This window comes from Harpia harpyja, chromosome 7, assembly GCF_026419915.1.
Source record: "Harpia harpyja isolate bHarHar1 chromosome 7, bHarHar1 primary haplotype, whole genome shotgun sequence".
NCBI lineage: Eukaryota > Metazoa > Chordata > Aves > Accipitriformes > Accipitridae > Harpia > Harpia harpyja.
The window spans coordinates 1,065,774-1,134,066 of NC_068946.1; the positions used below are offsets into that span (position 1 = coordinate 1,065,774).

The 68,293-nt window shown below is 53.3% G+C and overlaps 3 long non-coding RNA genes across 3 annotated transcripts; 1 reads left to right on the plus strand and 2 right to left on the minus strand.

Moving 5' to 3' along the window:
• Window positions 1-2,387: 2,387 nt before the first annotated feature.
• Window positions 2,388-6,495, minus strand: LOC128144443 (uncharacterized). Its single transcript, XR_008236082.1, has 3 exons — window positions 6,029-6,495; window positions 5,395-5,530; window positions 2,388-2,614 (listed from the first exon to the last, which is right to left on the minus strand). It is a non-coding gene; the product is annotated as an uncharacterized LOC128144443 (long non-coding RNA).
• A 22,651-nt stretch (window positions 6,496-29,146) lies between these two features.
• On the plus strand, window positions 29,147-32,967 carry LOC128144585 (uncharacterized). The gene is made up of 2 exons (XR_008236124.1): window positions 29,147-30,740; window positions 31,997-32,967. It is a non-coding gene; the product is annotated as an uncharacterized LOC128144585 (long non-coding RNA).
• Window positions 32,968-48,265: 15,298 nt separating this feature from the next.
• Window positions 48,266-52,219, minus strand: LOC128144154 (uncharacterized). The gene is made up of 2 exons (XR_008235988.1): window positions 48,561-52,219; window positions 48,266-48,524 (listed from the first exon to the last, which is right to left on the minus strand). It is a non-coding gene; the product is annotated as an uncharacterized LOC128144154 (long non-coding RNA).
• Between the last annotated feature and the right edge of the window lie 16,074 nt (window positions 52,220-68,293).

Here is a 68,293-nt window from a genome sequence, read left to right on the forward strand (position 1 = left end):
AAGGCGTTTTTTAATTGCCAGTACGCATTACAAGGCTGGCCGTGCCTAGGTACCTACAGCTATGGAGTGGGCTTAGCTTTCGCAGTCTGCTGCGTCTGAGGGAGGAGCTGGGTCCATCCTGCTAAATAATTATCTTTGACATCCCTCCGCTGGCGAGAGTTCACCGCTGGCACAGGAGAGCAAGTCTCAGTGCTGCCCCGTTCCCCTCCGGAGGCCAACCGGCCCTCCCTGTGCAGTGGTACAAGGTGATGTTTGGGTTATGGCACCTGGGGGGGGAACCGCGGAAAAGCTCAGACCAGGCAGTTCTTGTAAAACAAATATTCAACATAAAGGTGAGCATCTAACCTTGGTCTTGGCGCAGTCCTCCCTGGCCCGGGGCTGCTCACGTGGCTGCAGCGGGATGGAGCGCACAGGCGATACAAACCTAGAAAAGAGAAAAAAAAAAAAAAAAAAAGACAAAATCTCACCATTGTATTTAACAAGCAGCAGACAATACGCTCGTGCCTGCTTTGCTCAGAGAAAAGTGAAAACCCCTGCAAACCCGGAGCGCAGGCAGGGGCTGCCCCGGGAGCGGGTCTGCAAACTCGGGCAGCGAGAGGTGCCCTGGGAAGCGATGGCAGAAGAGGCAAAGCGCAGCCAGCTGCCCAAGGCACCGGGGGTTCTGGAGAGGCTCCTAAGGTGCGAGCCGTGCCTGTGTTAATTATATTGTCCTTTTGTGTCACGCCTAAATGCAAACAGTCCAATATCTCCAGTGGTCGTGGCTAAGTGGCTGGAGCTGCGGTACTGCTGCTGCTACGGGTCCAGCTGTATCCTTTGCTTCTACATTTCATTTCTGAACTGTTAATAAAGACATATAAAAGTTGCTTTTCTTTCCTCTGTAGGTAACTCCTGGACCTCTCTTTCTTTTTCCCCAGCAGTGCTTGCTGCCGGGTGCCGACGTGATGCCCACAGAACCGCGGCGCAGGTGAGGTTGGTGGGATGGGCAGCCACCGGCAGCTGTGGTCACCACCTCCACTGCAGCCTCGGTGAGCCCACGCTTTGCTCTGCTCTGCTTGCAAGGGACCGGCGGCGACACAGTGGATCTGGAGCAAAATGGTGTGTTACTGAGGTGAGAAAACACATAGGGTGGAAAGTGAACCACGACATCCTTCCCCTCCCGCCCACCACTTGGGTCCGGCCACAAAAGGGAGATACCAGCTCTGTACGTGAGCGCACGAGAACGATCTCTCACTGTCTTAGGCAAAAAACCAGACCGATGTAAAAAAAAGAAACCTCAGAGTGAGAATATAATCATGAACTCTTGCTGATGGAGGCAAAGCATAAACCAATAAATAGCAGAAATACATCTGATAAACTCTGGAAGGTAAAGATGCGAAACAAGTTAGCTGTATGTAAGAGTATGTAGGATGATGAAAGGCTTTAGAAGTACCTATAGCAGGAGAAAGACTGTGGGGAGTAATACACCAGGTGCTTAGCATGGTTTAGGGGAGCTTTAGGCTTCGGTTGCGGTGATGCTCTCACCCTTCCCCACGGCAGAGCAGAGCTGGGAGAGACAGACTTTGCTTGCAGGGAAAACACAGCAAGGGCCACGTAAGGGACAGTTTCAGTAAGGAGCCCAAGATATTTGCAGAGGAACCTTCACCGACACTGGCTGCGGGCACTGCCTTCTGGCGACGGATGGTTTGTACTTACTACAAGTCGCGCTGAATCTCTGGAGCCCCGTTGCTGCCCCGTTGCAGGATCTGCCCGGCACCACCTCCAGCCCCCGGCTCAGGGATGGGAAGCTGCTGCTGCGGCTCTGCAGACGGCGGCTGCACGCCAGCAGCCCTGATGGTTGCACTCTGGCAGCCCCAGCGGAGGCCTGACAGGGACTGGAGGGCAAGACCTTATAATAACCAGCCCTGCTCTAAAAGTAATATCAAGTACTTTTGGTTATCTGCAGCTGGGAACACACCCAGCTTCAGATATTCCAGTCTATGTAATTGAATTATTTAGGGGCTGGCATGGCGTGATGAAATAGGCTTTCTTCCTATTTTTAGGTTTCCATCTACAGCGCTGGAAATTACAGCCATTAAAATGTTCTATTAGTAATGATATATAAAGGGGAAAAAACTGATCAGACTTTTCTCGTGCACATAGAGCATTAGGATATCATTAATTTTAATGATAGAGCCCCAAATTACAAAGCTATTACAATCATACTCGAAGTTGCCGAAAAAAAGAGAATCATTCTAAATTATTGCTAATGAGTAAAAAAATATTTAAATCATATTTAACGGACCTTAAAATTCTAGCCGATATTACCACAAGCTAACGACGGCTTTGGCTGCGTTTATTGCCCGGTGCTGACAAACACACTGTCCTGCACGAGGAGGCAGTGAGGAGGATTTGCAAGAAGCATTTCTGCAGGGGAAAGGGGGAAGAGGCCATGGTCCTCCAAGGGCTGCTTTGGGGCTTTAATTTCACCACGCTCAGCCCTTGCTGTGGGATTTCCTGCTGTCAGGGACACCACAGGCATTTTCCCAGTGCTTGAAGACGTGTACCTGGTTTACCTGGGAGATGGCATGCCTCTCCCTTCCTTTTCAAGGTTAAAAGCGGCTTCCAAGTCCATCCGCTACTGGGCAAAAAATACAATTACCAGCCCCTTATGCTCTGAAGTGGCAGCAATTAATGTCCCTTGGAGGCCGGCAGATTTTTATCTTGGTTTTCTTTTACAAAATAAATGACTAAGGAACAAAGTCCTGTGACAAAGCAGACGGGAAAAGAAGAAACTTGAAAAGAGAAAGCCCTGAGACGGGAGGCTGCGGCAGCTGCTTTTTGTGCTTCCCTGCCTGCTGGGGGCAAGGGGGGAGCCAGCAGCATGGGAGGACGGGCTGCGGCACCTGGGAAGGCGGCTGGGCCTCCCCCCGAGCGTGTGGCCCATGCGAGGGGACTGCACGCTGCCCGTGGTGTGCCTCTGGGAAGCTGGGATCCTGTATTTATTGAGACACGCTTGCAATAACTCAGTGAGCATCCCCCGACCCCGGCGCATCGATGCACTTTGGACGCAGCCCGAGTGCCTCTGGAGCAGGGCTGTGAATGAGGGACGATTTACTGCCTTGCCCTTGAAAGCTTCGGTCCTCTCTAAGTCACCAAACTCTTGACTTCCTCGTGTAAAATTCTGTAGTATCCAAACCAGCTACAAAGTTTGCCATCTGAGTTCAGATCCCTCACCTGTGTGCTGCGCTTCATTTTATCGAGACCATGTAGACCCAGGAGGAAAAAAACCCAACAAACACGGACTTATATTGGCAGGTGCGTTTCTAGCTGCACTGACCCGAGGGTGCAATTTCTCTCCGTTACTAAACCCATGTATCATTACGGAGCTGGAGCCAAAGCACAGAAGCCTCTCCCAACCTGGGGGGGTTCCAGCTCCATCCCCTCCTTCGGTGGCCCTGCTGCAGCAGCGGTACCTCCCACGGCCTCCCCGCCATCTCCTCCCTCCTGCTTCGGGAAAACCCGCGTGGTTTTAACCCACCTGCAAAGGTTGGCTCAAACATCCCTCGAAAGCCCGGGTCTGGGAGGGAGAGGTGCCTGTGGGGCACTCCCGGCCCGATCTGGGACACAGAGGGGTGATGGGGATGCAGCGGGACACAGGCATCACGCGGTCCAGCCCTTGCCCAGCACACCGGGAGGCACATAGGCCAAGTAGGCAGATACAGGAGGATCTGCTCTGTTTTTGGCAAGAGCGTTTTCCCAGGGCTTTGCGCCTCAAACCCTGCAGAAACGCCCTTGCTCAGAGGAGGGCTTCCCAACGACGAGGTCGTTTTGTGGGAACACGGTCTTCAGAGCAAGACAGCTGCAGCAAAGGGTTTGAAGGGGCTCAGAAGTAGACCCAGGTATAGCCAGACCCCGCGTGGAGACGCTGCCCGGGGAGATGCTGCCGGCGAGTCCAGCTCGCCATCGGAGCTGCTGCTGCTGGCGAGCCGCCTCTCCTGCTGCCGGCGCTGCCGCATCGCCCGCGTCCGCAGCTGGCAGCTATTAAGCAGCTTAGCAGCCCGCCGTGCCCTCTGATGGGAAAGGCATATTTATGGAAACACTGATATTCTGGAAAAAAGAGGCTTTGTTTCTCGGTGCCCCGTGGCCAGCATGACCTGCCCTCCCAGGGGCTGGAGGTGCCGCTGTGAATTGTGCCTGGACAAGACCTGCAGACCGCTTGCTGCTGCCTTACCCTGGTCTTAGCCCACGCTCAACATCACAGCCTGTTTTCTAAGGGGGAAGGCACCCGTGGGTGACACCTGCTTGCCGTTTGGGGCCCCCTGCCAGCACGACTTGATTTCTTTATGCTTTCGAGCAAGCCCCTTGGCAAGGACCAGGTGGGCAGGCAGCTCCTCAGTGCCAGCCATGCCGCAGGACGGCCAGCCTCGGCGGGACAGCAAAGCTGATGCCAGCTCTGCCTGCGGTGTCCGCGAGTCTGCTTTAACCTCCAGCCTCACAACACAGCGATGTGCTTGCTAGGCACGGGAGAGAAGGTATATGGGAAAGGAGCATTAAATGGAGACATCTCTCTAAGGAAAACCCCTACCTGCTGAATCTCACACTACTCCGGTTTGCTGGCTGCTGTCCCAAAGCTCTGTGAAACATCTCAGAGCAGAACATCTAGAATAAATACATTGGCTCATAATGGTCTATGCAACATTAAAACTATTTTCCAGATACCTGATATTTGAGACGTTGCAATAAAAGGGTCAAAAACTTTTCAAATTCATTAAGCCATCGCCTCAAAATAGCTGCTTCATTAAGTGCTGTGGAGATGGCCGATAACAGGAGGTGAAGCAGAGAGCCCCGGAGATTGGATGCACACACGGTGCTGATAAATGGCTTCTCTGTGGCTATTCCAGAGCCGGCAAGGGGAAAAATGCCATCCCACGGTTGAACGAGTCTGGAGTTTAGTGCAAAAACTCAGGAACTGCCTCGGCCAGAATATAACATCGCTGCTTCTGCCTTGCAGGCAGCAATGTGACCTTTGGGAGAGGGGCTGCAAGAAAACACGCCGGTAGTCGGCAGCGCGGAGGGAGCTGCCTGGGACCCAAAGCCCCTTTTGTCCTTCCTTGGTGCAGCTGCCGGCCCCGCTGCCCGGGGGTCCCCAGTGCCCCGGGGTGCCCGCACGCCCACCCCTTGCTGGGGGGATTCAGTCCTTCGGCTGCCCCCGCCATGCACAAGGGCAAGGAGCAATCGCTACCTGCAGCCACAGCTCCCTCTTTTTTGGGGTGCCATTAAAACAGCAGCCTGCCCCGCCGCCTCCGGCTTTGATGGCTGCGACCTCCATGCGGAAATGTGGGCGAGGGCTGCGGGGGGTCCACGCTGCCCGTCCTCCCTCCCGTGGATTTAAATAATCCTGCAGGTCGATCCCACCTCTTCAACACGTGGAGAGGAGCCACGGCCTCGGGTTCTGCATCCCCAAAGAGTTTCCACTTAATTCAGCTTGATCGGTTCCGGCTGCAGATCTGGGATGTGCAGTATGTAACGGTGCTGAACCACCGGCCCCTTCCTGATGGATAAGAGGGAGGATGAAGACAGACAGTTTTCTTTGACCAGGGTAATAGAGTCAGCAATTCTACTTGGCTAAGCACATGGTTTTTGTGATGTCCCTGCGCGGTGTTGAGCAAAACACGCCGGTGGCAGAAGATGTATAATGCTATCTGTGGAACAGTCTATTTTCTAAATGGAAGCTTGCTATTTAAAAAGAAAGCACTTTAACACTTCAGAAAACAGGAAGGTCCCCAAAGCTGAATTTTTGAGTGCTCATTTTGCAGCTTACAAAAAAGCCAAGTTCATTACTGAGCAGCAGCGAGCGCTGGGTGGCACCAGTCCAAGCAACACTTAGCGTGCGCATAACTTTAAGCAGACCCACAGTCCCAGCATAGTCGGAGGCATTACTCACGTCCTAAAAGTTAAGCATCTGCTTAACTGAGTATTTAACATGGGATTTTTTTTTTTTTTTCGTTTTTAACACCAAGACTGGCACCAGATTTGTTCCCAGACTCACCCTGTCCCTGCGAGGCAGCTGTGGCCAGGGGTCCTGCTGTCCCTCGCTGTCCTGGGGGCTCTCCCTTGGAGTCCCAGCTCTGCTATCAGTGTTGTCCAGACTCGTCCTCGTTTCATGACACCAAGGTCTGTAGGCCATTGCATTGTAGCTGGGCTTTGCTTCACTCTCCCGCCTGCAACAGCGCTGCCTGGTAGTATTTCTATTTTCCCAGCCTGCGGCACAGTAGATACAACTGGCCTCACCCCCAGCTCCTCTCTGAGCTGCCCTTGTCCTACTGACCAAGACTTTCATATATTTCCACAGCAACAAATATCTTTTGCAATCATTTCGAGCTGGGTCTCCACAGCGGGAGTTCACCCAGCCCTCCCACAGCCTGCGTCTGGTCAAACTGGGAGGAGCGCAGCCCTGGGGGCTCCGGGAAGCCGACGTGCAGCTCTGCCCGCCTCTACCCGAGCGGCACCGTTTGCAGCGCAGCAGGAGGAGGAGGAGGAGGAGGAGGAGGAGGAACCGGAGCGATGCACTGCTGCAGCAACCTTCCCTGGAGCCATAAGCCCTCGTGCACGGCTCCGGCACGATGCTGGAGCACCGCGGTCCCGTGCACTGGCTGCCGCCTCCTGCGGGGCAAGGGCTGGGCGGCTGCTGCTACGGAGCGTGTCCAGGCAGAAGCGGCGAGACAGGGGAGGTGACAAATTGCTTTGTTTTGGGAAAGCAGCCGCTGAGATAAATGCCCCTCGCTCAAGCACGTCCTTCACGAGACACTTCTCTTGCTGCTCCCGTCGTTCGGTGGTTTGGGCAACACTTCTGTATTGGTAAAATAAATTGCTTTTAATTAAGAGATAGGGGGCAAAGACGACGTTCCGGAGGATGCGCGTGGGAGAGCAGCCCGCCTCTCAGAAAGAGAGGGCTCCCCAGCAGCCGGTGGGAACGATCAGAAGGCAAAACCTTCCCTCCTGCAGCTCAGCATCCACGGACACAGGAGCCCAGCAGCCCGCGGGTGGGAGAGCGGGCACGGCGGACAGGCAGGGAGGGATGCGCGGGAAACCAGGGGGACTTCTCACGACCGTGCGCCCACCCTGACCCCGGTCTCGCCGAAGGCTGGCAAAGGACATCTGCAAGTGCCGGCTTCGAAGCCACCCAACGGCAAGGCTTTTTATCCAGTTTTTCACTCATTTTGCACGGCCGATGCTCCCGCTGTCTGCGGTCGTCCCTCCGAGTCAAAACACCTCTCCCCAGCACCCTTCCCCGCGGTGCCGCGTGACCTCCCGTCAGCGCCGGCGTCCTTGTCAAGGAAGGAAAACGTTAGTCTCCTCTTCTTGCCCTTGCCTCTGCTGAAATTCAGGGGAAAGCAGATTGCCCACGTGAAGCGGGTGCTGTAGAGCACACTGCCAGCTCAGCCATCGTGTCCTTCCCTGCCTCTCCTCGAAGCCGTGGGACCGAGCAGCCCAAGCAGCAGCAGTGGAGCACACCATTCAAACATTTGGTCCCAATCCACTCTGGTTTGCTGCGTGGGAGCCAGCGAGCTCCATGATATCTGTAAATTCGGGCTGAACTTCACCAAATCTATTTGCTCGATCAGATTTATGTAGCAATTCCAGGACGAGGTGAATAATGAAAATGACTCATGAATATTTCATTTTTATAAATCACATAATTCATATCTATTCACAAATATTTGCCTTGCCTTATAAACCAGATGAATAATTTACGGAAATATGCAGCAAATATTTTAAAGAAAACATGAAATTCATCGACTACATTAATCAACAAATATTATTCAACTTATATTGGTTTAGCTTGCCGACAGATAAATTCTCTGTTTACGAGAGGAGCTGGAGGAGCAGGTGACATTTCCCGCATTAAAACACGAGGAGATGAAGCTCGTTTCTTCCCACGACAGAGGTATTTTCACACTTGCCTGCTCAGTCTTGGCCGCAGTGGTCCGAGCTGGAGACCCATCCGTGGCTCTGGAAGCCCCTTCCCGCTCCATGGCTATGTTTTGGGGAGACCAAAGGGCTTCTGGAGTCAGTGCTGGACCCGGACCCTCGGCTTCAGCATCTTCTCACCGGGGCCAACAAAGTCCACAGCCTGGGCAGGCATCCATCATGAAATGTCTTTCCGTACCTCTGTCTTCTTGCCGCCCGAGCGGGGAGTACCGGGGTTTCACCACCTACAGCAGGCGGTTCTCCAGCTTTTTGTCCCATTCCCTGCTAATACAAACAGCATAAACCCTGATGTTTGGCAGCGGCTGCGGTTCCTTTGTGCGGAGGAAACGGGGCTTTTATCTGTGACAGCACCGAGCGCTCTCCTGCCGTCGCTCCCGGTCGTGTTTTGCAGCCAGTGCCACATCTCCAGCACACCAGGCGAGAGGAGAGACTCTTCGGCAGGCAAAGCCGGCCGCAAACAGCCAGCCGCCTTTCGTCTGCAGATGCGCACAACAAGAACGGAGGTACAAGTGCTCGGAATATGAAAACAGAAAAAAGAAAAGGGAAGAAGGCATCACGCCTCGCTTCCCCGCAGCCTCCGCGCCGGATCGGCTGCGGCTCGGCTGCCATCTGCCTGCGCCGAGCTGGCGTGGCAAAACTCAGTAAGGACACATCTCCTGCTACCGCATGGCACGGAGGAGCTGCCTCTTCTCACTGAAAAAAGAGAGAGACCTGTTAAAAAGAGGCCTTTGCCCACAGCTGATAAATGAATGCCTACGCTGGGGGCTGAAAACCCAAATGCTTTCCAGTCAGCTCAGCTGCCCTGGGCATGGTCAAGATGAATGAAGCACAGCATTGCCAGATCTGTATTAACAGATGGGCTGTCTGAAGAGAGATGGGCTGGCAGGGATGAAATGAGAGCTTATTGATACCACTTTTACCAAAGAAGTATTTCTATCTCGAGAAAATAATGGTGCCTCAGCTTCTTTTTTTAATTATTTCCTCACTTTTTTGGTTTCGTTTCGATACCACCACTCAGCTACCCCAGCAGAAGCAATCACTGTAAAGACTTTGTTGGTGGCTAAAAGGGAGAGAGAGGAATGCCACTTTTTGCATTTCTGTTTTCTGCAGCTGGGGCTACACGGCACCGCCATCCCCAGGTCCCTGCCGCACCGCCGAGCCGGGGCAGCGGTGTGCATCTACTGGCTTTTCTTGGCTGGCAGCTCTGACAATAAGCAGTAAAAAAACTGTTAAGTTTTCTCATTTTATGGTAATTCCCTCAATTATTTAGCTTTTTTTAAAAAATCAGCTGCTTAAACAGAGTATTAAGCGACTGCACTTATCCACCTGTATTTGGATGATAAAGCGATTAATCCGATCTATTTAAACACTGTGATGATTTGGTGACGAGTGCCCCGACGGAGGTGGGGGCTTTGCCGAGCAGCGTCCTGCAAAGGGCTCGATCACCCAGGCAGGCTCAAGGGATGCACGGGGACGGGCACGGCATCCATCTCCTCCTGAAAACGTCACCTCGGCCGCTCCAAATTCATTCATCAACCAGCTTCATCGCGGGGGCTTGTGCGCTTTTCCTTTTCCGTGCTCGTGCAAGTTTCTGGAAGCAGCGAAGCGGGAGGGAGGGAGGCTGACGTTTTCCCTGGTTCTAAAACGTTTAGCAGTGGTTTGGGATTGCTGCTTGCAGCCCCAGATTCCCGGGCTGGAGCAAACGTTTCGCACCTCTGCTTCACCTCGGATGTTTGCTCCCAGGAACCTCTCCTGGGGATGGAAGAGGAGCGGGTGGACAGGGCTGGGGGCATTTCACATCAACACATCACATCCACGCTGGAGATGCTGCCGAGCGAGGCAGCCCGTCGGGCACGAGGCGGGGAGCGTAGGTTAAAAGGACAGCGTCAGCTCGCGTTTTTGCAACCCGGTTATCGAAGTGCAGAACCAGCACCTGTGAACTCGTGAGCGAAATTGTGGAGAAACCCGGCTGACTGAGCTGCGGAGGGCAAAGCCGCAGCGCTGATGGAGGGGCAGGCATCGAGAGCTCCCTCCACCGCTTTGAAGGTGGCAATTGTCACTCTCATGGGGAGCTTAAATGGCTGAGGCACTTGGTGGCCATCCCAGTGTGGGAAAGCCAGGCTTCGGTACCTTTCCACATGGGAAACTGGGACCAGCGGAGCAAGAGTCAGGTCTGCCGCTGCCTCTCTTCCTTTGCAACGCAGGCACGAGGCGAGGAGGGGATGGGGCATCTGTGTGATGCCTAAACCGAACACAGCTTCTTAGAGACCTTCCCAGCCCCGTTTAAGCAGGAATTAGGCGCAAACGTCGGGGTTCGAGACGGGTCCCTGAGGAGCGGGGCCGAAGCCGATGCAGACCCTGGCATTCCTGTGTGCCTGTTTCTGCAACCCAAAGCAAGACCTAACGTCCCTTTTTAGTATTCCTGCCGTTCGCAGCGTGTCTCCCAAACGATTCATCTGTAACATTTGTAGGCCTATTAAGAGGGAAATACAATTTCATAGTCACAGATAAGAGATTAGACAGATCAATTCCTCCCCGCGAAACAGGCTGAGAAAAAAACCATTTCCAAATCGTGACGGAGAAGGTTTTTGTTCTCTTGGTTTATTGAGCTGTGGGTCCTGCCACAAACTTTTCTGGTCGTGTTCTCATTAAGAGAGCAAGACGTTCATGGGATAAACGTCAAGATAGCCAGTGGGGCAGCCGAGGGACCTGATGTTTGGGGTTCTTTTGGGGGCCAGACAGGCTGAGCCCCCCCTTGGCAGCCAGCCGTCCCCTGCTTTGAGACAGCCGGCTGCAGAGCAGCTTTCTCCCTCATCCCCTTTCCCATCTCCAGGGTTTGAGCCAGGAGCGTTTCCCCCGGGAGGGACACGGCCACCCGGCGCAGCCCGTGTCGGCAGCGGGGAGCACATGGTGTGCCGGCGTGGAGCACGTGGTATGCCGGTGTGCCACGGCGGGGAGCCGAGGGGACTGTTACGGTACAGCATGACACGCTGTGCTAGGCTGTAAGAAGAGAGGCTGTCAAAACATTTAGCGGCGGAGTTAAACTGAAACTACTACATCCACAGATGGGGAATTCTGCACAATGGCTCTCAGAAAAACTCAAATGCTTGTGAAAAATGCGGGCGCCGAGACGGGCAGAGCCATTTCCCCACGCATGCCCGGCCCTGACCCACGGCTAGCAGGAGGCACTTGCCCTCCCGAGATGCTCGGCTCAAGATGTAGAAACACATCCATTTCTTCAGGTCAGGCAGACGTCAAAGCAGCTTACGCACAAATCTCCGTCAAAGGCGATGGGCTTGGCGAGCCGGTTGCATGGTCCCAGCACGCACGGAAAACCTTTGGCTGCTCCCGGCACCATCGACAAAGGACATCACCGACAACCACCGCAGCGGCCAGGGGAGTGGGTGCTGCAAGAGCAAAGGGGGGAAAGCCAAGCTGGTCTGGAAAGGCTGGGAAAATGGCAAGGATGCTGCCGAGAGGGCTGCCGGGACAGTAAGAGGGCACTGTTCCCCCGTGCCTCTTTCGGGAGGACCGGTGTCAACCCGTTGCCTGTTCGCTCCTCAAACCTGCACACGGCAGCTCTGTGCCAGAGAACCCTGAATTATTTATAGCCTGTTATCATCCCCTAGGTATTATTTGTGTAATCATTAGTTTCTGTAAAGTGTATGAAAGAAGCTGTAAAATATCAAGCATCTCCTCACTTCAACTGGGAGCTGATTATTTTCCTGCCTGATTTACCAAGTTCCATCTCAGCAACTTAACCCTTTGTGACCGTCGGCGGTGGAGGACCGCGAGTGCTTCGGTGTGCTGTCAGCCCTCACTCGCTCCCCCAGGTGAAGCCTCGGCTCCTCGTCCCCACGGGAAAGGTGGCATGGGAGCTGAGCACCAGCTGCGGGCATCGCAGGAGAGGAGAGGAGACCACTGGATTGTTCGCTCCCAAGCTGGAAGCTTTTGTCCTAACAGGAGGAGCTCTTGACTGGAAAGCGGTGGCTCTTCTCCGGATAAATACAGTTTCAAACCCATGAGTTATTCAACAGTTTAATGAATTCAGTGCCTTTTAAATGTGACAGTGGGTAAAATGCATCGGCCTTCTGCAGGCTTAAATGTCACCTGTAAAGATCAGGCTTTCTCTTCCCTCCCCAGCACTCGTGGGCCATCCTTTAATTTACTGCGGGATTTTAGATGGGCTTGGGGCAGCAGGGCTGGCACGGCTGTGGGGACACAGCAGCCCCACATCCCCACGTCCCTGCAGCCCCAGGCACTGCCCAAGCCTGACAAAAGGGAAGAAAAATGAGGGGAAAAGGGCTTGGGGTGAGGAAAGCAGAACCCACGAAGCTCAGCAGGCTGCCCAAGAGACGAATGCGTTGTAGGGGGTTCCAGATGATGGTAACGTGTTTCTTTTCATGCTCAAGTCAGCAAAACAAAACAGAATTACGCTTCAATGTAAATTTAGAGCCAACCAAAATATAAAATAGAAATTACAAAGCTGACTAGAAAATAGCCCTCAAATTCACTTAGGGCAGACATGACAAGAGGCTTGGACAAGGCTTGAGAAATTTTTCTAGAAAACAAGCACTTCAGAAACCAAATAAACTGTTCCGAGGACACAAAAAAAATTACCCTGAGCAAGCTCGTATTGATTGCAGGCACTGAACCAAACTAATAACGCGCACGCCCTCACGCCGGCGGTGCCTGCTCTGCACCCACCATCCTCGGCAACTTCCCCCCCACGAGGTCCTGCCTCCTCCTTGCCACGCTGCCCCGGTCCCAACCCTCATGCTGGCATGAAAAGGGGAGAGCAAACCAGCATTTCACCGTGTTTCTCCAATCCTTTCCGCCCACACGCTCCGGGACAGAAAGAAAAGGCCTTCGCCTGCAGCAAATTCATCACGGAAAGTCTCCCCCCCTACCTGAGCGGGTGCATCGCGGGGACCCCTCGCTATTTCTGGAGGTTAAGTGTGCTGGGACAAGCAAAAGGCAGCACGAAGGTTGGTACGGCCGGGCAGCCTCGGAAAACGCACCGAAAACCCAGGCAGCACAAGCCTGAGCAAACTCCTTAAGAAATTAATTACCGGGAAGGATAACCGGGAGCTGCAGGTAGAGCAGATTTGGCGAGTTTACGAGAGCGCCCAAGGAGCGAGGATGCACCGGGAGCAGGAGATAAGGTTGCTGCTGCGGGGAATCCAGATGTGCCTGTCTTCTTTGGGAGGGAGCAACCTAAAATCAAAGGAAAAAACAGATAACAGCAGAAGGAGAAAGGCAGAAGGGCAAGTGAGGGAGAAAGCAAACAGAAACAGAAAATAGAGAGGAAACTGTAGAAACGGCAGTATAAACACAATCAGTCGTTACCCAGAGCGTGCGTGTGAAGCTAATAAAGCAGAGAAGAGTCATTACCTCTGGCATCGCCCAACACTGCAGTCTGGGGCAGTATTTCCCGCGCAGGTACCATTCCCACAGAGGCTTTTATGTTTTCATCCTTCAAACACCATCTTTCTCCTTCTCTCCCTGCCAGGCTTGACGCTGGCATTTTTGCGAGGATGATTTTTCTTCTGCCGCCTGTTTGGCTCGGCTCGCATCGCCACCATTTCTCATGCCAATCCCCCCCGACTTTTTGCAAGGGGCACTGCGCTCAACTGCACAAGGCTGGAAATAGATAAAAAGATTGGTCTTCCTTTAAAATTGTTTAACTGATGCAATTACTGCCCGGAATAATCAGAAACTTCTTTTAGGAGACCCCCAAGTGCCATTGTGGCAGTGGACCACAAGTCCAGTGCCGCAAGTCCCGCAGCAGAAGATGCTCGGACCGTATTTTTGGCTGTTTGCTCCCCTTTCCCTTCTGCTGCTGCTGCCTCAGTTGGCTCCGAGGGGAAGCAGCCATCCCATGGCTGATTGCCCAAACCGGCTGCCAGTCACGACCCCCGCACTATTTTCGGTGCTGGTGGGAAGCGAACAGCAGCCATCGGCCACGGCAGGACCACAAGCTGCCCCAGGCACTGAAAGAGAAAACACAGTATTTCACAGAAAATCACTGTTCCTAAAAATTTCCAATTACAATCCTACTCTGGGCTTGACAAGCAAAAGGACTGGGAAAGCAGAGCAGCAGCAATTGGCTGTATGTTAATTAGCCAGCCTTATCTCAGGAATATATTAGCCCTGACTGCGCTCGCAGCATTGGAATGAACCCTGCAGCAGAGAGCCTGCCCAGCTGGGAGCAGGGTCGGGGCTGCAGAGCCGTGCCGGACACGCTGGTTCCCCCATATGCTAACCTAAGCAAAATAGTTTAAATCAATCCCCCATCTAACCAAAGACTTTCTCCAGGCCAGCAGATAAAAGCAGGCGATGATGGATAAAAGCAGGCGACAAAAGCGCAACTGGAAATTTGAGTGGCTGCCGAGTACCGACAGGGCTGCACGAAGGTCAACATTTCCCAAACGGGGAAATATTCCTGCGTGGCCGATGAGCTCCAGACACCTTCCTGGGGCGGCCATCGGTTATCCCAGGGCTACGGGCAGGAGCCTGGCCATCCCCGCGCATCGCCCCGCTGGCTGGGAAGCTGCTTCCTCGCTCACGGCTCCCGAAACGAGCCTGCACCTCCCATGGAGAAACGAGGAGCCTTTGGAAACTCAAAAGATGAGGTACCCAGGAGGAAAACTCTCAAGCCTCTGCGCGGACAGGTTTCGGTAAGGGTAGCAAGCGGGGGGAACGACACACCGTGTAAAAGCCTCTGCTGCCGGCATTGCAGACCTGGCTGAACGGAAAAATCGTGCAAAACCAAAACCAGTCGCCTCATCTCCCCGAAGGCGATACGTCCATATGTACCTTGTTACGTCGACCCGCACAGCAGAGGTTTGTTTCCCACAGCGGGCAGGGAGGGGATGCCCTTTGCCTGCTGGGCATCGCTTCCCCCGGGAAGCGCATCAGCATCGCCGGGCCAGCCGGCTGAGAAACTGCCCTGCCAAAAGCAGCAGCTGGTACACAGTAAAAAATGAGGGGGGGTGGAAAAAAAGTTTTCCTTTCAGATTATTGAACTGACTGTAGTAAAAACTTCACATTTAATATGCATGACCCCCTCCATGCACTCCACTCTAATAAACTGGTGGAACATCTTGCACAGCTAAATCATTAGGGGGTGGATGAAACACCAGGGGCCAGTTGTAAATGCAAGGGGAAAAAAAATTAAACCAGGCACATAAAATATGAACCAATTTTCTCATCTTGGCTAATAGATTTTAAATGGGAAATCTGATCATGGATAAGCAGCAAGAATATGAAAAATTCAGGTGTTGGCTAGGGCTCTACCTGGATCTGTAAGGGAAGGGTGAAGTGTGATGAACGCTCCCAGGAACGCGATCGAGGGCACAAGCCTTTATTAGCTGCTACATTAAAAATCTGCTGCCGAACATCATGCTTTTTCGAGCTCTCGTTTAAAGGTGTGTTGTAGCTTGCTGCTTCCTAATTACCTTGTATGTTCTGCATAATTTTTGTTTTAATTTCAGATGGGAAAACACCATAAACTCGCTAATTAATTACTTTTTAACCCCGGTGTATCAGCTAAAGCACACGCTTCGCCGTGCAACCTCTCCTCTCCACGGCACTCCATGGGAAATCATCCTCCGAGCCGAGCTCCGGGGCAGCCTCCAGCGGAGCGGCTGAGTTTGCAGGGGATTTCACTGAAACCCCTGGAAAACAAAGGAAGGAGAGAACACAGAGCTGGGTAACCTGATTTTTGGCTAAGGCAGCAACCACTCACCAAATCCAGCCCCAATGGAGGCTGCCTGGGAGCAGAAACTGCTGTGGAGGTGACATTAACTGGTGATTGATGGACTTCGTATTTCAAAAGCCCATAAGCTGCTGAAGAGAAAATGTTTAGAGAATCTAAAGCAGCTAGAAGTACCAACCAGGGGTGCAGGGGGGGTACAAATCCTAAAATAAGGTGGCAAAAAGGAAGAGGAAGGAGGCGGCACTGACAAAATGAGTGCCAGCTCCCTGGCTGGCCCCAGAGCCGGCTCCCAAACCCACCGTCCTGGGTCTCATTCCTGAAGTTTCCAGAAACTGCCGTGGGTTTTGACAGCCAGCCCTTCTCTCCCTGCTCCTCCTAATTTTCTTGCCGTTTCCTTCCTCCTTGAAAACGTCCAGCTTAGGCATACTTGATTCCATCGCGGTCACCTCCAATAATCTTTTAGGTTAAAGGCAGGGCAGACTGATGAACCTAGGGGGAAAAAACCCAAAATGAACACTCGGACTATCTGGGCAGGTGAATGACTTGCTTCTTGGCATGCCGAGCTGGAAATGATTTTTTCCTTTGTTTTTATGAATCATGCACGTTTCCATCAACTTAAAAAGCAAACGGGCAAATGTCAACGTTAGGATTTTTAAATGGGAACACACTGATGCAAAAACAAATAGAGGTTTAATTGCCTTCCCTTTAATTCCTGGTGAATACATGTTAATGAGAAGGTGGGTAGCCCAGCTCTGTTGACAGAAGCAGGGGTAACGAGAGACACGTCTGGACTGGCAACGAGGAAGGGGAGCGCGAGTGCAGCCCGGCACGGGCTGTCCGACGGCCGCCGTCCCCATCCTGCCCCACGCGCGAGGGATGCAGCAAAGCTCCGGGGGGGGATGTCTGGGCGACCCCCCGAGAAGCGTGGGGCGAGGGTGACACACGGAGTAGGAGGGCAGAGCAGGGCTGGGGGCAGGCGCAGCCCCGCTCGAGGGGTGCATCCCTCGGGGGAGCCCCGGGGACCACGGCCGGTCCCTCCTGGTGCCCGCCGTGCCACGTGGTGCCAGAGCCCCAGTAAGCTGTTTACGCCCCTCACGCTCCATCAATCATTTTTTCATAGAGTTGGAAGATTATAGCTTCTTATACGCTACCTCCAGTCCAGCTTGTCACGGGAAAACTCCAGGGAGAAATTCGCGGAGATGTATTAAAGCCATCTAACGCTTTCTCCATGGCAACTGGGACCGGTGCAAATCCCATCAGCCCTGCCTGGAGCAGGATGAGAGCTCCTCTGCAGTTCTTCCAGGCGCCCAGATAACGGCAGATAGAGGGGAAACGTCTTCAATAGCTCAAGATGCCTCCCAACTATAACACACAATAACGCTTGATTAATGCCAAAGCATTTATCACTTGCAAAATACATTCAACTGAGGCTCCTCGGCAACTCACGCTTGCCCTGGCCTTTTCCTACCTCGTCTGAGCGATCTTACGTTAACGCGCATCCATCCGGGTGCTCGAGCAGATGGGGAAAGAGAAGTGATGCGGTTGGGCAGAGCGCAATCACAGCTGCACACAGGACAGCACTAAATCGCCTGCCAAAGATTAAATGAGAGCATGTTTTGTCCTGGTTTCAGCTGGGATAGAGTTAACTGTCTTCCTAGTAGCTGGTACAGTGCTATGTTTTAAGTTCAGTATGCGAAGAATGTTGATAACACTGATGTTTTCAGTTGTTGCTCAGTAGTGTTTAGTCTAAAGTCAAGGATTTTTCAGCTTCTCATGCCCAGCCAGCAAGAAAGCTGGAGGGGCACAAGAAGTTGGCACAGGACACAGCCAGGGCACCTGACCCAAACTGGCCAACGGTGTATTCCATACCATGGGACGTCCCATCCAGTATAGGAACGGGGAAGTGGGGGGGGGAATCGCCGCTCAGGGACTGGCTGGGTGTCAGTCGGCGGGTGGTGAGCAATTGCACTGCGCATCATTTGTACATTCCAATCCTTTCATTATTTCTGTTGTCATTTTATTAGTGTTATCATTATCATTATTAGTTTCTTCCTTTCTGTTCTATTAAACCGTTCTTATCTCAACCCACGGGTTTTGCTTCTTCTCCCGATTTTCTCCCCCATCCCACTGGGTGGGGGGGAGTGAGCGGCTGCGTGGTGTTTAGTTGCTGGCTGGGGTTAAACCACGACAGTTTATAATAACACATAATTAATAACACTATTATTAGTTTCAAAAGTCTTGATCTTTGTTTATTGTGCTGTCCTCGGCATCGTCAGGAGCCTCCAGACGAAGCGGGAGAGGGAGCTCCTGCTGCAAGGAGCAGATTTCAAGCATTTAATACCAAAAGTTACAGCCACGGCGTACACTGGAAGGTCTTTAAAAATAGCTCGAGGTCTGTGTGCGCACAGACATTGCGAGCGAGAGGGATGTCCTACATTTCCTGGCTCACTTAATCCCTCCGACTGATGACAAAATCCCCGCTCATCCTCCCGGTAGGTGAGCTCCCCGTTCCATCTCAGAGAAGAACCCTTCCCATAACTAAGGGCTTCACCTTCCCCAGCAGCCGCAGGGTCCGGGGGGGCCCTTGGGCCATTTTTGGTAGATGCAGCACCTTCCCCAGAGCAGGGCATCTCCCAGGGTGCAGGAGCCGGCCGGGCACTCACCAGAGCGGGTTCAGCCGTGGTGGCGAGCAGATCTCTGCAGGCAACCGTGCCGAGCTGGGTGGCAACCTCGGTGTGCCGCTGCATCGGCCGTGCTGCCCGCATGAAGCCAAAGCGGGGGGTGAAGGCATGAGGAGCGGGGCTTCGCTGATGCTGTCTGGCCAAAAGCCTTGCTCTCCGAGGAAAAAAAACTTGTTTGAACCACAGGAGCAAATCTGTAATTTTATTTCAACTCAACCTACCACCAAACTGCGAGGGAGCCAAACCCTTTGAAGTCTGCCATGTCCAATCCATTATTAATCACTGTAAATCTGGTATAATCTCTACAAGCATATTCCGCTCCCTACAAATAGGCTGGTGCCAACTTGCTCTAATAAATCCTGCGTCAGGGCAGCTATTGTGTCTTCTCTTCATGCAGCATTTCCCAGCAGAAATATTTAGACAATAACAGTCTCTATTTGGTGCAGTCACTTTTGTTTTAGAAGACTACAGCCTAACGTGTAACAGATTTAGAGCTTACAGAAAGGCTTGGATTTATGGCACGCTTTCTTTCCAATGCTTTTTTGTTTCTAATAATCCCTGTGAGGCATTAAATGTCTCTGTTTGGGTTCCTAACTTCAGGCCAAAGCAAGAAAACTACATTCTTCTTCCTGCCCAAAACTTTGGGGCAAATTCTGAAAGTTCTACTGAGGAGCATTGCTAAAAAAGCAATCTAGCATCACTTCCCCACAGACTAGAAACTACTTGCCGATTTCTCTAGAGCTGGGACGGTCTGTGAAAAAAGGGGAAGAACATGCCTGCACGAGGAGTGCTCTTCATGCAGCAAGGACTTTCACAGGCCAGTATATGGTAGAGTTAGTGAAAATTGGTGAATTACCTCCTGCTGCCTTTGTGAAGCAGACCTGGAGGACAAAGGTAAGGTTTTACGAATCTTTCCCCTGCAATGAGTTTTTCACACAGCCTACAAGGAAAACATTTTCTGCTCGGCACTTGGGAGGAAAGGCAATGCTGCCCCAGGTAAAGGGAGCACCGGCTGCAGAAGTGGCCCATCATATCAACAACCTTTGCAATGAAAGGCTTAAAGCCACAGAAAATGACCCTGGGAACTCCAGAAATACCCGCTAGGACCAGTATTTTACTTGTATGCAGTCGCACTCTTAGTCAGCCGCAGCCAAGTGGCGTGGCTGCCTGCAGCAGCGGGTGATGCCCAAAGGCAAGGCAAAACTCAGCTTTCAGATGGACCGGTTCCCTGCAGGCAAGAGAGGCCAAGAAGCCAAAAAACCCCAAAGCAAGAACAAGCAAAAAAATTCAACCCCAAAATACACACTGGTCAGAAAGAATCAAACACAAGGGTAAGAAAACTGACCCCCAAATTGTACAGGGGGACATGCAAATGAAGGAGGTTTATACCATGAGCTGCTACCCAATGCCATATATAAGCAGCAGCTGCGTATATAAACAAATGCTGGAGAATTATCAACTCTTACTGAGCTCACAATCTATACCAGACAGCCTCCTCATTCATGTGAGCACCTGGAGATGTTTGTTTTGAACAAAGCCCGCGAGCCAAGCCAGCCTCCCAGAGGAACCAGGAAGCTCCGAGGTTTGATAAGACTCTGACACTTCCCAGACGTGTGAAACTTTTCCGGCAAGAGTTTGCCGCTTCGAGCACGTCAGCCTCCTGTGGATGCCAGCGCGAGGAGCCCTTCTCTCCACACTGGCAAATACTGGCACCGAACAGCTCCGGGCAGCACGGCTGCCAAGGAGTGGGGAGGGAGCCCGGGCTGCTTCCGCAGGATGCTCCGGGTGATTCCTGGAACCGCTGCCCAGGGGCACAGCAGCCGGCCCTGGGGATGCTCAGTCCCGCTGTAACTTGTGGGGCCAGCTGCCGGCCTGGGTCTTTACAGGAGGGTTTCAGCAGCAAGATGCTAAGATCCTCCCCTGCTCACCAGCCACCTCCATCGTGGATCCTGAGCAGCGCTCGCAACGGGGACGGTGTTGGCCCTCAGCTGAGGATGCTCGCCGCGTGCCTCCTGGATGTGAGCACAACCGACCAGGAGAAGGAGCTGTGAAGGCTGTTAGTCCAAACGACAGCTTGTTTTCTCTCTCGCTGACAAACGAGTTGGAGCTCCAAAAGCAATTTAGTCTGGGAGTAAACATCCAAGTACCCACTGCTAGGGCTGAGGCACTAAATGAGCTAAGCAGAGGGAGGCTGCAGCAAACTCAGCTTCCAGGCACTTGGTTGTCACTTGACTTCCTCAGCTGGCAGCTCACAGCGGACTAAACGCTCTCCAAGAGGAGCAGCTATTTCCTACCCATGCCAAGGACTCCGGCCAGAAAATGTTTTTTTCCTCCCCTGACGCTGCTCATTAATTTTGTTTGTTTTCTTTTTTTTAAAGCTTTTGCTGGTTCCCTAATTAGGATGCGATTAAAAAAAGAAAAGAAGGAAAACTCAAGGTACAGAGAATTCAGCCGGATCCCTAGCGTGGGCAGCGGCAATTGCCGAGACACCCAAACCCCTTTTTAGTGACGGCGCGGGCAGCCAGGCCACCACGCCTTCGCCTTCCTCCTCCTCCCACGAACATAACTCATTTAGTGCCTTGCCTGTGTTGATAAACCGGCAATAAAAATGCACAGGGAACTGAAGTCAGATCGATTTATTTCAATATTTCTGACACAGTTGCCGCAGAAGCCAAGAGCGGGGAACCAACAACACAATTTCCTACCAGAGAAGTGGTGAGACATCTGGCATAAATTACACTTAAATGTCACTTAGATAATGAGGCTGCATCCATGAAGATTCATCTCCACTTTTCTCACATTGAAAAACGCTCCGAGACAGCGATCTGACACAGGAGCTGTCACGGCACAACCTTTCCGATAGGATCAGACCTCACCAGAGGTGTTTCCCTCCACCGATGCTGCAGGGATGGAGCTGGAGTACCTCACCTCCCGAGCTGCGCTTTCCTCCCACATTCCCCCGTCCCTGCACCTCTAAGGTCAGAGCACAGGTCTAACAACTGAAAATCAGAATATTAATGTTCACCTTTTGGGGGGTGGTTGGATACGCCACTTCCAATGAAGAACAGTATTAATTTCAGTGCTTTTAAGAGACATCCGAGGCAGTTTCCATCATTGGCAGGGAGACGTGGGGGAGCTGGTGTGAGCTGTCTGCCGGGACCCAAGAGCAAAGAGAGTATATTTTTCTTTTTGCATTTACAAAAATAAAATGACACCTCACACGCCTGCTTGCTCTGAGTGGTTTTCTAGCTGGAGTTCATAATTTCTACCCACTTCCCTATATTTAAAGCCCCTCTCAAAGTGTGTTCGGAGCAGGGATTTTGGTAAATAGACTGCCAGGGGCATTCCCTTCAGTTCATTACAAGGCACAGCCATGACCCATGGGATCAGATTTTCTAATGGTTCAAATCAGGCTTCACTGTAGCGCATTGAGTGAAGTGACAACTAATTGCATCTCTTGGGGCTCCCACCACGTCCCAGCCCTACAACCTGATTGCAAGCAGCTCATTAGTTTGCCTCTGACAGGCTGGCACCTCTGCGCGGGGCCGGCCAGCTGGGAGCGGGGACATGGCTTTTCACGTCCCCCCCCCATGCACTCCCCTTCTCTTTGCCCCACGTGAGTTCGCCATGCTCTCCGAGCCCTCGGGCAGAGGCACAGGTGGTTGTTTGGCCAGGTTTGAGAGCCCCAGACGTACTTTAGGGTCTGGGGGTTGGTTAAGACTTGCAAACCAGCCACGCGTCACGCGGGGCTGGACACGGACCCCCAGCCTCACCCCTGCCGGGGTGGGGTGTGACCCCCCGGGACGGTGCGGAGAAGTGCGCTCCCTTCGCTGGGGGGGTGCTGCTTCGCAAGGGCACGCGCCAGATCTTTCTTGGCACTTAATAAAAAGCTCCGTGCAGAAGGAAATTAAAGGAAGGCTCCGAGCAGGGGCTGCGGTAACGACACAAGATTGGCTGCAGTAACCAGCTTTTCCAAAAATATCTTTCCTCTGCCGGAGACGCTCTATTTTTAGAGCTACGAAGCATCACATTGACAAGCGGCGGGGTCAAAGCTTACCTTTAAACTTCCGAAATTCCTTTGCCCTTGTGTGAGCACCTTGGTTTTTCAGCCAGCTATCAAACATAACGAGACACAGTACTGCCAGCGAGCATGGCTGGTGAGCCCCGGCTCCCAGCTTACCCCGGAGCTTCAATGCCCAGGAGCCACGTGGGCAGGGTCAGCTCAGACATGACCACACACCATCCATCTAATAGGTTGCTTACTTCTTTACCCTGAGCAGCTGACACATGTCTATGAAAACCATCTGTAATTTAGAAACCCACAATGAGATCTCCAGGTGGGGTAATCGCTGTTCTGTGACTTTTGTATAGGAGACATATGTGCTCAGGCAAAGAAGGAACTCCCTAGATGTCTGGATCCTTTTCCCCTGCTCCAACAGACATGGCAGACTAGGGCAGGCTAATTAAATTATCACAGATCTGAGAGCTGCTCCACAACAATGGAAATAGGGGAGACCCCAGTCAGAGCTGTAGGACTGCCGTGTCTGCACAGACAGCAAACCGAGCACATACCGTGTAAAATTAAAAATCCAGCAGTTCTATTGCTAGGAATAAAAGCCGTCATTTGCATGTTAAAACACCTCAGCTTACAGCAGCAATTTCCCTCTTTTTAGCTCTCTCGGTTTACGCAGTTTCCAGGATGAATAACGCAATGAAACTCCTCATCGGCGATACGCATTCAAAAATGTGATAGGACTTCCTTTCCCCCTAAACCTACACATCTTCTGCAAGAAGTCTTTCCAGCGAGATGTCTAAATACCTGCTGCCAACAGCTTCTGCTAGCAGCTTTTAAAAGAACTTTTTAACTGTGAAGGTTTGGGAGGAAATGCCTGCCTGTGGCAATAAACCTGCTGGGCTGCGGGCAGCTGCCTCCAGAGGGTCCCTGCCCTGCCTGGCCAGGGCTGAGTGAGCCTCCACAGCAGGTTTTAATATTTAAAGTGCAAAGAAGTCACATCCACTCTGCTTGTTGTGTTCATAACGATCAATAAAATAATGAGAAGGCGTTGTCCTGACCGATACAGAATCCTGTTTCCCTAGCAGTGATCACCAGGGCATCAGAAACCCTGCCTACCTGTCCCCATTTATGCTAATGGCATTTATATGTCTCTAATAATGCCCCCAATAATTTTTCCATTGCTCAGATTACTGCCCAACAGCTTTCCTGTTTGCCCAAATTAAAACAATCTCTGCAGACTTCCGTTAACAAGATCTTGCATCGCTTCCTTTAGGAATAAGCAAATTAGCTCATGGGGGAAAAAACATTGCCATCAACCTGGTTCTGGAGTCTGGAAGCAGATTATATTAAATTTGAATAATCTAGGTTATATTTAATTTTAAAACATGCTCTTGTCTGAAGAAGAAAGAGAATTAGAGTGCAAACTAATTGATCAGTCCCCAGCATGGGGCTGCCTTGCAGAGCCAGGCTTGCCTGGTGCCTCTGCAATAGAGCATCAGCCAAACCCAGCCGAGATGCGACGGCACGCCCGGCCCAGCGCCCGCCGTGCCGCTGCCCACCATTTCGTGCTTTGCTCACCAGTTCTGCCATTTCCTGACCTGCTCCCGTCTTTTCCCAAGCTGCCTTCCCAGAGGAGAAGCCCAGGCACCAGCCCGGGCTGGGCAGCGATGTCCCCAAGGGCTGTGACATTCCTGCCGGTGGGACGAGCAGCACACGGTTTGCCGAGAGGAGGAACCCCAAAGAGCTGCCCTGTTATCACTCACTTTAGGAGATATTCCTGCCTTTCTCCTCTAACGCCAGCTCCAGACAGAATCAGAGGGAAATGCAGCTTTCCCTGGGCTTGTAGGTTTTGCCCCTGAGAAAGAGCACGGCTTTTCTGCCCTGGAACAACACACACAGAGGCCATAAAGGCACTAAAAGGCACCTTGCCCTCTGACGAGGTAATTTATAGCTTCACGCTCTGCCATCAGAGCAGTTGCCTCTGCAGCTGAGTTTAATTTCCCAAGCGAGCCCCCCACCCAGCCCCTGCCCCAGCTGATCCCTCTCCTCAGCTGGGGAATGGGCACCCTGCCTGCTGCCGTGGGACAGAGGCTTGGGCTGGGCGGGGGGTATTTCTACATGTAGAGGAATCCACGTATACAATTACATGGAATATTTTGCTTTTCATGTCCACTAACACATAAGTAATCTGTAAGTAACGCATATAATCAGCTTAACGTAAATAAAGTAGCTCCCCTTATTTGCATTTGCAAGTGTTTATTAGTTTTTACTTTTATTACACACAAACCTTCTACCAAGCTCAAGCAAAACGCCTCGCTGGATTCCATTCACCTCGAATCCCCATGTGCCGTGCACCTATTTGCAGGTGTGTACCTCAATTCTGGCACGGGTTGTAACAATGTGCAGAATTTTCCTGCAAGCGGCACCACAACGGGTATTGAGAGAAATTATGTCATTCCCTTTGCCTCCAAAGTGAATGCAGCGTGCTTGTGATACAGCAGGACCTGACCGAGGGTCCCACACCCAACAGCATGAAACAGTTAACGCCGATAAGACAGCACATGTAACAGCACATAACAGAGCTCGGGATGTTTGGGAATTGCAGTTAAAGTGAGAAACTCCATTTACAAGAGGTTCGAGGCGGGTGCTGGCAGCCCAGCCAGCAGTGCCGGCTGCTCCGGCACGCCAGCGCTGCTCAAGGAACATGCATTTTCTACCAATGCAAATTGTTCGCTTGCATTAGAAAATCAAATTATTTCCATTTATACATGTTTAATGAGAATTTCAAGAGCGTATAATGCAGCTAATGCTTCCAGGGTGCGAGCAGGCGATTGGAGCTGGAGATGAAGAGGTCTGCTGCGCTGCGGGATCCTGGCCCCGCAGCCGGCCTCTCCACCATCACCTCCCGGAGCTCGGCACCCAAAGGTCCTCGCTTAAGATGTGAAACGCATCTTGGTTTCTCGGCTCCCCATGCCCGGCCGCCCCCGGCAGCAAACGGGTGAGACGGCCCGAGCTACGAGACTGCAACTTGCTCATTAACAAGCTGTTAAATAATTAATAAGTTTACATATAATTGCTTCTGTGTACATAATCTTGCATTTTTCAGAAAACTATCATCAATTTTCAGTTAGTTCCACTCGAGGAAACAAGGGCTAATGCTTTCATTTGAGCAGATGAATATTTATGACGTGGTTGTTCTGTCTGGGGCTGGGGAAAACCGGATTATTTGGCTTCCCAGTGCGCAAAAGGTGGGCGGTGGGAACCGCGCGTGCCTCGGCTGTTGCCGGTGCCCATCGGCCGCTCCAGACCTCCCACCCTGGATAATCGGTCTCTGAAGAGCCTGAAAGTTTGGTGAGCTTTGGGCTGGCGAGCGGGTCACAGGGATCAGCTTGCTGCTTTGAAACGGTGCCGGGACTTGGTCCCCTGCTGCTGGGAGCACCCGTCACAGCACTTATGATTGATCTATTATTGATCTGTTATTTCATCTCCCCAGGGTGGGGACGGGCCAAGCAGAGGTGGGGAGAAACACGTAGGGAGGATGATGGCACAAGGCGACGCACGTCACCTGCCGCAGCGCTGGCGCGAGGCAAAGTTCTCCGTTTCTCCAGTTTTCCTGAGCCTCGTGCTTTCCCCACTGCCCGTAACTCATCCTCCAAACCCCATTATCATCATTTAAACTGAAAATGGCCCCAGTTTGATAGGGGAGAATGCCTAAACGCGTTCAGACAAAATGCCTGTAATTACCGTATGTGCCGTCGCCATAAACATGCGATCAGGGCCGCATAAAACCCGCCAAGGACTTCCCTGTCCTGCAGGGAAAGTAAACGCGATGCGGCAGCTGAGCATGCACGCTGCCCACCTTGGCAGCGCCAAATTTCGGCTGCTGCAGTCGCGGGGTGCTGCAAGGTCTCCCGGTGCCTGAATTACTGCTGAAAAGAGCCATCGAAGGGGCTGCTGGAGTTTTTTGGGTGTGAAGAGCCACCAAACAGGAGGGTTTCAGAAAAGCGTCACTCCCGCGGGAGCGGCGGAGGGGGCTGGCTCCATCGCGGGGTGCGCTCTGTGCCCTTGGAATGATGTGACGCGGCACCACGACAGCTCGATGCCAAAGCAACCCGAGCTGAACAGGAACCTTCTGATCTCAAAATATTCCTCCCTTCGTTTTATGCCACAGCTCTGCGGCATGCGGCTCCTCAGCTTCCATGCTGTAAGAAGTCCTTCGGCAGCCTCAGCTTGTTGTGGAAACCAAATATTTTGACTTTGCTGTTTATTCCCGTTTTTTTAAAGTGTGTTCTGAGTGAATAATAAATATGGTTTTTAAGGCAGCTGGTGCTTCTTCCTCTAACGCACAAGGTGAGGTAGAAACAAACATATTTGCTTTTGCTCCGTCTATTTATGCGATAATAGGATCTTTGGTTTTAATGGCAAAAAAATGTAGTTACCGCACATGTTCTCACAAGCCCTAATTAGCACAACGTTTAAGCATACGCTTAAGCACATCGCTGTTCACTGCCAGTTTTATTGTGGGCTCTGCAAGAGCTGCCAGCAGCCGGCTGAACGGGGGCCATGCCCTTCCCGGTTCACCTCGTGCTGATTGAAAGCCGACATTTGCCCACCTTGAAAACTTGGAAGTTATTTTTATCCCAACCGGCGCGTGGTCGTAACGAGTCTCAGCCGCCAAAAGAGCCGCATCTTCCCGCAGAGACCATTGCACGGGGCAGAACGCCGGAGGAAGGGCGAGGATGGAGCCGAGGGCATTCGGACACGCTGAGCGGACGCTGCCCCGAGAGAGCGTCTCCCAAGGGAGCTCTGCCGAACTCCCCATCCTCGGCCGAGGGAGGAGGAAAAGCAGATTTAATCTCATCTGAAAAACCGCAGAGGGGACCGGCAATGTCACCGTCCGCCGGCAAGTGCCAGGCGCCGCGTACAGTGTTTGGTAGCAACGCAGCATCGGTTTACTGTATCGCGGATAAATTAAAGAGTACACGTAACCCCATCAGCAAAAGGCACCGAGATGTGGCAGTCAGTCACTCCTCCTTGGCTCTAGCCACCTTTATTGCATTCGCCTTGATCTTTCAAAGCTGGGGAACATCGTGCCAGTGACAAGCACAAGTGCAAAACCAGCCCCCGATGCGCCCCGAGCCCTCACTAATCACAGCGGGGGACACAGCCCGACCTTCCTTCTCTCCCGCTGCTTTCAGCCGGTGCCGATCAAGTGCAACAGGGACTAACCGAGGCTTTAAAAAGAAACATGTTACTCACTTGCCCGTAATCGAGGCTTTGCTAATCCAGGAGATTTTTTTTTTCTTTTCTCCTTTTTTTCCCTTTGTATCGGCAATAAGGTTAGCTCAGCGCAATCATCATTAAGGTAATTAAATGAGCACTTTGCTTATTAACAGATTGCAACCTTTTCCACAAGATTTACTGGGTTTCCCCCCTTTGAACGCAAACTCCTCGTGCACAAGAAGTAAGGAAGGGGTTGTCTAAGGACAGGGCTGAGCGGCGTGACCCGAGCCTCGGCTCTCTCCTCCATCGGCAGACCCCGGCTCGTGCTTACTGCCCTGCCACCGCGGCTGCCCCCGGGAGGAGAGGCTGAGCCCCCCGGACCGGTCCCAGGGAGGGTGGGCTGCCACCTCCTGCCTCCCCACATCCCCGTCCAGGGGCTCCGGGAGCACCCGCGCAGAGCAGGCAGCCAAAGCCACGTGTAAGCTGCTCTATTTACATAAGCTTCTGTCGTCTTACCCCTCAGACTAAGATGATGTACTCCCGTGTCAATCCCGTAAGTAGCTGGAATTTAATTCCTGACTTAATATTTCCCTGGATGCTTATTTATCATGAACTGAAGCAAAAATACCATCTTCCCCAGTGGAAGTGGAGCAAGCAGCTCGTTGCAGGTACTCCTGGAAGCGCTGAATAAGAGCTCCCGGGCTCGCTGCGGGTGGCATTTGGGAGCCGGTGCCCGGCTTCGAGCGCTCCCACACCGGCGCGCAGAGCGACCCATTGCAGCACTTTGCGCTTTCACCCAAAGGCTCAGGACACACGGCAAACAAACCCGGACATCCCTAAGTCACCAGGCAAAAGGAAAAAACATTGTTTGATTTACTCCAAACCAGCCTGAAAAGGGCCAGACAGCTCCTTTCTCCCCCAGAGTAACCTCTTTTATCAAAATAAGTAATTTTGGATGAGTAAGGGCTGCCGGTGCAAGGCGTCCCCAGGCTGCCTAGCCAGTTGCCACCACCCTGGTGCAGTGCGTGGAGGGGAGCTTGGGGGATGCCGTTCAGTGGGAAACATTTCCACGTCCTTTGCACATCAGGCTGCGGAGCCAAAAGGTGCGCTCTGTGGTCTGGGAAAGGAGCTGCCGGGGCGGCGGTGCCACTGGGGCACAGCCGGGAAAGTGCATCTCAGCCCGGCCAGCGCTGCCGGCAGCCTCCCCACATCAGCATGCACAGAGCTTCCCGCCGCCGTGATTCGCGAGTCGGGATGGAAGCGGCTCTGAAATCACTGGACAGAAAATTAAAAACTCCTGGGAGAATTTGCCCCAATCTTTCACTGTGCGTTCAGGAAAAACAGCTGCTTCTTGTACTCGGGAGACCCAGCTCCACTCTCTAGAATAAATTCAGTGTTGCCCTTTTCCACTCCGCACTTAAACTAGTCTTTTTTTTTCCCCTTTCAGTTTCCCTGGCCTGTCCAAAGCAAGTGATACAGAGGCCATGAGTGGCTCTTTCGACCCGTGCGGGGCAGCCGGGTGCTCACGCCGGGGCACGTGCTGCAGGGCTCTGATTTACCCACAGCCGGGGCAGGCGACACACTGCTGCCTCGCAAGATCCCATCGGTTCCCTGCGGCTCCGCAGTTTGTGGACTCTGGCAGCAGAGTGCCAGCGCGGAAGGGAGATGCCAGGAGCACGGGCATACGCTGCGGCTCTGGCACAGCTCGTGCCCAGTGGGTCGCTCCCGGGAAGCGCAGGCATCCTCACCCAGCGCGCCTTCCCAGGGCTCCCGTGCTGGCAGAGCCACAGTGCTAATTGGCTTCGTTACGGCACAGAATTACTGCAGTTCGTAGCGGACACACCAGGAGGGATGCGGGTGTCATTTCGAATAATCACTGTCTTGTGGCAAAGGGACCGCACGCTCCGGCAACAGGATCACTGCATCGAAGGGCCGTGATTCACCCACAGCCCAAACCCACGCTGGCAAACACACAAGGCACCGCAAACGGGAACGCAGCCGCGCTCCTGGCCGGTGGGTCTGTAATCGCCGTCACAGACGACAGCGAAGGCCTCTGGCCACGCAGAGAGGGAAACCGAGAGCGCGGCACCGGGTCGGACCACGCAGCATCCCTGCGGAGCTGAGCCGCAGGCACTCGGCATCGCGGTCCTCGCCGGCCCCGTGCCGCCCCGCACCAGCAGTGCGCTAACTGGCCTCCCCTTTGCCAGCCAGCGCTTCAAACCTCGCTGCGTCCTACTTGGGACTCAGAAAGCACTGCGGCCAAACCCTGAAATCATCTTTATCGCTGCCGTGGATCCCCCAAGCTGTCTGAGAGGGAAAGTACCTGCAGGTCATTAACAAGGGACTAACGGCCTCTTGCTTTTCCCACCCTTTCCCCTTTGATCACAGACGTGGTCCGGCTTTTCAGCAGCCTACGTACTTCTAAGGAAAACACCAAATTAAAGTCTCGAGAGCTCGCCCCGATGGGAAATTGCTGCCGTTTTCACCAGAGAAAATGGCTCGGTGTTTCCCCGGGGCGGTTTCCTCTTCTGCGATGCTCCGTTTCCTGGGATATCTTAAACTGTGGTATTAAAAAACCATGGATAATGATTACTGTTCACCAGCATAATAGTCTCAAGAATCAGCATCCCTACTTTTTGCAAGAAACATATCCCCAGGCAGTTTCCTTTGCATATAAGCGTACAAAAAAAGTTCAAGTGAGAAAAAATCGTATCAGCAAAGCACATTTGTATAGATGAATTATTTTGAAAATTTCTGAGCACCCAAACTAACTGCAGCAGATTTGAATTATAGAATTATAAGCAACACGTTCATTTTGATCCTCTGGGCTAAAAAGTTATAATTAGCACATGCACCATAAAACTGGCTTTTAATTAAATAAGCCTTGGAACGGAGGAAGTTTTGCGAGGTCCCTCCCTCGCTTACGTAAGGCAGGCGGCCCAAACGGCCACCGCTGGGGATGCTGCGACGGCTCCCGAGCCCGGGGAGCGTTAAGCAGAATTTTAAAGAAAGGAAAGAGAGAAATGGGAAATCAGGCAAGCGGGGAGCCCGCAGCCAGCAGCTGGATCTCGTACGTTAGTGACCCGAAGAGCCATCGCAGCCAAATGAGCTGGAACGATGGTTTGTACTGGTGAGTTAAGCTGCATTGCTGGATCTGCGGTATCCTAGGTTATACCGACAGCAGCTGCTGCAAGTGCCGGGCAGCCCAAGCGCCCCGCAGCCGCGCGGGGCATTGCAGCCGGGGGCTCGCCAGAGCCGGGGTATCGGTATCCTCCCCAGCGGGACGCAGCCCAAACACATGCCGGGAAGGCAGCGTCTTTACAAGGGCTGGCACGGAGGCCGTCGCTTGTACCTCCAAGCATCCAGCCTCCGGCATAGCCCGGCAATACGTCACGCTACCTGTTGCCTGTATTATAATAGGCTGAGTTTATTCACAAAAAGCATATGTTGCGGGTACCGAGCGTGGAAATGCCATCTCTCACAGTTGTCTCTTTCTTCACACTTTAAAAAGGCTGTAGGAAAAGATGACATATGGCACCTCAGCTTACGACGGTTTAATCGACACTGGTAGGGCCAGGGAAAATAGAGCAGAGCAGCGTTCCCGGGGGAGAGCGCCCGTGCCCGGTCCCACCGGGATGCTGCCTGCTGCCTCCCATGCCGGCGGGTGCCGTTACCCGCAGGCACGCGCGTTGCCAGCGCACACGCTGGTGCTGGGTGATAAAACGAGCTAATTAACAGGCTCCTCCCCGTCAACGCCAAAGCCGAACCTCTAGTTCTTCAAATGTGTAATTAAAGCACGCTCTCGTAATTATAAAATTTCATTCCACTTGAGCGAAGGCGGAGGCCTGGCAGGTGCTTAAATTAACTTGATCAGTTCCACTTCTCCGCTCCTCTGGAGAGCGGCACAGCCTGAGCAGGGGGGTGAGGGAGGGAGGATGACGATGCCGAGGGCAGGGTGGGGGGCTGGCCACTGGGACCCCCGCAGCAGGGCTGCGCCAGCACCCAGGGCAGGCGCCGAATGGGGCTCCCAGCTCGGGAAGGCTGAAGGCGGCTCTGAGGCTGGCGGTGCCTCTGGAAGGCAAAAAACTCGCCCACTTGCTGTCTCCGAGAATAACAAAAAGTCGTGAGAGGCTTGACGAGCGAGTGATGGGAACGGTGCCTTCGCTGCATGGGGAGGGGACAGGGAAGGCTGTCAGCACACATGCCTTGCGTAGCTGGGAAAGGAAACGCTGCTATTTTCCCTTAATATCCAAAATCGTCTGCAAATGCCATTGCTGGAATATTCTATAAATACTCGCTGTTCTCAAAGCCTCCTTCTCAACAGCCCGCCCCAAAGCCCACTTCTCTCTCCAGACCGCGCACCAAATCTCACTGTTCCCTTTCCAGGGGCGACAAACGGCACGAGCAAAACCATCGCGGGAACGCGAAGACCCGACTCATCACGCCCCAGACCCAGAGATGGAAAGCTGGAAAAGCTCTGGCTACAGGGAAGGCACGAAGCACCACAGATCACAGGAATGCATTTGTCTCTGCGAAAGCGCCCCGGGAGGTGATGGTCACCCCGCAACCACCGCCTTATTCAAAGGAAAAAGAGCTTTCCGTCCTGACAAAAACACCGAGGCTGGTGATGCAGTGGGTGTCCATCAGTGCTGGAGCCAAGCCTGGGAGTCACCCGCAGCGGTGAGACCAGCGTGGGGTGGGAAGCATCGCCTCTGGAGCAAACCAACCGCTGTCTCCCAAAACGGCCCGAGGGTCCAAGAGGAAGGGCCGAAGCGGGGGGGAAGGGAACGGTGGTGGTCCGCCAAAGCCCCCGCACGAGCTGGGCTCTGCTGGCTGGGTCTGGGCTTTTCCCGGCTGGGCTCCAAGGGGGAAGATGGGAGCGGGGCTCTGGACCTGCCCCTGCGGATGCAAAGCCCACGCAGGGGGAGAGCGGGTGGTACCCGTGGGGGCTGTTCAAATTGTGACTGTGGACAAGCCAAACCAAAACAAATAAATCACGCTAACCTATTTCCATGCCATTGTCCCTTCTCCGGGGGGAACAATCACTGCTGAGGATCTTTGCAAAAATTAGTTCCTGTAAGATCTGAGGAATCTTTCTGCTTCTGCACTGAGCACTGGGAGGGAGCCTATAAATCCACTTAGTCACACTCGCTGGATTACATTGGACCTTGTACTTCTGCTTTTATTAACAAGATTGTTTACTATATAAGAAGCTTTATATAACTATGAATCACGGGTGATTTGTACGACTGCACAGATGGGAGTTGCCAACCATCCGTTTTCTCTGTGCTCGCGTGAACCTCCCGCTCCCAGCCCATACCTAAAAAATAAATGAAACCCTTGCTGTGGTAATTAAATATCTGGCTCTACTCCACTTCAGTGGTGCTCTCGGTATGGGATTTAAGACTCCCTGATATTCCGGTTTAACGCGCGGGTTTGTATCAGTGCTGATGCAGGCATGAAGTTATCCCTGAAAAGTGTTCTCCATCCCGCGTCTCTCCCTTGAGGACATCCCTCGGGTGCAAGGGGAGACGTGCTGGCTCCCACCTGGAGCCAGGCAGGACACCACCATGCCCCAAACCCATCAAGGCTGGTAAGCGACAACAAAGTAGTTACCAACTACCTTGTTTATAAAGCGTGAGCACTTGAAGGCAAAGTTGCCAGGACTGAATCGCACCCTGCCCGCAGAGTGCGTGTCAATCTCGCCCAGTATCATTAAATGCCTATTTTATCACAAATGAGCGACCTCTGGACTCTTCCCAATGCTCACTGGGCTCCTCCTCTCTGCAGCCCTTTTTCCTCTCGATTTATACGTGCTTTTAAGTGACTCTGCCAAAGGGCGTTTATATAGCTGAGGCTAAGCATCGGTGTGAGGTGACAGGCAGATAGGAAGCATCAATTAATATCTCCGCCAGTTAACCACGTCATTTTCGGTAAAGTGCTGATCTTTAAGGACCAGTTGGTAGATTTAGCACAGCAGCGTCGATTTAAACTTCATTCACGACTTTGCAAAGAGGTGACGGGACCCGAGCTGGGGGCTCTCCTGCACAGGGGCTCCAGCTGCACCAGGGTACCGAACCTGACCGCAGGGGGGAAACAAGCAGCGTCCTGCAAGGAAGGTGCGCCCAGCTGGCTCTTCCCAAGGCGGACTACTCTCCTATCTGGGAACACCGGCAATTTCTGGAAGAAAATCGTATGGAAGCGCACCTTTCCTGCAAATTCAGGGAGTCTCTGGGGAAACGCGCGAGCCCTTCCCGGCCCCGTGGGCTGGCTCTGGCAGACCCGCTCGGTGCTGCTGGTGTTGAATTCACGCTGCGGACGACGACAGCGACAACTTTGGGATCCTTGTGAAACAGCCTGCGCAGCTATTTACTCTTGCGCTAGATTTAGACCACGCATTTAGATATTGATTGAGTCTGAGCCTCCAAGCAAAGAGTGCTAATTAGCGCATGCAACAAAGAGCCAGCTTTTAATTAAATACAGCTTAGCGAGAAGGACCTGCGACAGACAACTCTCCTTGCACGAGAGAGATGCGTGCAGGAGAGTTTCAGAGCAGGACCGAGCCTGCAAGGTTGCCCCAGGACGGGGGTCCCGCAGCGGGAGGGCTCAGCCCAGGACAGGGTGGTGGGGGGGCGGCTGCTCCCCTCCCCGGGGGCAGCCCCGAGCCAGGCACCCGCATCGCCGGGGCTGAGCGGAGCCGCGGGGCTCCCGCTGCCCGCTCCCCTGCCTCTCCTGCCCACGCTGCCTCCTCCGCTAGCCACCAGCCCTTCCTTGCCATTGCAAATAACCAAACAAGCAGCACGGAGAAGAGAATAATATTAATATTAAAAAGGCATTTATAGTTTTAATCAAGCTTTGGGGGGAAAAGACAGCTTAACACGGCACTTTACACAGTTGATAAAATGTTTGACATTTACTGGTGCCTGTAATGAATCTTGTCTCAATTTTCTCTTTTAAAATGCCACTCCAGATAGTCTATCTATCTGTAGGGTTTAAAAAGCACTTATCCAACAAAGCGTTATCACGACTGAGAATATTAAACGGTGGCTCAGTGGAGCACTGCCAGCTGCAGCGTTTGCTGGCACCCGAGCAAGCACTGAGGGTTTGCAGCAGCGGGCGAGAGCCGGGGTGGCCCCGCTATAGCACAGCCCAGCAAAACACCACCATTTTCCCACTGGTTTCCTAATCACTGAGTGGGAAGTCCTCAAGTTCCCAACTTATTCTGCTCCGTTTGCTCCCAGGACACACGCTCCCCCTTGTACCCATCCCCTAGCCGAATGCTCCCTTTGTTCCTCTTACAGAAGGCAGCCTTGGGATATTCACTCAATCATCAGGTACCCAGTAACCCAAAGCAGATGGCAGCCCCAGAAAACGGCATGTTTTCCTTTGCTGCAACTATCCCCATCCTCCTCGTGTGCTTTGATCAGTAATGAAATCAGTGAGCGCGGCCCCGGCAGCAAAGTTGGCGTCAGCCTTCCAAATCCGCTCTTTCACGATGGATTGGAAAAAAACATCCCACCCTGGGATTGTGGCTTTGCTCTTCGGCAAACACTCCTTCAGGTGCTGAAATGCAGTTCAGGCGTTACTCCGTCACGCCTTTCTCTTCCATCGCGTTTATATTTTGCCAAAGGAAGCGGCAGCGAGGTGGGATCGAGTCACCCGGCGGCTACAAACTCTTGTAACACCTCCCCGGAGGCCCACCAGCCTTGCGGGAATATTGGGAGCTAAGCGGCCGTTGCACCAGCGTGGCACGGCACGCGAGGCTTCGTGCTTGGTCATAGACCAAAGCAAACCCAAAAGTTTTGGAGGAGGAGGCTGGAAGTTTACTTTGTCCCATAGGAAGAGAGGAGGTGAGCCGCGCTGCCTGCTCCTGCCCGCCCAGGCTTTGTGTTTTATCAGTAAACGGCAGTTGTCTTGTGTAAATACAGCTGACGCTCCGTGGCTACTGAATGGGCGTTTATCTGCGGAGCGCTTCTGCTCCTCACTGGAAGGACACTGCAGAGGGAAATATCAGCAGCAAACACGCAGGCAGCTGCTGCCCGGCTGCGCGGCTCCGTCCCGGGCTTCCCTTTGAGTAGGCACTCTTAACGTCTTTCTCTTTGCTTTTTTTTTTTCAGGGGGAAGAAATGAATTATTCTATGGAAGTTAGTGCTTGTCTCAGGAGCCTGGTATAGAAAATTAGGTTTTAATAGCTTTGGAATTGAGGTTCTGCAGGTCAATAGGACAAGATTCTGCCAGTGAAATGACAAACCCATAAAGGGAAAAAAAGCAAATATTTTGTTACTCATCAGAGAGTCACAGTCCAAAGATAGCAGGCAGTAGCTTGAAATACTGCTGTGCTCTTCAGGCTACTGTAATGTTTAGTCAGAAGCTCCTTTTTTCTTGTTGTCTATATATATATTAGCTTTGGGAACAGAGCACTTGGCTTTCCATCTTCGGACGTGCCTAGGAATTTCTCAAGTTACTGCTGGAATTGGAAAGTTTGCTCTGAAATAAAAGCGCTCTGCCTTTCCTGATCGCTTCAAGCCCACGAACTGGGGACCCTGAGGATGCCCCGTCGGACGGAGGAGCTCACCCACAGCTAGCACAGGAGCGGACCACGACTTGTGTCACTTGGTGCTGAGTCTCTCTGGCATTTATGTTATTAGCAGCCTTTTAAAAACCAAGCTGATAACACAGAAGCATCCCATCCATATGAGAACAGGTAATTCCAAGTGAGTTATCTGAAGGGGAAACATGCAATGAGATAAAGACCAATGCACTTTAAATGGACAAACATAAATAAGCTACAGACTCATTTCCTGAGAGTTGGAGCTTGATCCCCCTTTTGCTAATTAAAACCACAGCAAAATCAATGGAATGAAAACCAGGAGACTTCGCAACACCTTTTCCCATGCAGGGAGAGGAGCTGGAAATTGCCTGCCGGCGGGGCAGAGCTGGAGCATGTGGCACAGCACCGGCACGTGCCCGGCACGGAGGCTCTGCGGGCTCACGGCCAGCGTCCACCGCAAAGGGCAGGAGCGGGAGAACCGGGGCTGCCACCGGCAGGTACACATGCTGCCCGGCCACACCGTCCCGGGCGCTGGAGGGCCGTGGGCTGCTGCACAGAGAAAAGCTACTAACTCAGCCGGCAGTGAAATTGCTTCGGCTCACACAGGACGCAAAACTTTCAGAGAACTTCTGCTGACGAGCACTGGAATGATTTGAGTCATTATTAAAGGGGCGAATGGATTATAATTATTCCTAATTTCATATTCAGAGATCATTACCATCCCTAGGAAGGGTAGACAGGGAGCCCTTGAGATCCTGCAAGTTACTTTAAATATTCATAGGGCTGAGAGAAATTTCTTGTGGTTTGGACGGGCTGTGAGGGGCACAGTGCCTCCGGCCGAAGGGGCCAGGCAGCTCTTCCCCCCGCGGCTGATGCTCCCCAAAGGTGCATCCCAGCCCAGGCATCGCTGCACCGGTCCCCTGGGGTTCACCAGCCCACACTGGTGGCAGCACCAGCCCAGCACTCAGAGCTAATACTCCGCTAAGGGACTGTGCACCAGCGAGCAGGAGATGGGACACCTCGGCGTGTTTTCCAGGTCACTCGCTGCTTTGTGGCTCTTCCAGGTTTTAGCTGCGGTGAGATGAGACAGAGGAAGGCCACAGCGAGCATGTTCTTGCCCTGACACACATCAGTTCGCTTGCACCGCTGCTGCGGGAACATGTTCCAAAGGCTCCCAACGTGGCTTTACTACTGTGCAGTAGCACGGATACAGCTGCCGCTCAACCGGCTGCAAATTCCCTCTTGCGAGCACCAGTCCAATCTGAACTTCCACTTCTTCAGCTTGATGCACGGGAACTAATGAAATTACCTCTGCGAGCCTGCTAAGGGCTGTAGGAGCTGTCACCTTGGACAAGCTCCCGAGGAAATCCGCAGGCTCAATTCTTCTCTAGGCCTTTTACTCACGAGTGGCAGCAGGTCATCCCTCCTACATCCCACGACGAGGCTGGAAACTCTCCCCAGAGCAGAGGATGGATGCTCCCGGCTTGCTGCTTGCAGCACGCCAGGACTTGCTGAGCAGCCACGAGCCTGCGCAGGCAGCAGGCACAGGCAGCAAGCACAGCTGCCCGGTGTCTTGTGCTAGCAGGACGCTTAAGCGCAGGCTCCCTTCTGGGTCTTTGCTCAGGCTTTCTCTGGGAAGAAATCAAGCTCAGATACTCCCACCGTTGTGTCAGCAGCAATAGAAGCGATCTCATAATGACCTAAGCCAGAAGTTGCCTTTTTTTCCCCTCTTAATATCCTTTGGCATAGGAACCGATGGAATATAAACAGTTGCTAAGGAGACTTTTAATAATATGAAAAGACTTGGAACTACGCTGTTGATGCAAAAACCATACACCTAAAAAGCAAAGCGGTTCCCCGTATCTGTCTCATCCCACCCTACCCGTCTCTGGGCTGTACAGCAGCAGTGGAGGGCAGGCAGCGGGTCAGTGGGTCAGGCTGGGTCCAGGCTGGCAGCTGCCGGCATTGATGCCAAAGCTCATTTGCTCTATCGCCTGCCCCCACGACCGGTAAATCAGCATGTGGTAATGATGGGATCAGCTTTCCCATAATTTCCCCACTCGAGGTTTTACGGCGGCGCTAAATCACCGATCCTTGCAGCGACCTCCACGGTGGGATCACGGCTGCTCCCGCGGGATGGTGTGCTGAGGGGGGGGACCGGGACACGGCGCCTGGCGAGAGCCGCTCTCCTCCGACTGCGGGAGAAGGCTCGCAAAGGAGCGCGACTGGGCACTGGTGATTTAAGCCCCGAATTACGCCTACCGCGCACGCTTCACTAACGTATAGAAATGTCACATTGCTTTAAGCATTGCGCCGAACTTCTGTCCTCCAATCAATGCTCAATTTCCTTCCAAGGATAAAGCTGTACATTATTTTTGGCTGACCAATTCAGCTCAGGGCACTCTTAATTTTTCCCCCTGCGCTCAGAGGACAAATGCTTCACTGTGCTTGCCTCAGATCAATGACAGAACAAGCACATTTCTAATGGCTGGCACAGCGCGTCCAAAATATATTAAATGTATTAACTTTGGCACTCGCCAGGTCTCGGGAGAAGCTCTCGGAGCTGCTCGCCTGCTTCGCCTCCGCTCCCCCGGCTCCTTTCTTCTCTCCTCTTCTGCCTGGAAAATTCCCTGTCCCCGAAACTGCGGCTGGCTGGAGGTCACCGCCACTTGCCGGCAGCTCGTCTCCGTGCCCCGCTGGGAGCTGCCCCGCCACGCTCGGCGAGCGGGAGAGGCCGGCGAGGCTCGCAGATGGCACGCAGCCGTCCCGCTGCCGCAGAGCAGCCGAGCGGTGCCGGCAGCGCCCGGGCTGGGAGATGCTCACCGCTCCCGCGGGCATGCAGGACCCTGGAGCCAACACGCGAGCAGAGCAGGGAGCACGGGAACGCATCCAGGACAACACGACCAAATGCTCCGTTGGCTCAGTAACACCCGTATTCGTAACATCCAGATGCTTAAAGCCTGGCCGGGATTCGCTTCAGGCTGAACTGCTGGGAGTGAGGCTCTCGGAGGAGCGAGGCGGGGGACAAGTCGGGTGGGAAGTCACCTTCTCGTGCCCCGTGCCGGGGTGAACCGGGCAGCAGGACTGCCCGGGGATGTCCCACAGGGAAACCCACGGGGGCTTTCCCACCGTCCTGCCCGCCCAGGCGCTGCCCCGGCTGGAACCAGGGCCGGCACCGACCCGCGGAGCGGCCGCCTACTGCTGCGCGGGAAGCAATTCCCAGGGCTCGCTCTCCAGCCACGCGCGGCCCGGGATTTCATTACGTTTTCAATAAAAAAAGTGCTGCAAGATAACACCCTGAGCGGCATCTGCCACGTGGGCTGCTGCTGTGAAGATGGGAAAATTGCCCTTTGTTCTTCAAAAATAAATCTGAGGGAAAGCCCTTTATAAGCAGGCAGCATTCTCTGGGGGCTGCCAAGGACTTCACAGGCATCGCCATGAATAACAGTTTATCTACAGAGTTTCATTCAAAAGGAAGCCTCAGACATGGCCTAAAATTATGGGGACGCTGTGAAAATGGCTTTATAAACTATTGCTTTTTCCTCTATGAGCAGCAGCAAAGTACAGGCCAGACAAAAGCCAGCCGAGACTCCAAATGTAATAAATAAGTCAGCGGAGCTGATAAAAATAAAGGATGAAATATAATTCAGCCATTCAGTGACAGATCCCATCTTAGCTGTGATATAGGGTCTGTTGAAACTGTCATTGCTTCAGGAAATTAAAGAATGAGCCCATTAGTAAGGATATTTAAAGATGTTCATATTAAGATTATGACTTCCCAGACTCAGCCCGTGCAGGCAACACGCTCTATTCGAAAGTCATTATTCACAGTCCCTTTTCGCTCCTGCTCTGAAACCCCAAAGGGTGCTACGGGTGCCCATGACGCGAGGGGGCAACGGGGGGCTTGGGCGACGCACCCAGGGGTGGCCGGGCAGAGGATGGGGGGGACAGCACCCAGCTCGACTTGTGGGTTGTCACAGCGATGGGAATAACCAGCCTAAACCGAAAGGGAAAGCGCACGTGGGGCAACCGGTCCTGGCAAGGGAACCTAATTGCCACCACGTGCGATTCCTCGGCACCGCAGCGGTGCTTCGCCAGGGCTGCGGCGGGGCCGACGCGTGCCAGCGCCTCGCACGCTCCCTCGGCTCTCCGGCGGCAGGAGCAATCGCTGTTGCTTGCTTCCACGTCCAGCTACCAAAGCAAACACCGCTGCTGGCAACAACGGAGCAAAGCACATAAGAAAAGCAAATAACCAGCGGCTAGGAAGCGCGAGGGGAAGGAGAGCTGCAGCCGAAGCGGAGGTTACAGGGAGCCTGGGAGGTGCCCGAAGGATGAGGGGATGTCGGTTCAAAAAGAAAAACAATGCTCAGAAAAGGGTGAAGATCTCTAGACCCGGTGTGTTGAAAAACTGATGGATAATTGTAATTAGCTTTCAGGATTTTTAATTATAGAAGGGGTATAAATAATCACAAAGCACAGCTTCACTAATGAGAGTCCTTGTGCTGAGAAACACAGGGATGCATTTGTTAGGGAGACTTTGAAAGCTCTGCTGTTAATTAGGTGCCTCGCAGCCAGCAGGGTTTCAGGAGAAGGAGAAACATGTATACATTTAAATCAGGCTTATTGTGAGAGGTATCCAACATCAATTACGGGATAGCAGGGTGCTAAAATGAACGCACTTTGTAATTAGCAAGTGGATCTGAAAGGCAGAGAAGAGCCTTTGTTTCCCTTTCAGGTGCCTGTCAGAGGTATTTAATGTTGGTCAGGACCTGGGGCCGGAGGAGAAGTGACCTGCCTTCCACGCGCATGGGAGAGCATCCCACGGCATCCCTGGGTGGGCTCCATAGGGCAGGCTGGGATGGAGCGGGGTTCAGCAGGACATCGCGGCCGGGGCCCCTGCAGCCCCGCGCCACTGCTTTTATTGGCAGGGAAGCAGAGGGCGAGGGGGAAGGCTTGATTAGTTTAATTTAGCGTGTAGCAAGGGGGAACGGGTTGCGTTTCCCCGCCCGCAAAACCCAACGGGGGCACCGGGTGGGCTGCTGAGGGGCCCGTACCTGAGATGGCTGGAGGGAGGTCCAGCCTCCCTGCGATCCTCTGCGGGTGTAGCTGTGATAAACCAGAACAAAATCAAACGGTAGCTAAAGAGAGCAAACAAGGACATTTTCTCCTCCGGCTTCTCTTCGGGGGACAGCTGCGAAGGGCTGAGCTTTAGCTTGGGGATGCTACAGGTTTTCCCATGCCAGGCACATGGTGCCGGCAGCGCTGGGAGGGAAAGGGAAAACGCAGTTATCCACAGCATCACCCAGCCTCGCCTGTGCCTCTCGCCGGGGCTGGAGCTGCTTCTCGCTCCGGCGCGTCCTTGCTGGAGCCGCAGCACGGTCAGACAGAAACAGCGGTTCGGTACGCCGGCTGCTAGTTAGCTTGCGTGTTTTCTCGCTGGTTATAAACGAACAGAAGAGGAGATGACAAAGACCGGGGAGATCCTTCCTACAGCACGCGTCTGCCTGTTGGCAGTGCCTGGCGTGCGGTGCCCCCCGCCAGCCCGCTCCGCCGGCAGCAGCCAGGCTCAGAAACCAGCGGTGAGCTCGGGCCCCCGCTAAGACCCACCAGTCTGATTTCCACCGTCCTTCCTTAAATTTTCTTCTTTGACCACAAATTCCAAGCCTTGCCACAGGAGTTTGTGCAAGTAATTATGTTTAGCCGGTATTTGGCTAAATCTAATGAAGCAAAGATAAACAGCTCAGCGTTTTCTTCCCTGACGAATAATGAATATTAATTTGGCTGTCAAAAAAGAACCTCTGCTCATTGCAAAAGATTAGATTCCCATGCTAAAACTTGCCGAGGGGATAGGATTTCACCAGAAAGGACGGCATTTTGGGAAAGTCCGCGTCTCCTCCCACACGTGCCTGCACAGGGGAGAGCAGAGGCACCTGCGTGCAACCCCGATGCGTGCTGGCTCGATGTCCAGCGGTAATTCGGCCAAGTGCTGAGGTTCTGCACAGTAAGGAACGAGCAGACAGTGCTCAGCGTTTGGATATATGTTGCCTCTGCAGACAAGAGCTGACTTTGCTTTTGAAGGATTTTTCCTAGATGGCGAGGGCCTCTGGAAAGCTGAGTACAAGGAAACGGCCCTTCTGACAGTGAAGATGGAAGCCTGGATGGAGAGCAGCAGGCTGGGTTCAGGCATCTTTGTAAGGAACGACCGGCAAGCCCCGTTTGACCCTTCGGTCTGTATTTTTTTTTGGCAGAAACCGGGCTGAGCATGAGCTGTGAAGACATGCCAGGCACTGCGTGTCCCACATCGCAGGCAGCAGTGACTCCAGGAATCCCCCTCCAGACAGGGAGAGCCTTCTGCAGGAAAATGGCACAAAAGTCTTCAATGGGTTATCCTCCTCCGCATCAATAATCCCACTGAACTTACGGTCCACCTCTACGCCTCCCAGTGAAACGAAGAAGAGCCCTTATGCTCTGTCCCCCACATGCAATGCCTTACTTCTAATTACTTTGTTTATTGCTTGATAGCTTTTTAAAATTTTATTCCCTACCAAGTTTTTATCACTTTGCCGTGTGTCGTTGCGGTAGTTGTCGCGTAATGCCTTTGCAGCTCAGCTTCCCAGTACCCGGGTGGGGAGGAATGGGCAACTCTTATGAACATGGCTGAGGCTTTCGGTGGTCTGCAGCGCACAGGAGGATCGTGGCCCCATTAAGAAACGCCAGGACTTCATTTTTTCTGACAGAATATTGCTAGCGAGTGAGACACGGGCCAGAAAGCCAGCCCTGCTTCTAGGAGGAGGACGAATATACCCGTACCTCTGGTTTTACACATGGTACATTTATGCATGGCCTAGGCATTAAAATGTAAATCGCCACAGACCATCTGCTGCACCTATTGCCAGGCAGAATTTACAGCGGCATAACAATGACAAATTATACAGAGAAATCATGAAAAGCTGCCTGATATGTCTTAGGAAAGATTTTGGAAGTTACCTGCATTCAGCCAGACCGTCTTTTCCCAGCTGTAAATTATTTCCCTGCACTCTCTGACTGGCTACAGCTGGAATTAACATCTGTGGCACATGGGAAGAAAACTTCAGAGCAGCCAGTGCTGGAAAAACAACGCCTCAGCGTCCTGAGCCTTAACTACAGCGAGATGAAGCCCCAACGTACGGTAGCAGAGAGCAAATTTTTGTGCATCGACAGAGAACCGTGTCTCAGGGAAACTCGTAAATAGCTGGAAGGCGGAAAACTGTTTCAGAGACTAAACGTTCACCGCGCTGGAGAGAAAGCTGCACCAAAGCATCTTCTCTGCCTTGAGAATAAGCCTCTTTTTGCTGCTCTGAAGCCTTTCCCTTTTCCAGTCCGACTATAAAGCGCGATGGTGAAGCCGGATTTTTGGTGGGAAGTGGAGAAAAGGTTCCCAGGGCCGGGGAGCCTTCGGCACCTGGTGATCATGGAACGGCTGATTTGTATGAATGCGCTTACCAGCGATGTTCGCATCTACTGAAGCTATTACATTAATGCTCAGGAACGATCACACCCACCGCACAGCTCGTTATGCTCCATAAAAATTTAATGGCAAATGAAATGTGCTGTTGTGCGTAAATCGATATTGTTATTCTCTTTTGGCAAATGATGAAATATATTGTTTTCATAATGAAAACCATCATGGCAACGTACTGGCGTTGGGAAGAAGAGAGGGAAACCAGGGGATGGCAAGGAGCGTGCGACCTCCCATCACGGTCGTGTCCCTCTCCTCATGTCGGCTGGGTTTGTGCTGCTGCCCGAATGCCACCCCGGCATCACCCCACGAGGGCTCCCAAACCCCTCCGCCTCGTCAGAAAGGGGCAGAGAGGCTTTACTCCGCCAGCCAAAGCCTTTGCTCTCTGGGACGTGGCATCGGCTCTTCGTTTCCCCCCGTGCTGTCCCCCAGCCCCGTCTCCATCGCTGCCTTCAGCTGCCTCTGCACCTGGGCGGCTTGGAGGATGGGGGAACATCGCTCTTTTTCTCCTGGCTATCACATTTCTGTCGCCGGTACAAATGACTGGGTGAGCGCGCAGTGCAAACGCAACCCGGCATCGTTTATTTCGGGAGGGAAACAATCCCAGAGTTCCGGCTCTGTACCCAGGCGGGAGGAGGTACCAGCAGTGCCCATCCCCGCTCCCTCGCCTCCTTTCTCAAGAGATGTTCAAATTACCGAGGTGATGTTTCACCTCACCATTCACGGTTTTGCATCTTAAGTCCAATTAGTGTTTTCTCATCAAGCAGCTGCTCATGGGTCCACAACGCTGGCAGCCCGCTTGAGCGGTGGCCGTGAAAGGGCTCGTACTCGGGGCACGGCGTGGGAGCCACGGGGAGCCACCCCCGCAGCCACGATCGTTCCATCCCCGCGGCCACGATCGTTCCATCCCCACGGCCACGATCGTTCCATCCCCGCGGCCAGGCTGCCGTCAGAGAAGCGCAAACTGTTTGTAACGAGCCCAAAAGCGCCGCGGCTTCAGCAGCTGCGACAGCCGCACGCTGGGCTCTCAAAATACTGGCACGGGGCTCTCCCTTTCTGGCACTTTCTCCCTGTCTTTTGGAGTGAAACATCAAAGCCCAGCCCTGGAGGAAGATCCGAGCTCTTCGCCCTTACGAGTGTGTATTAATCTGCCACTTGATGGCCGTTTTTAGCAGCGTGGGAAACGTGGTGCTGGTGCTGCTGCCACCGCTGGAAGCCTGGGGCCAACCCTGCGCTCCAGCATCCCGCGGGATGCTCCTGCTGCCGGCCCCATCCCAGCCTGGCAGCCCCTGGCTGCCGTGGGGTCTCGGGGGGGGGCTCGCCCCGGCTCCCTGCATCTCACCGCTCAGCATGGCCCCCGAGCTGCGGTGCTCCGCGCCGCTCGGAGCGACGTCTCGGTGCTAGCATCATGTTAATCCATTTCTAAGTTTAACCAGCACGTGGGCTGCAGTGAAATGTGGTTCGCACGCGATGTGAGGGAAAATGCGCGGCTCCTCCCAGGGAGGGGGTGGGCGTGAAAATGAGTCCGCCAGGGTGGGCGAGGGGAAGGGATACCCAGGCAGTCGCTGCGGGGCACCCGGCTTTGCCCGTGCCGGGGCCCCCTGGCCGGACCCCCGCACGTCAGCGTGTTGCGGGGGTAAATTGCCAAGCCGGCTCCTTCTAGCACGCTGCCGGCGGGCATCCCTCTACCGAGGAGGGAATTGAACCCTCTCATTCCCAGCAGTTGCTCTCAACAGCCCCGGAGGGATGCGTCGAGCTCCTCGATGTTGCTCTTGAGCACCGGCACCCCGTGTCCCAGGCTGTGCCAAAGGCTGAAGAAGCAGCCTGAGAGCAACGGGGGATCGAGTCTGTCCGTTTCAAGGGGCGCAGAGGGACAGAGGCTGCTTCTCGGCACCCGGCTCCGGCTCCCCGTTGGCAACTGGTGCTGCATGCACTGCAGCAAGGCAACCACGACACCCCGGAGGGAGCGCAGGAGCACACCCAAGTGAAAGCGCTGGAAGGGGACTAGAGAAACAGCGTCAGGGTTTACTGTAAAAACAGATGCTAAACTTTGAATTTGGCAAGAGGAAGCGACTCCGGCATCTGCTTGAGAAGATGCCGGGGCTGGGGAACGTGGGGCTCCCAGAGCCCAGCAACAGACTAACGGAGCCCGTCTTTCCCGCTTGTCCTTAGGCAGCTCAGAGACCACAGGCACTAAGATGAGGCAAAGCACCGATGAGCACACCCGCTGATGGGTTTAAAATACTTAAACATGCTAACACGTTTGCCGGTACTATTGAACTTCATTCTCTGCAATCCAGGCTTCCCAGCGGCTCTGCAGCCCCTGAGCTTCAGCACTTCCAACCTGCTTTTCTCTCCAGAGCCTGGCTGCAAAAGGGATGCGTGTGGCTGCTGTTCTTCCGCTTATGGTTATGACTGAGTATTCCTTAGAACAAAAACAAGGGGGAAAAAGAGATGGTGTTCTTGCCTATGCAAATACAATATGCATTCAGATTCAAACAAAATTATAGCAAATAGAATCTGCAGCATTGGAGATAAAAATGGTAATGAGTTTTAATAGTTCGCTTTGATTTCCTCTATTGAAAGCGACTCTGGGAGGCTGATATTGTACCGGGAGATGTTAGATCCCCGGTCACACATCAGGCAGCTGTACAGCTTCCAGGGGGCGAGGGAGAGGGAACGGCACGCTGCCGCTGCTGCCGCCGCCGCTGCCGAGCATCTCGGCTGTGGCGAGAGCAGAGAGCCGTGAGAGGCGGCCATTACAGCAGGCGGGCAATTAGACCAGCAATTGATCGTTAATATGCTTTTAATCAATAACCTGGGCAACGCTGAGAGCTGGATTGATGTTGCAGGAGTGTGAAGCACCCATAAAATTGTCATCTGAGTATTTGGGGAGGGCGAGCTTCTCCTCCGCTGCTGATGAGCTGGACGGGGATGTAATTGGCCAGACCAAAGCAGGAGCTGACTGACATATGATTTAATTTCTGAAGTACCCATGTTACTGCCAGACACATACACTTACGTACAGCTCCAGTGCTACACCTGCTCCTTTCACCAAGGCTCTACATTCCAGCTGACGGGGCATGTACACACACCATTGTCAAAGCAGAAAGCCAGGTTTGTCATCTTCTGTTACCTGAATGAAAAGCGTGATTGAACTTGTCACTGATACCACTGAGAGCCGATAAATTAACGATCTTACTCCATCCCTGTGTGGTCAGCCACAAGCACAGAAGGAATGACAAAATTAGGAATGAATTGCCTCTGCAGCCCCGCAGGTGCAAAGCACCCGTAACTCTGACCTCAGCAAAACAGCCATTGCCTCGCTCCGAAGCAGAATCACATCATTTCCCCAAGCAGCTTGCGGCTGTGCAGGCAAGCCTTGCTTGAGCAAAATGAAGTTCTCTTCAGTGGTGGGGCCACTGCTGCCGGGAGCCCGCGCGCCCTGATGAGCTCCGTGTGCTCGCGAGGAGCCATCTGGGTCAAATAGCAGGAGGGAATCTCGAAATGTTCTTTTTTTTTTTTTTCTCTGAGAGCTCAAGGGCGAAATTTGAACATCAGAGGCAGGGAGACGTATTCCTGGGCTGATTTGTGAACATCATGTTGAGACGTCTAGGATCAGATCTGAAAATATTTTAGTGATGCAGAGAGTGATTCAGCGAGTCATCTGGGTTATCCACCCCTCGCTGAGGATGTGATTGAAATGTTTGTGGCTGAATATCATCCGGGAAGAGCAGAGCAGTCATACCCGGCGTATAAACTGTCATGTTTATATCCCAGGATCTCCTCAGCCTCATAGCAAGGCTGAGAGGAGCATTCATCATTTTCATACACGCTCTTTGGGCTGGCTGCGGGGCTTTCTCATTCAGCACCGCTGCCGGCTTTAATCTGATTGCGCCAGGCGGGTTGGCCAGAGCCCTTTCCTCAGCCTCACCCGCAGCAGGTCCGGCCAGGAGGGACGAGATGCTCGCGGGAAATGCCGGGGACACCCCGCGGCTCGGCAAAAGCTGCCCCCTAATTCTTTCACACCAGAAATTGTAAGCGCGGGAGGTTAACTTCTCGAGCCCGTGGCCCCGCGGATGTGCTGGGGGCCCGTGGCTCAGCCCGGGGGCTGCGGCAGTGACCCGGGGGCTGAGGGGCCGTCAGGGCAGCCGGCTCCCCCCAGCCCCTGCCCCGGCATCCCTCCACCACGGCGAGCATCCCGGCCGCGCCGCAGCTAGCTCGGCGAGAGCCGCGCAGGCTGCGGGGAGAGCGGTCTCCGAGCGGGAGCAGCCTCCCCAAAGGTATCTCCAAGCACCTTTTCGAGCGGGTGCCGTTTGCTTCCTGGCTGCTGGCGGGCTCAGATGAAAAAGCGCATTGTTTCTTCCCTCCCTGGCTAGCCAGCTGCCCAAAGACAAATTGTCCTCCCTTGGGGTGCGCATTATAAATGCTTAAGCAAATTAGCCATAAATAGAAAATGTAACATATGGGTCTGTAGATAATGTTTCATTATAAATTATCATATTCTCCAGGGAGATACGCCTCTTCCCTTCACACCAAAGACTTTGTGTTTCTTCTTCTCTGCAGATTTTGAGTTTCTTCTTCTTTTTTTTTTTCTTGGTAACTGTTTCTGACAACGATTGGACTCAGTAGTTGATTTCCTGGGTGCAGAAATTGGGATATGAAACTCACTTCTGCTGCAAATCCTCTCAGATTTAATACTCTCTCATTAAAAAAAGAAAAGAAGTTAATGCAGTTCTGATGAAAGGTGTCTGAGCGAAAGCCCTGAAGATTAAACGTGGCTGTTTATCCACAGAACAGTTACGCCAAGGACAACAAGGCTTCTCCCCGCGCAGGCAGCCCTGCCTGCAGGACGGCCGCTCCTGCTCGCTCTGCGCCCAAGGCTGGCAGTGGTGCGGGACCACGGTCCCAGTTCTCAACCAGATTTAAATGAAGCGCTTTCCAGATCAAGAACGCCTGTGCATTATTCCCTCTGTAGAGCTGTCTCTGGGCCGAACCGCTCAAGAGGAATTTGCCCAGCGCAGAGGCATCGCCTTGGACGGCCATCCATCACCCCAATGCCCTTCAGGCACTGTGGACCGTGGCGAGCAGCACCGAGCACCTCCCTCCTCGCAAAAGTACTTGAGAACTGCGTTATTGTTCATCTAGCTACAGAGTCCTCAAAGGAACGGACTCCCCAGGCAGTCCAAAATCCACCTTCCACGTCTTGAAAATTGACTGGTTTGGTGGTTTTTTTGGTTTACTTATAATTCCGTAGCTTTGTTCCTCTGTTGATCCAGAAATGAGTCCTCACTGTCCGCCTGGGAGGTCTCAGCTCACCCCGGGAAGGCATTTCTCTTCTTGCAGAAAGCTCCCTGGGCTGGCGACTTGCTGGGGTCTCGATCCTCACACAGACATCAGCAGAAAAGAGATTTTTTTTCAGAAAACTTACTGCATAAGTAAACACAGACTTTGTAGGCCAAACTCACAGTGCAGCAAGCAGTTTTCTACCACACGTATATAGGTGTATATGGAGGTCTGTCTCCATACAAAAGAAATTGAACTAATTTGAACCACTTCAAATGAGATTATTGTAGACTGAGAGATTTACCAGCTGTAATTGGAGAAATCTTGGCACTTGCAGCCTGAAGCTAATCGATGTCATCAAAGCAACTGAACAAGTCCTGATTTTGGTAGTAAGAGTCCCACCTGGCATCTCTGCCTCTCAGTAATAATGACAGACTTAAGGGAAAGACGGTGTATAAAGTAACATCTGTTGCAACGCAAATATTTGGGAGGATTGTGCCAGCTCGTACCGGAGGTGCTTCCTGGCCCAGTCGTACATGTAAAACGTCCACTCGTGGTTTGTCAGCATCTTCCTCGGGCTGCCGGCAGGATGCAGAGCACTGGCAGCACGCATGCCGAAGGGATGCTCGGCGAGCCCGCGGCGGCTGTAGAGCCCTTTCTGCGCGAGGCCGCTCCGCTGCAGCACCCCAAGAGCAGCCCAGCGACACGCTCCAACGCTAGAAGCGGCTCGGTTGAGTTTTTGTTAAGCGCCCTCGAAGCGTCCGCTGGACGCGGGTGCAAGCATGGGAGGTCCCACAGAGCCGCAGCAGCCAGCCGTGCGGCAAAGCTGTTGCCTGCCAGGGTTGTAAAGCAGAGACCGGCTTATTTGCGAACGCTTTGGGAAAATAAAGTAAAAACAAAAGAGGCAAGCGAGCAGCGGAGTGACAGCAGAGCAGAGCTGCATCCACCATAAGGCAAGTCCTTTCCAGCGCTCTGGGCGAGCCTGAGGATAAAGGGATGATCCCAATCCTTCCCGGGGCCAAAATAAACCCTGCAGGGAGGGATGCGGCCGTGCACGGAGCCTGCGGGATGCTTTGCCCCGTTACCCCCGTCCCTGGTGCGATGCAGCGCACCGTCAGGGAGGATTTGCAGCGGTTCCTCGGCAGCGCTGAAGGGTTTAGCAGATATCCTGTTATGCCGGGGGACAGGTGACTTAACTGGGTCAGCTGGCTTTGCTCTGAAAAGGCTTAACCCTCCGTATTAGCCTCCTTAGCAAGTTTTCTGGCAAACTTCAAAAAGAGAAGGAACAAAATATTCCGATTGAGCTAGAATTTCACGCTTGACGCAACCTGGGGGAGACGTGCCCTTGCTGGCTGCATTGCCAGAGACAGGCTTTGGGTGCCGGGGGTCCGACCTCACTCCCCCGCGGGGTGCTCGCACCCTGGCACCGGGGACAGAGAGGACCCAGCACAGCCCGTCTCATCCTTCTGCTTCTCCATCAGGACTCCCAGGGGAAGACGAAGGTGCCATCGGGAGCCCCGAGCTCAGGGCTGTCTCTGTCCGGGATCACTCCTGTCCCTTGAGGCTTTCATGCTGTGCCGTGCTCTCAGAAGGACCTCCGGGGTAGCGGTGACAGCGGTGGGGCCGGAGTCCCTATGGAATTGACTTTGCACATCCGAGCCGGCCGCAGGTTCGCCCCGCGCTGGAAGGTGGCGGCCGCCATACCTCACAAGGCTTGGAGAAACTTTCTGCCCAAGGAAATATTTACCTTTCCTCCACAGCAGCAAAGCGAGAGGTGGAGCGGAGCTGCCCCTTCTGCATCCCTGGCTGAGAGATGAGCATTAAGCAAATCAGCTTAGTCATTTAAAATAAATAACAACCCGAACTTATCCCTGCCAGTCGCAGGGCTTTGGCTTATTGTTCCAGTCAAAAAATAATTATCGCCCTCAGGCCTTGGAGATGAAAAAAAGGGGAAAAGAAACAGAAAAGGCAGCAAGAGGGAAGAGCTGCAGCAACGAGTTCCCTCGCCAGCTCTGGGAGCTGATGCAGTTTTCCTGCAGGCACGGGGAAACGATGCGCTGCCGAGGGAGTCGCAACGTACCCGGATGCTTCAGTACCCTCCTTCGCTCCTTGCCAACGCCGTGCTTTTATAGCCTTGGAGTTGTACTTTTTTTAAAAAAAAATCCGTGGCTAATTTTTCACTCTGCGGCACGACGCACTCCCTATAACGAGATGAACAGATGCAAAGGCAATCTTGAGCGTGGAGCAGCGCAAGCCATTGCCAGCAAACCCTCCAAACCCGACAGCTTCGGAGCCCTAATCCCGTGGGGAATAAGAGAGGGAGGCAACACTCTCCAGACATCTCAGCTCTCCTCCGGAGGCTGCGACGGGCTCCGGGGCAGGCGGTGATGCCCTTTGCACGCAGGATTTCAATCGGGTGGCAAAACGAGGCAAAATCCGTTTGCTCCGTGTGCCGGCGATGAATTATTCATCCCCTCCCAGCCAGCATTTACATGCAGAGGGCTGCCTTAATATTAAGCAAACAGCAGGGAGGGGGCAGGGACGCGGGTCCCCTCACGCTGCCTTCGGTGCCCGAACGCGGCAGCGCGTCTGCGGCGCTAACGAGCTGCTCCAGTGTAAATACTGCATACATCCAGGAGCGGAGCGGGCGCGTATCCTGCATGTCTACGCAAAGCAAACACAGATTATGCCGTTTCTTCAGGCCTTTCATTTCACACGTCATTTTTTCTATATAAGTATAGGTTTACATGAGAGGTAATTATCATCCTTTCAAAGCTCTTCGTGCAGAGTAAAATGAGACGGAGCATTACATTTGTAGTATAATCGTAAATAAAAAGGGCCGTAATAACCGCCAATTAGCACATTAAAACACGTCGAAGACTTGTCTTATCGCTCCGGTGTAAACAAGACCTCCAGGAACACCTTATATCGCCGAGACAGCGCCGGCGGTCTCCCTTCCAGAGCCAAGTTACACAACACCCTTAAAAACAGCTATTAGTCGGAGTCAGACACATTTTTTTCACGAGGATAAATTAATCACGGGCGAGTCCGTTCTCTCTGCCGAAACACCCGGTGCCAGACAGGGAGGAGAGGGGCCGGAGGTGCAGCCCAGCCTCCTCTTCCCAGGCTGCAAGAGCAGCATTCCCGGCTCCCGTCGGCAGGCTGTGGGGAAGCAAGCAGGGATGAAGCAGAGGGGCAGCGTGAAGATGAAGACGAAGGAAAAAAAGGCCAGGAGCTCATTTTTGCTCGTACAGTTTGGCACCGAAACAAGCCTTACCTGAACAGCATCTTCGCCCAACGCTTAGGGGCAGGCGATAGCAGAGGCGGGGGCTGCCCCCTGCCCCGGGGCAGGGCCCGATGGATGCTGTGTCGGCTGCCGAAGGGGAGATACCAGCTTTTCTGTGGATTTCTGTTAAGTACGTGGAAGGCAAACAGGCTTAGGCCTTTCCCAAAGCTGTGATTGCAATCCCCCAGGGAGACTCATTTTCAAATGATCTTGTTAGACATTGTTAGGAATTGATATATTTGCATAGCATGAATGTTAAAACTCAGAAAGAACTCAAATGCCAATTAGAACCACGGCGGTTTTTTCACCCTAATTAATCAGTCATAAAAGAGCAGCTCCAGGTGTTTTTCCCTGACTAAACACCAGCAGAAGTCTATCGTTATTAATTTTGATGACCCAAGTGTCATCACCATATGCAGATTTTTTTCAAGGTGATGGAAGACTGGAAACAATTCAAGACGCAAGGCAGAAGCGCAGCAACCCGCTCACTAAGGATCGTTCCCGGGGCCTGGGGACCGCTCCTGGGATAACGCAGCCTTGAGACGCAGCCTCTACAGCAGTTAGGGACGCTGACGGAGAGGTTCTAGTTCCTTCTCCTCAATTTAAAACTGTACGGAAATTTTCCATTAGTTCATTCTAGTTTTTTTCTTCTGTTCTAGTCTGCAGAACAGGCCAGGAGAAAAGATGATTATTATTATTTTCTCCTTTGATAGAGGTGCATTCTCTGGAGAAAACAGTTTCACCAGTTTTACCGAAGTCACACTCTGGGGCGCTAATGCTGCCAGACTCCTTGGCCAGGGACCCCCTCGCTGCAGCGCGCATAGACGGGACTGGCCGGTGCGTGGCCTTAAACACCGTAATTTAGAGATCTAGGCAGATGCTATGCCCCATTTGAGTAGGCCAGCTACTCCTGGGACGTTACGCTCTGCACAAAATCAGCAATGAAACCTGGAATTTCTTTTCAGAAAACACTAAGGAAGTGACGAGTCAAGCAAGACCGGGCCCCTCTCCGAGCCGGAGCAAGTGCACTTGCTGAGAAATGTTGACGCCGGTGTTCGGAGGCAAGAAATACCGCACTCCGGTGATGGGGGATGTCATTGGGGAAGTCAAAGGCATTGCAAATAAAAATAAAATGTGTGCACCACAGGCAGGTGGATCGCGTTATGTTAATAGGGAAAATACCTGTACCTGATGCAGCGGGGAGGATTTGTGCTGATTCGCTTTTTCTGCAGCCTGGAAGTGGAGCGAGAGCGCAAAGCCAGCTGCCAAACGCCTGCCTGGAGGCGGCAGGGTCCCCTCCTCCTGGGACAGGGCGCGGAGCGTCAGGCTCGTTATTTGGTTCACAAATGGAACCTTCGCGGGTGTTCCCCCCAGTATTTCTATCTCCACCCCGAGTCATCTTTGTTTCCCTTGCGGCAAACCACCAGTCCGTTCAAAGTCTCGGCAAACACCGGCAGCCTGCGTTTGCCCGCTGGTTTTGGTAGGACCGAGACCCCTCTTCTTGACATCACCCGTTTTCTGTGCTTCGAATTGCACAGCCCACAGAGATGCTGCTCAGCCTCGGTGGGCACCGGTCACGGTGCGAAGGGTCCTCCTGGCACCTTAGAGAGGAGCGGGGAGCGCAGGACTGGCGGGCAGCCCCTCGCGCCAGCGATGCTCGGGAAACGCCGGGGACCGAAGGCACCTCGCGGCCACCCCAACCTGGCTGCGTCCCGGGAAGCTGCTGCTCTGCCGCGAGCCCGTCGCCTCCGGCAGGGCATCGCCGAGCTGCTCGGAGCCCTCCGGGGAGGAAATCAATCAGCTTCACGGTGATTAATTACCCTGCAGTAGCCGCAGGTGCGACGCTCCCCCGGGGACGGGATGGGGCAGAGGTACAGCCCTCACCCGGCTTCCCACCCAGGAATAAGGCGTGCACAGGATCAGCTCCAATTAGCAGCACCCAATTTATACATCCTACTACAAATGATGATTGGGGAAAAAACCAAACCCCCAAACTAAAAATATCTTCCCTGGGGAGAAGCATGGGCAGCTTTTAGGCTGGTAAGATAGAGAGCGAGGAAGAAGATGAAGAAGAAAACTGTCCTTCGACTTAAAAGGTACTGTTTCAGATATGCAGATTTTTAACAGACTTCTGAAATTCTCTACGAAAAATACTGTTAAATATTAATTATATTGCTATTTATAAATGTATACATAATTAATAGGAATAATTAATGTAGCAAGGATCGGTTAAGAACTTTCTTCTAAATATTTGAATAGCGAAACATAATTATGTTTTGATGTGAAAATGTCAGGAATGTATTCAACTGTTTTTACATTACTGAAACCAGGGAAACTTGCTGGGAAATACCAGGTCTGAGAAACAGGCCGTTTCACCTTATTCCACTTAGCTTTCAGAGTTTTTGTGCACTCTGCCGCCTTAGTATGGCAAATGCCGTAGACAGCAATAGCTGTTGACACAACATCAGTACTTCAGACTACAAACATCATTATAACCAGCTCGAGATTCCCCGGAGCGTTGATGAGCTTTGAACCAAATTCCCAGGCGTTTGCTGTACGGGCTGCCCGGGGAGCACGCGGTGAAGAGCAACCTTCAGCCTCCCTCGGGCTTCTGCAGCCTGGATGGCGGATTGAAGCCTGGGGAACGCTGCTGGGAAAGTGCTGGTTAACAGCTTGAGCAGATGCGGGATTGTGTTTATTGTACATCAAGTTTATGGTACCTTTTCCCTTTGCTTTAATTGCAGTTTCAAGGGCAGCGGCTGAAGACGCGCTGAAGCGGATCGCCGGGCGTGTGAATGCTGTCAGGGGAGGCAGCGACCAGCGCGGAGATCATCAAACCCGCCTCCCCGCTCCGCATCCTCGGCAGGTTTTCCCTCCCCTCTCACGCCTCGCAGCTGAGGACGGGTGGGCAGAGAAGAGCGGCGCTGGGCACCCAGATCCATCACCCCAAGGACATCCCCTCAGCCAAAGCCACCACCCCAGGGAGCTCCCTCCATCAACAAGAGGCCTCTGCTTAAATCCTTAAACCACTTTTTTTTCTTCCCCCCCCCCCCCCCTCAAAACCAGGAATAGCTTCTGCCAGCCCTGGGGCACGAGCAGCGCCCTCCCGATGGGACACTGGCAGAGCTCGGACAGACCGCATGCGTCGTGGGAAGCTCACGGAGATATTTGAAATACTTTGCTGCTTTGCTTCCTTTTGGTGAGACTTCGTGGCAAACAGATGCCAGGCTGTTTGCTTCTGGAATTCGTGACCTCTGCCGCATTTGAAAACGCCGTGGCACGAAAGCAGACACATGCTCTGATTAATGATTAGACTGAGGAGAAACAGGGGAGATGAAGGGAAGCGCCTTATTTGATCCCCAGCCTCAGTAAGGCTGCTGAGAGGCTGAGCAGGATTGCTTGGTCTCCCCCAGTAGCGTTTCTGGGAACCTTTGGGGAGATGCTGCGCCCGCTGCCCTGCGTCGCATCCCCGGGCGAGACGAGGGGCACAGCTGGCCGAGGCGCCTGTGCAAGCAGAATAACTGCCGCAGCCTTGCTCCATAGGTTTGGGAGGTTTTGGCACTAGAAGCGATGCGAATCACACATTTTTCTTTCCAGGAGAACACAGTACATGCTTTTGCACTTAGTCAAAAGGCTTTTCTACTTAAAAGTGAGATTTGCTCCAAGGGAGCAACGAATCCCAAATAAGTTTTCTTTCCAAACGGTCTTTATACCCACTCGCTTTGTCCTGAAATATCCCGGTTGGTTCCGCTCCCTTGCTTTGTGTTTGCTGATGAACACGGTCATTTAGCGACCGCTGTGCCGGAGGGTGAGCCCCTTTGCAAGGCTTCTCCCAGGTCCCGGCCCCAGCTCGCAGGGAGGGAAATCTCACCGAGTACCTGGATGCTGAGCTGCCTCTGCTTTCAGGATAAATATTGTGACCTCCTGCTAGGGACCTGGCATGCGTGAAAATCGGCTCCAGCTGGAGCCTGCAGCACTCAGAGGGAGTAACGCTGTCTCCATCGTGGCACTGGCTCCGCATCGGTGGTTGGGGTCTCGACTCTGTGCCTACTCGCTGCCCATGCCCTTCCCGGCTGGCTCCCACCTGCATTTTGGACCTGCGCACTGCTTGGTCAAAAGGCTATTCAGCCGCCGGCACCACTCCTAAGGCTGAACATAATTTAAGCTGTTAATGGGTTCTACACCTGACTCTTTACAGGAAAGAGAAGCATTGCAATGAAAAGTTTAAATTGAGTAACCATTCCACGTTCAATGAGGAGTAAACTCGCATTGCAAGACAGTGCGTCGCAAGACGTCATTGCAGCCCCATCTCCTTGAGAGTAGCGTGGCTCGGTGAGGACTCCCACGCCAGCGGCAGCAGTGGCCGAAGCCCCCTCGCGACAGGCTTGGGACGGAGGACCGTGCCACATGCAGCCCTGCGTCCCACTCGTGGCACCAAACCCTCGCGGTGCGGCGGCACGCAGCAGCCACGCATGCGGGAGCTCATCCAGTCATCTGTTAATATTGCGGAGCCTTGGTGTTATACAACCTTATCAGCTTGGCACTGATAGGAAGGTGGTGTAAAACACGAGGAATTCAGTAGAGCATGGGAAAGACGCATTTCGAAATCATAAATTTTGCCATAATGCAATCTTTATGCAGATCTCGGCAAGAGGCTGGGTTCGCTCAACCATCAGTCACCATGAAAGATGAAACTTTTCAAAACTTTTGCACATTAAAGAGAGGTTTGCAGTTTGGTTTCCCAGTTTGCTTGCTTTTTAAATGCGTAACATGACCGATTATGTCTAAACCCGAACGCTTCGAAGGTCTTCTAACTTTCTGGAAGATTCATGGCGTAGCTTCCCTATGTTTTTTGAAGAGGAAAGTATATTTATTTATTGCACTTTAAGTGAAAGATAGTATCTCACAGGCAATTCCCTAAAACAGCTCTTCTGTCCTAAGGCACTCGCTGAGGATTGCTTCTGCTCAGCTAATACATTACCATATAAAAGGGAGAGAAATGACCTTAAAATTCGGACATCTGTCTCTGGTGGGGTTTTTCTTTGGTTCTCAGAAAGAAGGAACAGAGACAGACCTCCCCCAGGCCTGTGCAAAAAGAACAAGTTATTCTGGCTGTCCCGCTATTACTGCCAAAAATCTTTGGCTATGTCAGTGCCTGAGCATCTGTGTCAGCAAGTCAAGAAGCGCCCTTTGCGGCTCCGCACCCAGCCGCGAGGGCCCGTCCAAGAGCTCCGCAAAGCCCAAAGGGAGATTTTTCTCCCAACTTGGTGGACTCTGGACTTCCCCCAATCCCTGGGATCTGCACCGCACACGAGGCTTTGCCGTGCGGTCACGGCACCAGGCGGGAGGTGCAGCCATGTCTCGCTCGCTCTGCGTGCCAGAGGACGAGCCTGCGCTCGCACCCGGCTCACCCGAAACCCACGGCGAGCACCCCTGGGTCCCTGCAGGCGCTTCTCTTTTTGCAGGGGATGCTGAGGGAGCCGAGCCCGAGCGATGCGCCAAGCTTCTGGCTACCTGAAGTTAGAGGAGCCAGCACAAAGAACCATACCCAGACACCACACCACGCTGTGCCGCAGCTGGTCCCGCCGGCTCCCAGTCACGGGCTGAGCATCTGCCCGGTGCCCGTCCCTACGGCACACGTGTCGGAGCGGCAGGGTCCCGAAGCGAGCGGGAGGCACGCTGTGCCGCAGCCTGCGGACACGAGCTGCCGGCAGCAGCAAGAACCGCTCCGTCCTTCTGATCTCCCTCCTCTTTCCCTCCAAATGTTGCAGGCGATCAAAAACGGGTAATGAACGAGCAGTCAGCATTTGTGCTTGAGATGTATTTAAAAAGGTTAAAGCAAAACAGATCAAAACATCCTTTATTCTACAGCCATTTCCCCAAAGTAACACATTAGCCCGAAGGTAAAAATCAATGTTCAAAGCCTGTACCAATTTTCAGAAAGATAAATGCTGTGTTTAATACTTTGCAGCGATGATTGTTCAAGAAGCTGTCCTTGGTGTATACGAGGTGGTACCAGCATTTCCCAATTAATGCCTACGCAGCCCCTCGACTGGTGCGCAGCTTGAGGAGAGACGCTACAGAAAGAGATAAAACAGGCACGTGTGAGGACTCGCTTTAAAACGGTTTACACGATGCTGACGCTTCACATCGCAGCCGATGCTCCGGGTTTGTAAACCCAAGTTTCCCCAGGATAGATGCAGGGAAGAGCAGGAAGGCGCCTACGAAGCGGGCTCCCACGCCAAATTGAGACGGATGGTCCCCGAGGATGCGCCAAGCATGCATTGCCCAGCTCCCCGGTCTCCCCATCCCGTCGCCGGAGGACCCGTGCTGGGACCGGCACGGTGCTGCGGCATTGCTGAAGCCAAGCACGTGCCTGTTCTGGTGACCTTCTCGGGTCTTTAAACTCAAAGGCAGCACGTAGCTTTGACTTGTAAGGAAAAGATCATTTTTGTCAGAAGCAGCCTTTCGATATTTTTAAAAGGTGATCGCAAGACGTGAAGGCTGGCAGCAGAGCCACAGTGTTTCGTTCGGTTCCAGTTACGTGATTCACAGACGTTGTTCATTTGGGTGTAACCAGAAATGCATTCAGCATGTCCTGCCTGCAGCCCTGCCTGCTTGCACCAGCGGCCAAAGCTGGTTCAGAGCAACGATGCCGGGTCGCACACCCCGGACCCGGCGCAGTAAGGAGCTCCCCACCTCTGCTCCGACAGACCGCACAAGCAGGAGACGGGATGAATCCCACCCGGCAACTCTCCCGCCACGCTCCTGCGCAACGAGAACGCAGCTCCGCTTTGAACGCGGCTCTGAAACTGAGCACAGATACGGGATGCCACGATTAAAAAGCCTTTTACTATCGATGGCGCGCCTGCTGCTGCGGCGGGGTGTGTGATGGGTATCCCGTATCGGCACAGCCCCAGGGCAATCACAAACTGCGCGCTCCTCGGGCTGCTTCTGCCAAGTCGTGGCAAAGAGGAAGATAAGAGATGCAAACAAGGCTGCTGCTTAGCCTGCAGCCATTTAATTGCTTGTTGCCTGGATGTCCATTCAGAAAGAAGACGAGGGGCATGGATTCTTGCTTCTTATTTCTTAGCAAATGCTAGAGGTCTGACTATTGCCTTATTTTCAGACATTTCCCTGATTATGGCAGCCCAGTGCTTTGCCAAGCCTTGCTTTCCACAGCAATACCCGAGGCGAGCCCTGCCTGCCCGTCCTGGCAGAGCTGCTGCCTGCTCCTTCAGGCAGTGGCTCCTTTAAAACAGAAACGTGCAGCCGATCAAAATTGAAGTAATAAACAATTCTCTCGGCCTGCAAACACACTGCCTAGTTAGCTAAGCATTTTCTGAGCTAAAAGGACTTTTTTCTTTCTTGATAGATCCCAAGTACGATAATTGTATTTGCTGTGATAAAAAGTTAAACTGCATAAAATTAATATTGATTCAAATTAAACCATTTATCTCCTTTCACTTTTCGGCTCCACAAATACAATTATTGCTTCAGCTGTTACATACCAAATAAAATTACAAGTTGAAACTGCGGCTTGTTTTCTGGCTTTTCTTTTCCCCCCCTCCCCTGGCTCGCTCTCACTTGTAGGGAAGAAGGCAGGGCCCGAGCCGGCACCTCTCGGTGTCTTCCCGAGCACGCAGCACGGGGATGCCATCCCCAGTCCCGGCAGGTCTGCGGCACACGGTCCAGCCTCGGATGCTTGCGAGCGGGAGCACGGTGGGCAAGATAGGGAGAAAACACCCGGCAGACCCAGCTCCCGTGCCTGGACTTCAGAGCCTGCTCCCTCCTGCTTTCCTCTTCCTTTCCACCGCCTTCTCATGGCGGTAATTGGAAAGGAAGGAAGGAGCTATAAATACCTCTTGAAATCAAAAGGAGCACGTATAGTCTTGGCAGAGAGGGAGAATATCCTGAGGGTCCCGGCTCCTCTCCCCTACACCTATTCCCAAGTGTTTACTTTGAAATTTTTCATTTGTCTCCTCTGGGAGTAGAGGCATAACAATATTTGACAGCCCAGGAAAAAGGCGGTTTCTATGGAGTGCTGTTTGCTTATGCCAGGGATGAAAATTAGCCTTGGTGGGAAGCAGGCTCAGGCGCTTGAAAGCCACGCTCTTAAAAATGAGCAAGTCTCGGCAGCGGGCCATGGGAAAAGATGTCCCCGCTGCCCTCGCCTCTGCCTGCAGCAAGCCGCTCAGAGCAGAGGACATGACAACTGAACCGCTGCCGGACCCCGTGAACGGAGCTGAATCCCGATGTCCGCCTGTGGGTCTGCCCCTGTGTGCAGCATCCCCCCCCCGCCAGCATCCGCAGCGGCACACAGCATCTCCGCTGCACTGCCGCAGAAACCCCGGGCTGGTTTCTGTCCCCATCGCCAGGAGCAGCTCAAGGGAGCAACCTCCCCATCAAAATCTTTTCTCCAAAGGCCAGAGAGCCACCGCCGAGCAGCGCCGGGGCATCGCTGGCTGGAACCGGAGCTTGCTGGGGCACGGACTGAAGCAGAAAGAAAATAAGGCTTGTCTGGATAGGAAACCACATATTCTTCCTGAAACTGGGCTTGTTCCAAAGCGAGCCCCTCGCTGCAGGGCAGCTTGCCAGGCCCAGACCCTAGCCTGGGAGGCAGGAGAAGTTCCTTGGACTGGAGAGATTTCAAACAAAACATTGTGGGCAGATTTGGGTCTAAGCTGCTGTGTAAAACTGAGTAATCGCTTCAGGCGAGCGGCTGGGGCCAAGCTCTGCCCACAATTGCCTCAACCCAGGCATCGCAGGGGAACGGGGGGCGATTGCTGGCTCTGGCCCCACAGCTCATAGCGTACCGAAATCCCAGCCACACATCAGATGTTTATAACCAGGAGAAGTACAAGTCAAGTCCTGCAGGATGAGGGTTTCGACAGAAAGGCAAAACCGGGCTTTGCCGCGACCTACGAATAATCGATGGGCACTGGCGCTGTGGGAACGGCAAGGCTGGTGCATCGCCACCTTCCGCGGCAAGCCGTTGCTCGCCCAAGGGACTTCGGGCTGGCAACTGGGAAAGCCCACAGCAGTTCGAGCTCATCCGTCATCTGGATAAGATTCCAGCATCTCAGGCTCCGAGAGTCAAGGAATTAGCGACGGTGGGATTGCCACGGCAAGCCCTCGGAGCCAACGGTTCCCGCGGCCGGTGGGTGCGTGAGCACAGCTTCACACGACATGCTGTGTGCGGGCTGGAAGGATAACAGCACGCTGAACTGATGAGCATCAGTGCCCCTTACACAACTCCCAAATTGCTACACCCCGATTTCCTTCTAACCCCACGCCGACGGCTGCTCTCCATCCCCTGCAGCGAGCGGAGGGAAGGCTGTGCAGCTGGGAAAGGTGCATCTCATCACGGCTCAGCACCAGGACACGCCACCGGTGCCCCGACTTGCCGAGTGACCCCCGCAAACGAGCGGTACCCGGACCACCCACCCGCTCTGCCAGGACACAGCCGGTGCTGAGCGGGCTGCCCACCTCAGCGGGAGCAGGGAAGGCTCCGGGCTTTAACGGGACTGGGGGAGGAAGGAAAGGACAGAAAGGAAAAGAAAAGGCGATTATGCATTCAGTTCAGCCCTGAATTGTTCTCCCATTACGTTCAGTAGAGCTTTACAGCGCTTAATTTAAAGTGCTGTTCCGTGCAGGAAACTCGTAAAGCAACACGATCCATATTTATTATCTCTTCACGATTCCAAGTGAATTTTTCCCATTTCATAAGCTTAAGGGAAGGGAGAAAAGGTCCGTGCTGCTGCTGCCAGCTCTGCCAGCGGATTGCACATGGGATCTGCAAGCAGCCCGCACTCTCCGCTTTGCTCGGCCACCTGTACAACGAAGAGGCTGCTGACGAAGCGCTGCCCTCGCCGACGTCTGCCTCCAAGTCCTGCTCCTCCTCAGCGCCCGCTCCTGCCCTTCCCTACAGCTCCGCTGCCCCTCCAGCAAAACGAAAAGCAACGCCTCAGGAAAACCTCTGCGAAAGCATTCCCGAGGCCAGGCGTGCCGTTAGGTAGAGACCGGCAGCCTAATTTTTCCTTTTTTCATTTGAATCCATTGTGAGCAGCTCCCCGCGTATCCCTTCCCCCGTGCCTCTCAGCTACTCTTCAGCCGAGCTCCGCTCCTGCCTATTCTCTGATGCCTTGTTGTCCGTAAAAGCGAACATGAATTGCTGCCAGCTCAAATTAGTGTCTTTCCACAGGCAGCCAACTGAAATGTTGAAAGAGGGGAAGGAGTCTGGGTCTTCGAATCTTTATGGCTTGTTTAACTTGTGTTAAATACCGGGCTATTGCCGAATTTGCTAGGAGGCGTTCGGCAATTCGGTCGCCTTCATCTCCTCTTAGATGGGAACCGGGCTCTTCCCGGAGCAGCTGTGGAGAAAGCCTGCTTGCACAGGGGACTCAAGCAAGGCTCTGAAAGGAGATTAAACTTTATACACAAGATAGACAAGAAATAGCAGCCACTGCAGCCTAGCCAAAGGCGGTGAACACGGTGTTTTGGCAGAACTCGGTGTTGTGGTAGGAAGCCTGATGCAGGCAAAACCTGTCCTTGCCTGGAGATGCTGAGGAGGGTTATAAAACTGGAAACCAAATAAACCAATCGACAATAACAAAATGGCCCCAGAAACACCTTAATGACCAATAACTCGCCCCAGCAGCACTCCCTGGCTCATGCAGTACAAGCGTGACAGCTTGGAAATGCCTTCCTGCGTTAGTTAAGGAAGATGGGAAACCCTATTTCATTCCTCTGGAAGCGCAAATAACTCCTGAACTGGATGAGGAAAACCTTTTATCAGGGGCTTTGATTGATTTTATCAGTTGTGGATTTGATTGCTCAAGCTCAGTAGCTAATTAGGATACGTTTTGCCCAGTTATTTTTGATTGCCTTCCCGCTCTGCCCGCAAACCCTGCGGAGGGGCATGTGCTTTTTATTGACCAGATAGATGTGGCTGTAATCTCTCTGGAAATGCACATTAAAGGAATTTTAAAATCAGGATTATCTCTGTAAGTAGTCCTTAATGACGCCTTTGCAGCTGTTACAATGCTTATGTAAATATTGCGAGCGAATATTTAAGGCTCTATTAAAGAGAAATTTACCGTGCTGTCCGTAAAGCATTGAATATCTCCATAAATCCTGCTGCGCAGGTTGGCTCTCTGAAGCACAACCAGTGCCTCCCTGTTCAGCTCCGTTTCAGACGCCCTCACCTCCGCAATCCTGATGCAATTGCAAATAAAACACTGGAGGCATCCTCGGGAGAGATGCAAATGTCTGAAGGAGATTCGCACCCCATCTCTATCAACTTTGGAATCAAAATGTGGGAATAATGCCCAAGTAGGAGAAGAAAAAAGTAAACTAGAAAGATGTAAGAAAATGTGAAAGAATTCAATATAAATGAATATTCCAGGCTAGGAATAATACACTTGTGTATATGTGCATGATTGCTATCAGCTCTTTTGTTACGAAGCTGGAGGAGCATGAAAAGAGTAACGTGTCTTCTAACAAGACCTCGAACCTGCCAGAAGTAGCTGTACACAAGAAGAGTCTTTGGCAGTTTCTCTGGGCTCATGAAGAGAAAGCCTAATTAATTCAGACTAACCGTCACTTGAAAAGCCACCTCTCTCTGCAGGATTTGAGCAGCAGATGGACGGAGAACAGGAGCACCGTGAACTTCCAGAGCATCTCCTACCACCTGGGCAAGGCAGCGCCACGCAAACGCCGTGACCCGCTGCCGGCGACGGGCTGGCTGGTGCCCTGCGGTGGCAAGACCCCAGCCGGCTCTGCGGTCAGCTCCCCAGCTCCAACCCGGCGAGTTTAATTTAAGCATGTGTACAGGAGACTGGTATTTAAGCATCGCCTGGAGGCGGGAAGCTCGTCGCGCCACCCTCACCCCACGGACAAGCAGTTTTCATTATCAGAATTGACCTCCCGACTCTGTGCAGAGCATCTCTGCGCAACCTCTTGCCGCTCGCCGCGGCGCGAAGGTGGGACGCTGGACCCGCGGACGTGTGGCACCGCTGGTCCCCGAGGGCAGGGCACCCCAGCCCTGCTCCCCGCTCCGCTTCTCCTCTCCCCCGTATCATGCGGAAGGTTAGAAGCTGCCTCCTTTTTGCTGCTTACAAGGAGAAGTGGTAAAGGGTGTCAGTGGCACGCTGGGTTTCTAATGCTCTGCTAACGTGCGTTATTGGGCAGGAAGGGAGCACCCGCCACTTGGGTGGTCAGCTCATCTTAAACAGCTAAGCCTCTTATCTGACCCCCCTTCAAGGCGGGTTTTGATTACAATTCAGTGTCAAATAAAACCCGTTATCTCTGCAAAGCAGCTCTGTTAACAGCGACGGCGAGGTGTGATCCGTTATGAACCTGGGGTTTTGCTCACGCGGCGAGGGCCGGGAAAGAGAAAGGACCTCCGGCCAGCGCAAGGGTCTCCGGTGCCTGACCCCGACCCCTGCCCGCCCGCGGCGCTGGAGCGACTGCAGCTCATGCCCTGCGCGGCTGCAGCACCCTGCCCGCGGGTGCTCAGGGTGGGCTGCAGCACGCCGAGAGCTGGGGTGAGGCTGGGCCACCCCTGCCCCGAGGTCCACGCTCTCGGGCAGCTGCCCTCCTTTCTGGTCCTCCTGCTTTGCGGCGGCACTTGAATGCCGGCAGCAGAATCCACGTAGCCCAGAAGAAACAGGCCGACGCGGCAGAGAGCGTACGGCTCCGCGTTACGCCGCACGGCAGCTCCCACGCAGCTAGGATGCTGCCGGGATGCTCGGGTGCCCAAGCAGAGGCAGGGGTACCTGCGTGCGCCCTGACCCCGGCTCCTGCCTGCTGCCTCTCCGGGGAGGCGGAGAAGCAGAGGGGAGATCCTACAGGACCCCTCAGACAGACACCCGCACTCTTGGGGAGGAGGCGATGGAAGCAGCAAAGTGCCTTTTAGCAGCAAACCTGGGTAATGAGGTTGCTGAAGCACGCTCAGGCTTTTTAGACTGGATTAGGAGCCTAGCCACAGAAATTTCAGCTTTTCCAGTAACCCTTTGAAAGAGCATTACAATAATCTAAACAGGAAGCGGTACGAGATGAGCTTCTCTAAATCGGGTGGCAATTTTCTCCCCCCCCTCAACTACAAGGTCGGAGTCTGCCTGCACACATCTCCCCCGACGGCCGCGGGGCTTCCTGGTGCTCAGCCGAGAGCCAAACCATGCAGCCACGGGCTGCACGTACCTGAGCCCTTACAGAGGGGAGGAAACCAAAGATCACAACTAGCAGAACATTCTTTTTCAATTATTATTACTATCGAACGTTTACAAGCAAATATAGCATCAGAATCCTAGGAAAAATTAATGGAAAAAAATTAATTTTCCTAAACTAATGAAGTACTTGAACTCTAGGGCAACAACTGCTAATGGTGCTTCTATCTCAGCTGAAGAGGCAAAAAGTTCTGTTTAATAGTAATTTTAAATATAGATTTGAGGATCTTGCCCATAAATCATGAAGTCAGATAAGGAGTGCACATAATAACTTCTCAGATTACATAAATAAAACTGATCTCAAGTACTTGAAGAAGAAACACTTTTATTCCATTTGCAAGGCTGCAAGCTTGAGAGGAGACTTAGCACCTGTATGAACCACCAGCCATTTTACACCTTCATCTGCGGTAACTGTTTCTGCATATTAATGGCACCAAATCTGATAATCACGCAGGCTTTAAAAAATTATTTAAAATTGTATGGACGGGAGTTTGCCCAGGGAGGGATCTCCTGCAGGTTTGCTCCGAGAGGAAACCAGCTTCCCACGCAAGCCGTGAGCGGGGATGCCGAGCGGCTGCGAGGAGCCGGAGGGGAAACCGTGCTGACAGCAGCCCAGCCCAGCTCGAGGAGCTGGACCAGGGCTCGAGGAGGAGATGATGCACCGCACCAGGCAGCTCCGGCGTCGAACGGGGCCGAACCCTTGGCCGGCAGCTCGGGGGCATTTGCCCCGGGGCTTCCAGCCCCAGCCTCGCAGCGCCTGCTGCATTCAGCTGAATCACGGGAGCACCCTCCATCACAAGCCTTATACACAGGGAAAGTGCAGGCATCCATCAGTTTTATTCCCCGCGCGTAGCCCTGAGACACCTCTCACGATGCCGTGAGCCGCCGCAGCACCGAGCTATTACTTCAAATGTAAATAATAGCCTGTGCTCTTACACTCCTTTACAGTAGGTATTATTTTAATGTTTCCCCCCTTGAATCCCTCGTCCCCCGAGGACCGAAACGCTGCAGGCTGATGCGTTACTGCCACAGAAACCCCTCGGCAGAGCAAAACCCGCCGCTGCTGCTGACACAGCCAGCTCAGCACCTCCAGGGACCGGCTTTCACCGAGATGTGCTTCCCGGGCAGCGAGGGAGCAAACGCCCATTTCTCCGATACACTGATAACGTCAAGGTGAGTATTAATATCCTCCCTGAACCTCTGGTCTGTCAGACTTCAATAAAGGGATGCCACGGAGCAAGGGAAAAAAACCTTATTAACAAAACCTGGATTGGCGCTTCAGGGTCTGTAGATAAGAGCCAGGGGACCCGCGCAATGAAGCCTCCAAGTCGACCATCTTCTGGCCTTGGACCGCTCTTAAATCACAGCTGCCGAGGCGACTGCCCCGTCCCCACCTCTGGGGCCCATCGATCACATTTACAGTGACTGCAAATCACCACCAGATTATGCTTCATTTAACATTCCCGCAAGGGGAGGGGATGCCCAAGTCTCCGAACCCTCCTTCCTCCGGCGCCGGCGGAGGAACCCCGAACCCGTGCTGGGAGGGAGCTGGTCTGCATCTGCCAGCGAAACTATCCGGGGGGGGGGGCGGCAGTGGGAACAGGGGTCTGCCGCAGGCACGGCTCCTCCGGGGAGCCCAAAGCAGTTTGCTTATGCAGAGCAAATGGAGGGAGAGACCGTTGCCATCTCCAGTGCCCTGCTCTTTTCAGTGGTTTATAAACTTTTTATCCAGCTGTAAAATTTCTAATTAACTGAGGTAACTAACCAACGTTGCATGAACTCAAACTGAGAATATTACAGTCAAATACATAATTAAGAATTTCTGCTGCGCTGGTTCCTTCCGCCGGATATGTAAGTTACTGCATACCGTGCGAGCGCCGCAGCCCAAGACCCCATTTTGAGGATTCCCATTCCGGTAAATGCTGGGGTCGCGAGGACGGAGCCGTGCTCTGCCCTCCCCTCCTGCTCACCGCCGGGACCCGGGGAAGGGACCCCCACCCCTGCCGGGGGATGCAGGTGCCCCCTCACCCCGGTGTGCCCCAGAGCCGCGCGTGGCAATGCCGGTTTTCCCGGCCAGCTCCCCATCTGCGCTGGTTTTGAAGAGGAGCCGTAAGTACTGACAGAGTGGGAGCCGCCGGGCTGCAGCCCAGGAGCGCAGGCTCTGCTGGCAGAGCCCGAGCCGCAATTAGAGCGAAGCACATGCTAAGCTTTCTCTTCCTCAGAATTAACCCTGGGAAATATTCTCCTGTCAGTAGCTAGCAGCAGCTGGAGATTGACGGTTTGGAAAGCCACAAAGAGAGGGGGAGAAACCGCTGCTCCCAGCCTCCCCGGGCCGCACGTGCCCTTGCTGCAGAGGGGGAACCGGGACCCTCGGCCTCTGCAGCCCGCCGACCGCCGGGAAACTTCTGCGGCTCCTCAAACGGTGCCAGAAAACACGATATTCCTCTTAATGACTCACCTGCCTCCACGCTGCATCAAAACCATCAAGCGGGTCTCATAGCAACTGCCAGATTAGCACATCTCCCTAAACCAGGCTTCTTGCTGCGAGCTGGAGGGCTAGAAGGAAAAGCGTGAGATGCCAGACCTTTGAGAAAAGGGGCAATTCCCCCCGGGGCACCACGTATCTGCCAGGGACAAGCTGCCACCGGGCTCCCAAGAGGCATGAGCAGGGGCTGAGCCACAGGCAGTGCTGGCTCCTTTCCTGCGTGTTAAATAACCTCTCCCCCAGCCCAATCAAGCCTGGGAAGCCCCTGCCCCACGGGCAGCTGCCTGCCTGCCCACCTGTGAAAGGGGCTGACTCAGCACCCAGTCCCTCCAACCGTGGCTGCCGGCT